The sequence below is a fragment of the Gossypium arboreum genome, chromosome 12, assembly GCF_025698485.1.
Source record: "Gossypium arboreum isolate Shixiya-1 chromosome 12, ASM2569848v2, whole genome shotgun sequence".
In the NCBI taxonomy this organism is placed as follows: domain Eukaryota; kingdom Viridiplantae; phylum Streptophyta; class Magnoliopsida; order Malvales; family Malvaceae; genus Gossypium; species Gossypium arboreum.
In genome coordinates this window covers 13,206,965-13,279,053 of record NC_069081.1, presented here as the reverse complement: position 1 = coordinate 13,279,053, position 72,089 = coordinate 13,206,965, and the positions used below count along the sequence as shown (strand labels likewise).

General features: G+C 32.2%; 4 protein-coding genes and 1 long non-coding RNA gene across 9 annotated transcripts; 3 read left to right on the top strand and 2 right to left on the bottom strand.

The window, feature by feature from the left end:
• The first annotated feature begins 22,607 nt into the window (after positions 1–22,607).
• Positions 22,608–25,661, top strand: LOC108479017 (amino acid transporter AVT6A-like). Of its 2 annotated transcripts, none has more exons than XM_017781452.2 (6): positions 22,608–23,204; positions 23,377–23,833; positions 23,935–24,087; positions 24,438–24,641; positions 24,737–25,202; positions 25,303–25,661. In XM_017781452.2, the coding sequence occupies exons 2-6, from the start codon at positions 23,407–23,409 to the stop codon at positions 25,427–25,429; spliced, it is 1,377 nt and encodes a 458-aa protein (XP_017636941.1). In that variant the 5' UTR covers positions 22,608–23,204; positions 23,377–23,406; the 3' UTR covers positions 25,430–25,661. The 2 variants fall into 2 exon arrangements, with proteins under 2 accessions (XP_017636941.1, XP_052879335.1); XM_053023375.1 differs by having other exon boundaries at positions 23,200–23,257.
• A 1,354-nt stretch (positions 25,662–27,015) lies between these two features.
• On the bottom strand, positions 27,016–28,580 carry LOC128285601 (uncharacterized). Its single transcript, XR_008276093.1, has 3 exons — positions 28,507–28,580; positions 27,945–28,026; positions 27,016–27,220 (listed from the first exon to the last, which is right to left on the bottom strand). It is a non-coding gene; the product is annotated as an uncharacterized LOC128285601 (long non-coding RNA).
• Positions 28,581–32,023: 3,443 nt separating this feature from the next.
• Positions 32,024–33,852, top strand: LOC108476897 (biogenesis of lysosome-related organelles complex 1 subunit 2). 4 transcript variants are annotated; one of them, XM_053022491.1, is made up of 3 exons: positions 32,024–32,273; positions 32,394–33,133; positions 33,365–33,852. In XM_053022491.1, the coding sequence occupies exons 1-2, from the start codon at positions 32,172–32,174 to the stop codon at positions 32,658–32,660; spliced, it is 369 nt and encodes a 122-aa protein (XP_052878451.1). In that variant the 5' UTR covers positions 32,024–32,171; the 3' UTR covers positions 32,661–33,133; positions 33,365–33,852. The 4 variants fall into 4 exon arrangements, with proteins under 4 accessions (XP_052878451.1, XP_052878450.1, XP_052878452.1 ...); XM_053022490.1 differs by having other exon boundaries at positions 33,244–33,852; XM_053022492.1 differs by having other exon boundaries at positions 32,079–32,267.
• Positions 33,853–39,924: 6,072 nt separating this feature from the next.
• Positions 39,925–41,771, top strand: LOC108476762 (cytochrome P450 81D1-like). The gene is made up of 2 exons (XM_017779079.2): positions 39,925–40,845; positions 40,926–41,771. Exons 1-2 carry the CDS (start codon positions 39,964–39,966, stop codon positions 41,541–41,543), a joined length of 1,500 nt encoding a protein of 499 aa, XP_017634568.1. The 5' UTR covers positions 39,925–39,963; the 3' UTR covers positions 41,544–41,771.
• Positions 41,772–42,768: 997 nt separating this feature from the next.
• Positions 42,769–44,136, bottom strand: LOC108476763 (probable transcription factor At5g28040). Its single transcript, XM_017779080.2, has one exon. The coding sequence runs from the start codon at positions 43,976–43,978 to the stop codon at positions 43,163–43,165; it is 816 nt and encodes a 271-aa protein (XP_017634569.1). The 5' UTR covers positions 43,979–44,136; the 3' UTR covers positions 42,769–43,162.
• Positions 44,137–72,089: the final 27,953 nt, after the last annotated feature.

Sequence of the window (72,089 nt, the reverse complement as noted above, 5' to 3'; positions counted from 1 at the left end):
CAAGGCCTTTGTAGATCCCATACCTTCCGGTGGTATTTCATCATCATTAAAGAAAATAAAATTATCAGTGTTGATGTTATTGGCTAGAAGATCGAGTTTGTTGACAGAGATGTCATCCGCAACATATGTTTCATTTAACACTTTCATCAATGTATTGCGGTGTGTCTCTGAGCTTAAGAGCAAGGCTAGTACCGATATGCGAAATGATTGCTTATGCAATCGTTCTACAATGTCAGATTACTGTGCTTGAGAATTTTAAGAATTCCTTAGCCTCTTTTTCAGTCACAGGCTCATTGACAGGTGATTCAGGTCTGGTTGTCTTTTTTTTTTCTTGTTCAACTACCACAAATTTTCCTTTAGCTGGTTCTACCTTTGTGTTAGGGGTATAACGCCTTCCACTGTGTGTATAGAAACCCTTGTCTTGACCTATCTCTGAAGTGCTAGCTGGGTTTTCCCTTCTCGGGGTTGTCACGTTGCAGTCATAGTTCCAAGGCACCCTCTTGCTATCTTTATAAGGGAAAGTAACGGGCTTCTGGATTATGACTTTTGGCGCAATTGGTACTCCGACTTCACTGACTCTTGGTCGGGATATAATTACGATCGGGTGACTGACCCCATGGACTTTGTTGGTTGGCCCTTGCTCTGATGTGCACACATCTTCTCCCTTCGGGCCCTCGGTACATTCAAAAAATTCAATCTCCTTATTTTCCATCAGTCCTTATACCAGCATCCTGAATTTATTGCACTCTTGGATCTCATGACCCTCTTCGTTGTGAAATTCGCAGTAGTACTTTGCTCCTTCGGGCTTCTCCCCTAAATCTTGAGTGACTAAACCTTCTTCTATCATCTTCTTCCAAACCCATCTCAACGGAGTCTTCACCTCTGATACATCCATCTTGGTTCCCCTCCCTCCATTTTCAACTATCGCGTTTACCCCTTTGTCTGAATGACTGGGTAACGGATTTCCCGCCACATTAGGTCATGCGGGATCATCGAACTTCACAATGCCCATCTTTATGAAACTTTCGACTAATTTTTTTGAAAGTAGTGCAGTTCTCAATCGTGTGTCCCGAGATTCCTGCATGGTATTGCATTGCGCGTTTGCGTCATACCACTTAGGAAATGGAGGTTGCATAGGTTTCAGGTAAAATGGAGACACTACATGCGCATCGAACATATTCTGGTAAAGCTCTCTATACGTCATTGGGATTGGCGTGAACTGGACTCTTTCCGTGTTAGGCCTTGGGTTAGAATCTTGTCTTGCGGAGCCCTGATGGCTAGTAGTCACCACCCTCGCCTGGCTTACTGCGACTAGCTTGGAATAACCCTTATTGTATACACTCGCATTGTTCACCTCATTTTCTTTCCTTCTTGGAGCTGATCTCTTGGCACTCTCTCCCGCTTCAATTTTCCCACATTTTATCGCTTTTTCTATTATCTCCCCAGACATTACTATGTCCGAGAAGCTCTTAGTAGCGCTTCCTAACATGTGGTTAATGAATGGGGCCTTCAGGGTATTGATAAAAAGTATGGTCGTTTCCTTCTCCAAGAAGGGCGGTTGGACCTACATTGTATCTCCCTCCATCATTGGGCATATTGTCTGAAGCTCTCACTTGGCTTCTTTTCCATGTTTTGCAGAGTAATTCTATCGGGTGCTATGTCTGTCACGTGACTATATTGTTTCATGAAAGTCTGAGCCAAGTCATTCTATGAACCAATTTGGGTACGGCTGAGCTGGTTATACCACTTGGCCGCAGATCCGATCAGACTGTCTTGGAAACAGTGGATCAACAGCTGATCATTGTTAACATACCCTGTCATCCTTCGACAGAACATTGTTATGTGAGCTTCAGGGCAGCTAGTCCCGTTGTATTTTTCAAACTCCGGGGTTTTAAATTTTGGTGAGAGCACCAGATCTGGGACCAAGTTTAAATCCTTAGCATCGATCTCGAAACGATAATCAGTAGTCTCCTTTGTTTTGAATTTTTCTTCAAGCCATTTACACCGGTCATCGAGTTGTTTTGCCAGGTCTACTTTTCCTTTCTCCATTTCTGCCATATCATCAAGGTTCAGGACAAATAGATTAGCTGGATTATCCCCGAGATTAGAGCTCGAACCTATAGAAACATTCATCGGTGTTGAAGCACCGGTCTGGTATTGCTGGGGTCTAATAGTGATAGATATCGTTCGTCGGTGCACCTCCGGTTGTGGTTAAGTGTTTACCGGAGCAAAGCCTAGAGGACAGATAGGGTCTTCATTATCATTCCCTATAGTGCTCTTCCCTTTTTCGCGTTCTCTAGCCAGCAACTGCGCCAACTGGCCTATCATATTATTTTGGGATTCTTCCATTTTTTCCCTCATATCTTGTTGTATTTTAGCCAGTTGCTCTTGCATCTGTGCTTGTAATTGCTCTTGCATATCCCTTTGCATTTGTTCTATCCTTTCTAATCTCTGATCCATTGCTTTGGTTTTACGATAGGTATTGTAGCTGCATTCGGTTGGTTGATTCTTGTTGGTTTCCAGATTAACTGAAATAATTTTGTTTAATCAGGGTCTTTTCGTGAAATTTAATGCATATGATGAAATGTAATGCAAATGAATGAATGTAAAAAGAGGCGTTGATTCTGATTCAATTTCATTAGAAGAACTTTACTAAAAGAAAAATTTCTTTATATAGAACGGATGATTACATATACGACTTTGCCCTAATGCCCAAAGCCTTAACCTTTCTAAAAAGCCAAGCTAAGCTTCGGCCTCGATCTGATTTCAACTAGTACTTTAAGCTCAATACATCAGCCTGAACTGCCAAGGTTTGCAAGTGATCGGCTACCTCCCGAACTTGAGCCACAGCTTCGCCCATGACATAGTCTCTATTTCTAATCTGGTATTGAGAGTGGTGAAGCTGTTCCCTGCAATAGTCGTTGTTTTCTTTAAGAAGTTCCACTCGAATTTTTCTATCTCGTAGTGTAGTCTCGAGTTCCTCTAATTTCCCTTTCAACTCTTCGATCCTGCTCAAACTAGCCTTCAGCTCAATTACCGAATTACGGCTACGATGTTGATGTAGTGATCTTTCCAATTCAGCCACTCGAGCTCGTAACTTCTCCTTTTCATTTTGGCTTTCTAACAAACTCTTTTTCAGAGTGTCCTCTTATACTCAGGCATCTTGAAACCTTTTCTCCCAATGGTCGGCTCTTGTCTTTTCCTCTTTAATCCCTTGAGCCATTGCTCCGACGTTTTAACTAAACCGACAGTTCTTATCGACATACGTAGCTTCTTGTAATCAGTTTTCAGACTATCCAAATCTTTCTCGGCCTTGTTTTTTCCTTTCCTTAACTTCTCAGCCTCTAGCTTATGGATATCGACGTCTAATCCCAACTTCATTTTCTCTTCTTCTAGCTGCTCTATCTTCTTTCCCAACTCTGAGTTTCTTTTCTCGAAGTCTTGCTTAGTGATCTCTAACTCAGACAGGATGACTCGTAAATGCTCCTTTATCGGGTGGGTATTCCCTTGATTCGGCATAGGGATATTGTCATTGACTCTCTTACCCCACCACCAATCATACTCGGGGGTCGTTATCAGGCCCGTAGTGAATCCTTTTATTCTTCGTGTTTGGTTCCAAGCATCTGATATCTCACGAAGCTTCTTCTTATAATTGTTGTCTTTATAAGGGAACTCATATTGAGCCAACCCTTGTGTCGCCGGTATAAAATGCCTTGATCGATACTGTCTTAACACCAGTAGTGGAGTGTATCCAATGGCTCCCCATATTCCAGCCAGAGGGACCCAGTCAAAATCACCGCACCGATATAAGATCTCATCGGGGATCAACCATGGAGCCCTCCATTCAACATCTTCGACTCGCAAATTCTGGAGAATAGTTATCCATTTCTCCTCTGAGATATCGTCTCGCCTCGATGTAGCCACTAATTCTCTGAATGGGGAATAGTCCTTGGAGAAAACCCGATAGAAGACCTTTTCCACCTTCCAAAATGGCTATGGAACAAAGCTAAAAGAAGCTGTGCACAACCAATAAATCTTTCCTCGCCCGCTCTCCGACATGTATTCAAGGATCTGAAAGTTTCTGCTAGGATTGCTGGGATGGGTGTGGTGCCTTTATCAAGTCGATCGAATAAATCTGAGACAGCTTCATCTATGTGTCCTAGTGCCTTAGGAAAGATGATCAAACCGTAGAGGCTTAAGGTAAAAACATCAACCCTTTTCTTCGAATTCAGGTGTGCAAGGATCAAGTCCCTCAAATTTCTCTAAGGAATACACTTACTATCCCCTTTCTGCTTGATGGGAGCTGTAATCCATTGCTCGCTTATCCCCGTGATATTCATCAATTTCTTCAAAAAGGGAGGGACGTTGACAGGTTTTGAATAGGCCCTGTCGGCTTGAATCTTCTGGCAATTAAGTAAAGCCATGTATTTCTCCACAGTAGGTACTGAATCGACTCCTCCGAAGGTGAAACAACTGTAAGCGGGGTTCTAAAACTGCACGAGGGCTCGAAATAAGTACTTGTCCACCTTTACATCGAGCAAATAGGGTAGGTCGCCGTAGTTACAGTAAAAAAGTTGCTTAACCTCGCTATTCCAATTATTCTATATATCCCTTAATTCTTGTAGGTTGTTTTGAGTCACACTGATGCGAGTGAAATCCCACAACTCTGACTCATATCTCTCGGCCAAACTATCACCTTTCTCTTGCTACGTCCTTTCAGACCACATTCGGACGGCCGCATTATCCTCCACTCTATCAAAAAACCCTTTTTCCATGCTAAACTCTCCTATCTAGTAACCGAACGTGAATCAACACCCTTTGATGATGAGATGCCATGCAATAACATCAAAACACAACAAGTTAGTATTAAAACAAAGAATAGAACTCAATGCAAACTGAAAATAATCAAGCATCTAATTGGGTAACCACTAGGGTTTGGTGTAGTTCCACCTAAGGTAGGCTCTTAGGGCTCATTACATGTGGTTCGGTTTTAAAGTAAAGGTACCTAAACCAGCAGATTCCTCGATCCTCACCCATTATAGGCTCATACAGACCAAGTTCGGTTCAGGGGAATACATTTCCCTACGACTATACGGAGATGAAAATCTCACGAAGACGCAGGTACGGATGTATCCCTAAAGCGATCCACTATCCTATACGGAGGTGAAGACCTCACAAAGGAGTAATTTCTCACTTCTAATTAAGAGGGTAAAATTGACCGATAATGCAGTATGATACGCAAAAATATACTAAGAGAATCAAACCAGAAGCCAATCAAATATAAAGACAAAAAAACACAAAAATGAAGTGTAATGAAATGATCGTAAGTTTAAAGCAGATTTTCAAATTTCGACAAAGGACAAAAATAATCAATTTATGGCTTGACTCTCAACGTCCCTAGTGGAGTCGCCAAGCTGTCAAAACTATTTTTTTAAAAACGGGAATCGACTTTGTTTGAAAGCAAAAATTAAAATGGGAGTCGCCACCAATCTTTATTAGGGGTGTTCGGATCACCTTTGTTTTAATAAAACAATTTTAGTTTACTAAAACGGCATTTTGGTCTACGAATTTCAAGAGAACAACTTTGGGAGTCGGTTACATGCGAGGAAGGATTAGCACCCCCGACACGCCCAAAAATTGGTACCGAATTGATTAGTTAGTGTCTTAATGTCGAAAATTGAAAATCGGGAATGGATTTGAAATACGATCCTTTTTTATTAACATCGATTTTAAAAAAAATGCTTGAATTAGATCAAAAAGATTGCTAAAGATTTCCTCGTCTCGAGATATCGGAGTATCACATCCCGTAAGTTAGGACACGCTACCATAAACTCTCGAGCGCAAGTTTGTCTTTAATTTTGATTAGAAATCCGTGTATTTTAAAACTCGAAAGGGTATTTGGCTATTTAGAATCAATGAGAAAACCGAAACCCCGTAAGTTAGGGCACAATTCCTCGATGTTCCAAAATGCGAAACATTGCCTTATTTTGAAATTTTTGTTTGGAATAGTAGCGAATTTGATATTTAATCGACGTGTTATTTGTTTGGATTAAAAAAATAAGTGATTCAAGTTGGATAAATATGTTGAATCAACGTATGATATGACTTAGGCTAGATAAAACAAAAATATAACATGGAGTGTGGAATAATACAACATGAATACAAGCGAATGACAATAATGAAAATACGAATAGGCTAAATATAATACACACAATGATAATAATCACGTAACATACGTCATTTAAAGTCCAATATTGATAATCAAAGAAAATGAAATAAAATAAAAATATCAAGCAATTTCAAGTAAATAGTATTTTTTTTAAAAATAGTGTATAAGAATAATTCAAAACGAATAAATAATAAAATGCCTTAAGTAAATAATATATATAAACTTAAAGTAAATAATAATACGATTTGAAATAAACCATATATATATAAATTTTAGATAAATAACACATAAAATAGTTTAAACTACTTAATATGTGAATTTAAAATATGATATGTAAAAGTTTAAAATAAAATAACATATACATAAAACATAAAATAAATAACATATAAAATAATTTGAAATAATATATAGTAAAGTAGCTAATTAAGGAAATATATATACTCATAATCTAAAATAATATACAACAAAACAATTTGAAATGAAAACTATAGATCAATTTTAAATGAATGATACATAAAACAGCTTTTAAGAGAACTGTATATATATGAAACAATAAAATAAATAAAATATAAAACAGTTTAAAGAGTAAAATAAAAACAAAAAGAAAATAAAAATAAATAAATAAATAGAAGCAAATTAAAAATAAACATGAAGTTAATGTGTCTAGGGCTGCTTTGCAAGGCAGTAAATAAAAAATGGGGCATAATCGTAAATACCAAAAGCTACCAGGGACTATATTAAAAAAACACACAAAAGACCAAGGCTCGAAAGAGCAAATATCCCAGGCCTTTTGATGCGCAGCGTTTCAATGGCCAGTTTCCTCAAATGGACGGAGGACTAAAATGAGAGAGGAGACAAAATCATGTGGCAGAAGTTTAAAAAAATCAAAAGGGACCCTGATGAGACACGCTTCAAAAGTGGAGGACCCACTGCGCAAATAGACCAATGGTCAAAAAGGCGCGGATCCTCTATGGGTACGGGTCGGGTCGCACGTGGGTGGTCCAAAACGGTGCCGTTTTGGCACCTGGACTCCCACTCCAAAAAGGCGTTGTTTACTTCTTATTACTTAAGGCCGATTTTTTTTTTAAAATTTCATTTTAGCCTTCAACTAAAAAAAAACTTTTAAACTCTCTCTCCCTCTCCTCTTGTCTCCGACCGAAGGAACCCTCAGCAGTCCCCCGTGCTGCCGTCGGGGCCAAAGGCTGGAGTTGCGCGAAAGGGACTCTTTAGTCCCATTCCAGGTGAACCCGAAAGGCCACGTTCTCCAAACTCCGAAAATAAAAAGGAAAAAGTCCCTCTCTTCCCTTTTAGGAAACGACCACGGCGACGGAGATGAGAACTCCGACGACGCGGCCACGGGATAACTCCGGTAAGTTTCTTCTTTTTATTTTCGTTTAGAGTAGATTTACATAAAAAAATAAAAGTATAAAACGAAAAGACACGAAAATGGAAATCGAAATCAACCTTTTTTTTGTATTCTTGCTTTTCGATTGCTAGTGTTCGTAAAAAAACTACAAAGGGATGTTTCAGCTTTTATAACCAAATTACATAGATTCATTTTTTGTTTTTTTTTTTGCTTGTTGTCTGCTATTATTTTTGTTTTTTTCTTCTTTTTTTTCTTGTATTTTGTGTGTTAGTTTCGTCTTGCAGGTGTCAGACGTGTGGAAGGCCGGTGGCTGATGCCCTGAGCGATGGTGGTGGCGTGCGTGATGGCCAAGGCTGAGGAGGAGTGGCGGCTGAAAACTTGGTGGCTAGGGTTTGCTGAAAATTTTAAGCAAGTGGGCTATTAGGGTTAGTTTAGGTAATGGGCTGATGGGGTTTTGATTATGGCTAAAATCTAGGTAGTGGGTTTGGTTTAATTGATATGTAATGGGTCTGGTTTTAATTTTGGGCTACACATGTTGTAAATGGACTTGAAGTTTGGACTTTTGAATTATTTGGGGGTTTATTTTGGTTTTATTGGTTTGGGCTAAAATTGGATATTACAACTTTGTGACTAAATGAGTTTATAATTAATAGACGAAAAGTTGGAACTTAATTATAAATTGTTTGAGCCCTAATCGCATATGTCCAATCGGTCCATCAACTAGCTTGTTGAAACCAGAAATGAATTGCATGTTGAATCAAATGAACATAAATGGATGAAAATGGTAAAGTTAGAGTAATGAGAAACATTTGGAAATGAATGTGGTTTTCTCTAAATGAAAATGACCTGAAAAGTGAATTTATGGTTTTTCGAATTATTATCTAATTAAGTTATTAAATAATTGAAGTTCGAAAATGGAAATAAATTTATTGGTCATGGTGAATCCGTTGAATGTAGAAATATTAAATATATTTTATCATAAATTCTTTTACGGTAAAGTCGTCATATTTTAACGGAATCAAAATTGGGCTGAGAAAATTATTTAATTAAGAAATTAATTTAAGATGTTAGTTTTGGGAAATAGAAAAACAAATATTAAGTTGGATTGAATTATAAAGTTTTAGGTTAAAAGTTTAAGAAGTACTTATAATTGGGCCTGATATTGGAGAGGCCCAAAAGCCCCTAATGATAATGCTAGGGAAGGCAAACCCTAGTATATTTAACTAGGGTTGTGCCCTACCTAATCTTAGTTAGATTAGGAGTTCATCTTTCTATTGAAATAAACTTCTACAATTTAACAAGGATTTCACCTCTTCTCATATAAATAGATGGCACCGGTAAGGCTAAATACATAACTAAAAGACATTGCTATTATACCCGAAAATAGTGAGAATTTATTTTCTAAATATAAATTCTATTTTCTAGAATAACAATTCTATCGCTTTTTATTAAGAGAGAATTTTTTTCCCACTGAAAGTAAAGTAAACAATTTATGGTTTTGTATTTGATTCGAATTTATTTGAGTCCATACTCAAAGCAATCTGTGGTACGAGAATAGCGAAGAAGGCCATTTGATTGAAAGCCGAGAACGACAAGGATCCGTCTAGTAAAAAACACAGGTGTGATTTTGGTAAAGGGTTTATTGCTATAAATATTAAGAACTAACTCTGTTTTCAAAACTTTAATTTTTTGCTATGTAAGAAAACCATTTTCGAACCGAATTTTTTCCAATAATTGGAGGTGTTTGAAACCAAATACAAGCTCTCGAGAATAAAAAATGACCAAAACAATCTTTTAGCCAAAACTGGAGCAAAGTATAAGTACATTCTAGGGGTGTATAGGTACCTCTATGCATTACTGTAGCAATTTAGCTACTAACTTGTAATGTACTAATACCTCTTAGGGATGCACGAGCACCTTGGACCCTTAGAGCTTATTTTGGCCACTAACTTCACTTGTATCGATACCAACATGCAAGGTTCCAAAATCTTGATGTAGGGGATAAAAAATTCAAGTTAAAACCACTTAGAAATCATTCCAAATCACCTTCTAATGAAGTAGACACATACCATATTCAAAAGATCCTTTAACACCATTCAAGTATATACTCAAAACATTCACAATTCCTATAAAAAAAAACTAAACAAGATAAATACAAGATAATTACAAATAATGTAAACAATGATTGTTGGCAGTTTACTCTTCAGTGATTCGGACCAATCCAATTTTCTTGATCTAAGAGATTTGATAAGCATAATCCCATTTGATCCAATCCTCCATATATGTTTCCTCAAGTGATATGACCTTCACTGATGGGCCAGATACGATCCACAATCTTAGTATAATCCAAACATCCAGCTCAACAATTTGTCAACAACTCAAATATGAAAACAATCCAATCTATTACAGTTGGTTAGAGAGTAGACACTCTTTCATACACTTCTTTAGTCTTTCCATATTTTTGACCATTATTCATTCACCTTTCTTAGTCAATTATTAATATTAAATATTATGACTCATATATACAATTCATTTTCATCATGCATCATTTCTTATTGTAAACCACATATACAAGTCAATTTAGGCAACTTAACCTCCAAAACAGGGTTGTCCACTCATATACCAATTACTAAATCATTTATATCTCAATCTATAAAATTTGAAATAAGGATCCATTTGATGTTTTAGAAACTAGGCTCAATGATCTGTTTCCCATAAAAATTTTAGAATATATTACCAAGTATAAAAGTTGCAACAAAATTTTAAAATTAGCTCGAAAGTTGTTGCCTAACAGCTTGAGTCTTCCTCACTAAAGTTCGGTTTTCTCTTAATTCATAATTAGACTTCCAATTTTCCAAATTTAAATTAAATTTTTTTAAAAATATTTCCCTTTTTTATTAAAAATCTTATCAATATACTTAGTTTAACATATATAAGTTTTAAAATTTGTATCATAATATTGTCCATCTAAATTAAAAAATAATTACCTACATTAATTTAAATTAAAAATAGTAAAAAATATAAAAAAAAAATCACTTAGACATATATTAAACTAAGGGAAATTATATGGTACACAACCAGTGGAGTCATGCTTTAGTTTTTGTCATCTAGTATTTAAGGAAAATAATAATAATTTTTTTTAAAAAATACGGAAAAGTTTTTATTTAACATTTTAGGGTGTATTATGGATTGAATCTTAGCTCGATTGACATGGGCCTTATTGCTAATGCAGGAGGACGTGAGTTCATGCACTAAACCACGTTATTCTCTTATTTATGTATTTGGGAAGGCTATGGATAGTTCTATGAAAACTTAAAGACTCCTTAATACTCTGATTTCTCATCTCTTTATACTTCCGTTATTTTTTTTTGGTAAACTTATATTTCTTTCGTGTATCCTTTAATCTCTTCACTTAAACCCCAAATCAGAATTTGGTTTAAAAGTTTGAACTCGTCTCTAAATTTGGAAGCCTAAATTCTTTTCTATGTCCCAAGTAATCAAATTTTTTTATTCATTTCATATCTAATGCTTTGATTTTGGAGGTTAATTTACGTTTTTCTATTGCTGATTTTCTATTATTTACTATTAATTCTTTTTTTAGGTAAAAATCATAATTTGTTTTGGATAATTTTTGTTTGAGTTCATTGTTAGTTTTTTTTCTAGAACTAGTAACTTTATCTTTTTTATTTAATGATCATAACTTCTGGGTAATTTTACTTATTGTATTTCTCTTTTGGGTATTTTTTTCTTTTTTATTAATCAGTTGCATATATTCCAAAGTTCACTTTTCCAATCCTGTAACACCTTAAACTTGGCCTAGACATCCAGACCAAGTCCAGAAGGTTATATTGCTGATATTAGGAAAACAACATTTATAAACACAATCAAAATGAAATCATTCAACACTTTATAACTATCACAGTAATTAACTAATTGTTTAATCTTCCCAAACATCATAGTGTCAGAGAAAACAACAATTACTAATAGAAAGTTTTAGGAAACCATAATCAGATTGACTGAGCTCCCTCAGCGCCAACCCGTGCAAGTCTGGGAACCATCTAAAATCCAATTAACAACGAAGTGAGTTGTGAACCCAATGCATTAAAGACATTCATACAATTGAAGTACATATGTCAGATAACTTCTCGAATCCCAAGATTCAGTTAGATAAGAGAAGAAATTCCAGTTTGAGATTCAAAACAGATCAGATATATATATGTAGTTATTCCTACCCCCATCTACTACAGACTATCTTCATCCATCCCAACATACTATTAAGGGCGTTTAATACCCAACCAACCCTACACACCATAAAGTGTCTATCCGACACGTTTACAGAGATGCAAGCTAGTTGCTAGATCGAAATGCGACAAAGTGCTAAATTCATATATATACATCGTGGCTTAGCCACTGGTTCAGAGCAGATTACTTCTTCCTTCACAATATCCCAACCCATGCAAATGCATATTACAAATATCAACAATAGGTGTTCAATCATTTCGATTCATTTCATAAATAGATATTACAGATCAGTATTGTTAATAGTTATCACTGTACACATACTTTTGTACAATCCATATCTTAGTCTCAGAGCATCAGATAATCCTCATATAATCAAATTCAGATTATCAATACATTGTGGAGGTCAGTACTTGCATCAAACAACACTCACAGTCTTAAAAATAAGGTTTGGATCTTATCTATATGCCACACAACCTGGCACATGCCCTTATGCTTGCCCATGTGGTTCTCACGGCTAGACACACACCCGTGTCGTCTACCTGTGTGGTTTTAAATTGTAAATAGTGAGTCATACGACCTAGACACACACCCATGTCCTTGCCTGTGTGGCTCACATGGCCTGGGCACATGCCCATGTCATCTGCCCTTGTGATTTTAAATCATAAACAGTGAGACACATGCCCATGACATATGCCCATGTCCTTGCCCGTGTGAACCCTGCACTAACATAGCCACACACGGCTTGGACAGACGCCCGTATCTCTTGCCCGTATAGCTCAAATTCAATGAACAGTAAGCTACACAACCTACTACATGACCGTGTGGCATCGATAGCCACATTTTTCGACATCCAAATTTTACAAAAACAAGGGTTTTCGAAACGCACCTGAAGAGATTTTGAAGCGATAACAACATAGAGAGTCTCTGAAGCCTAAAACAACATCCAATTTTTTAATCAACCGAATTTAATGACAATGATGCACAATTATACACAGAAACTTATGTCGAAAACTTTAACATAAAACCTTCAACGGAATCGACACTTACCAAAAGATTAACTACAATTACTCGAATTAACTTGTCGAGATTTGTTACTTCCAACACCTATTCCTAAAATAAAGAACCAACATCATTTAACAACGAGAATTTATCCATTAGCGCAAACTATAAACGATATAACACTGTCGTTTCTTAGAATTTTTAACAAATTAACACAATTAAGATAATAAAAGATGTACTTACCTGACTCGTACAATAGATCTGAATGACAAGTCCAATGATCGAAAATAGCACGCTCAAACGATATAAAAACAACAAGCGAAAGAAGAGGAAAAAGAGAAGGGAATGAAGAAGGAAAAATGTAAAGAGGAAAAGAAAAGAAAAAAAATAGAAACATTTAAAATATTTTGTCATAAAGACCAATGAATTTTTCTATAACAATCAAAATATTTCCTAACGTATACAATGGGGCACGAACATAGGACCAGACAAAATGCAAATGTTTAACTAGTGAACCAACAAACTCATTCTTGATATAGGTTTACACAAAATTACATTTAACTATGTAATGCACAGATAGGGGTTGTTTTAAAATAATAAAACTTCTAACGACACGACTCGAACTCCAAACTTTAAACACAATAGTAGAACACAAAACCACAAATACATAAGTTTAATTTTTATAGGATTCTGCAATTAAACACTCAAAATTTGTGGCATTACAAATACTGTTATTATTTTATATTATTGATTTGATATACTCCTAATTCCTTCTTCTTGTTTTCTTATCTATTTTATATAATTTATTCTCTGTATGATTTTGGAAACTTTAAAATATCAAGAAACTTTTATTTATAATTTTGGAAGAGAAAATTTTAATTTATGTAATTTTTTTCCACATGTGCTAATGTCTTATAGCTTTATAGTTTATTTTAGCTTTCATTTATCAAACCATGACTAAATAATTGTTTTATCTTTTAAGGATTAAAATGGAGAATACAATAGTATTTGATCAGATGAGTTTGATCGAAGTTGAATAAAATCAAGGTGTTGAACATGAAGATATGCTTGAGCATGGTATCCAACAATCAATTGTTGAGAACCAGAACCATATAATGGCATAGAATTTGAGTCACTGGATGAAGCACAAAAATATTATAACAGTTATGAAAGAGTTAAAGCTTTTGGCACTCTATTTTTAGATTCAGAACTAATAAAGTAATAATTTGTCGAGAATTTGTTTGTTCAAAAGGTGTGGAGGAAATAAACATTTTAAGAGATAAGATAGAATTCATGTAGCATTGGATGAAACTAGAGAAGGTTCTAAAGCAATGCTTTTAATATCTAAGAAAGAACACGGAAAATGGGTTATCAGTCTATTTTATTTAGATGTGCTTTTTATTATGGATGAAGTCAAAGAAAAAATTTATTTAGTTATTGAGAACTTGGCTTGAAGCTATGTATAGATGTCCTCCAAAAACAATCACCACAGATCAAGATTCTGCAAATACAAATGCAATTGCAACAGTTTTGCTGCTTACTATACACCATTTTTGCATTCGGAATATTGAGAAGAAATTTCCTGAAAACTTTGAGTGATGTTTTACATTTAGAATATTGGTTTTAAGGAGTTTAATAATTGCATTCATAATACACTTACTCCTGATGAGTTTGAAAATGGATGAGACTTATTCAAACATATAATTTACAAGGTATTTTATGGTTAGACCAAATTTACTTTATTTTTCAAAAGTGGGTACCGACATTTTTATGTAACTCTTTTTGTGCTGGAATGTCAACAATTCAATGAAGTGAAAGTCTGAATAAAATTTTCAAGAATTATGTCAAAGCCAGTACTTCAGTAAGTAAGTTTGTTAAGAAATTTGAAGAAACTATCAATGATCGATATACTAGAGAATGAGAGAAAATTTTCAAGACCATGAACTCAAAACCCGTTTTTAAAACATTATATCCTATGGAAGCTGAGACCTCTCATATATACACTCAAAAATTATTTAGAACATTTCAAAATGAGTTGGTTTATTCTCAAGAGTATGTTGCCAACAAAGTTGGTGTTAATGATGGTTCAAAAGTATACAAGGTACATGAGATTAACAAGGAAAAGCTAATTTATATGATAACTTTTGACGTATCATAAAATTGTGGTGTTTGTAATTGCCACAAATTTGAATTCATGGGCATTTTGTGTTGACATGTTTTGGCAGTTTTCATAAAGAATGAAGTATTTTCCTTACTTTCTCAATACATCTTATGTAGGTGGAGAAAAGATGCCAAGAAAAATGGTAGTTTGGATATCCTAATGAGTGCAATTATTGATAAGGAAAATGAGTTATCTACTTTGTGGTTCAATAGTGTAATGTTACAATCTCTAAGAATTTATGAAAAAGCAATAAGATCAAGTAAACATTATGAATCAAAAACTTGTATGATGAACTAGATAGTTTAGCCATTGACAGAGTTGATAAAGCCATAAAGTTAACTTTAATTGATGAATCCATAGTTGGTGAAGATGATAATACTTTTTTATGATGGTGTGGCTTTAAGAGATCATATACATGCTGTCACCAAATGATGTTCTCCTTTGGTGATATGAGCTCATATTTATTAGATGATCACAAGATCACTTTTGTTGCTTGACCATTTCTAACAAGTATGAAAACAAGTTAAAACGAAAAAAATTAAAATAACACTATAAGGAAAGATGAGACTTCGACATAATAACGAACCTAAAAAAGAACCAACAATATAGTAGATCATGACCCATTTTTTATAAATTTGTTATGGAATCGAAAAGTATAAAAATAGAAAACTAAGACCCGCTAACTATAAAGAGTTAGGAATAGTCGATATAATTGATCACCGCACTCCGAATATAGATGAGAAGGGGAATGATAAGATCGAAAGGGTTGAACGCCACAAAACAAAGTCTTGATAAGTTCGAGGGCATTCTTCAAAACTTAAAAGAATAAACTCTCAAAATATATTTTTTTATTAAAATCGAGATTCTAACCTTTCAAAGTTACAAAATGCAAACTATTTGTAGACTATCCTAGGAAGACAAATGGACATGAATGTAAATTTTTAGGTTCCATATATGACCAAATGGTCATGTCCATCTTCTCTTGCAATGTATTCCCTCTTGACATCTTCTTGGTGTTTATGAATGAATGAAAGGTCAAACATCTCCCTTGGATGTGTATGCACTTAGGAAATATATGAATCCACGAATGGTTTCCTTAATTCCCCCTACCATATATGAACTTGTAGATTCAATGTTTGCTTCAAAACTCACATTATTCCCTCTTGAAAAAATGTCCATTCAAGAGTTTTGGTACATGAATTCAGCCATTCATGAATTTGGCAAGAACAATGCACTTGGGAGCAAAATTGAAACGGTCACTTGTTGTTTGAATGAATGCATGAAATCTAGTTGGCTAAGTAAACATGTGTGCATAAATTTGCATGGGAACATGAATGGTTATAAGAACACTTTTGTGACCGGCCATATACCTACAAATACTATAAATAAAGACCGTTAGCTTATTTGTAAAATCACAAACAATACATCTCAAAGATACTATAGTTAAAAATCGAACACAATATAAATAGAAATATACATGCTATGAAATTAAAACATAATAAACATGACACATGACACACTAAAGACAACAAACATGTAACACGGCATAAACATAATATAAACACACAAAAGCTGTGGAAACTAAATATTATGCAAAGCATAAATTGAAGACACATTTGACACCTAAAAACACAAAACATTACTACAGGAAGATAATAAATTAAACCAACGAAACCTTGAAACCAAAAACTAAATGGCTAAGTGATAGGGCCTAAATAGTTAATCCAAAGTAATGTTTCATCTTAGTATTGGGCTTCACATAATGGGCCCAACCATTCTTCCATAATAGTCCAAAATGGATCATGTTTGCAAATAGAAATGGATCATTGGCCACTTATGAGCCCTTCTATTTGAATCTTCACATGATGTGACCGAGCTCAAATCATCCGTTGAGAAAAAAAAACGTGTTGAGGAAATTAGTAAAGAATGTAAGACATGTTCATCCTATAGTTGAAAATGTCACACAATATGTTTACTATTTAGCTCTATCTCATTCAACGACCTTTTCCTATTTATCATTTATAGTTAGTATTTTTTTACGAGGAAAAGGAAAAATGTCTAAATATAGAGCCCAAAATCCAAATCAAAGAAGAAACCAAAAAAGACTAAGCAGTAAAACAAAGAGTACAAAAATAAAGTCACTAGCTCAACACAATTGCAGGCTACTTGCTTATCTTGAGTGATTTCGACAATTTTTCGAAGTCTTTCAATGTTACTAAAGCACTAAACCAATGGATTAGTTGCACTTCAGATAAGGTAACAACAATGTGCATGAAGATGTAAGTATACCTCTCCTGCAAGAAGAAAAGAATATGGCACCATTTCCCCTTATTATCTCCTATAAATGTTGGGGAATGTGCCCATATTATAGTAAACATGTAATTGTTTTCTATTTATCTGAACGGTGAATAAATAAATAAAGTTAATTTCATATTTCATTATTATGTATTATGTATTTCTGTCTTTCATATTTTGCATGCATAGAGAAATTGTTACAAGCAAATATTAGCTCATAGATTGTCTAATTCAAACAAATGATAAGTGCCATTGTAAGAACGTTTACATTGCGAGAAAAACAATTTACTTTAGTAGATAATCTAAGAGAGTTCATAATCCTATAAAAGAATCAAAGTGAGCATTTGATTCAAATACTTAGAAAGATTATTATGTTGTCTACAATTCTAATTGAAAAGATGACTAATCTTGGCTATCGGAGCAGTTGACTCCATAGGTAGAGACATAGATGTATTTATTGGTAGAATGATACATTAGACTGGACCAAAATAAATTAATTCTGAATCAATTTCTAAATTAATTCACTTGTGCCATTCATGGTGTGATTTACCTAAATCCTAAGTTAGTCACTGATCATGCATATGTAACTCATGTGCTTAAGTATAAGTGAAGACTTATGCTCTAAAAATGATTGAGTCGATAGCCAGAATATTGGGTACATGACTTGTGTATGACATGACTTTACTAACAATAGTGAAATTCATAGCTCAATTAAAGAGTTAACGATATCCTCTCATTGAAATTGTGTGGATTGATAAATATGGAACGTGGCCAAGGGTTACTTGTTCTCGAACGAGTAATTTATCACTGTCATTTGTTGCCAGTGATCATATTAATCATTAAGAAGACACAATGATGACAATGAGATAAAATAAGATTGTATTGAGTGAACGGATTTAACTTAAATGAATCAAAGATATCATGTGAGGGTAATCCACAGATGATGAAGTCATTGGACAAAGTAGTTGGATGAATTACTTTCGCAAAGAGTATACAATAAAGAGTTTTCAATTGTGGTACTTCTTGTGGATTGACTCCATGATTAAGTAATTACGAATTCTTAGAACAATATTTTTGGACATAATTGCAATTACTAGTGCCTAATTGTATATACCCGATTAGTCCCACTGCTAACTCAACAAAAGCTCAATCGGACTGCTTATGAATAAGAAGGAAATTCTATAATTTTGGAAATAATTTCATAGAGTCGATTTATTCAATGTGGAATTAAATTAGACAGTCTTAAGAATTGTTCAACTAAAAAATTTGATTAAAGAATTTTCTTAAAAAATTAATTTTGAAAATCTAAGTGATTTTTGGAAAAATTAATTTTGATCTAATAAAATTAAATTAACTAAATTAATTAAAATTAATATAATATTTTAGAAATTAACTTTCAAGTCAGAAAATTGGCCCAATGGGTATTTAAACTTGAAATTGGACCTGAAATAGTAAATTGGGCTTGAGAGCCCAAAACTGAGACCAAAAGCCAAAAACTGGTCAAAGCGGGCCCGGTATGTAAAATCAGGCCGTCGATCCAATCGGTGACTGGACCAGACCGAACTGGTAGAAACCAAACTAGCTTGGGGTGCCGGCGGTTGCGACGGCGGCATTCCGATGGTCAAAAAATGGTCGATGGCGATGAATCTTCGGTGGATGAGCAGTAAAAAAATTACACTCCTAATGGAACTTTACCAGAGAATTTGATTTTAGATTAACTATTTTAAAAATAATATTATTTTAATAGATTTAATATTACATTTTCTCTTTACAACTTTTCTTAAATTCAAGTGTGTATAAAATAATAACACAAGATTCCCTTTATATAGGAAGAGTTTAGAGAGTTCAATTATGATTAAACTTAATCACTTCAATATTAAATTAATATAATACTTATCAAGATAAATATTTTATTAATTTAACAAGATTTAGTTTTAAGATAATCATTTTAATATTAAAATAAGTATTAAATTAAATTTTTGAAGAAATTAATTTACAAACTTTCTAGAGATATTTTTCTTATTTATAACTTGACCCAAAAGTTTAGAGCAATTGCGAAATTATCTAATTGGTAATTTTTGTGAAAATTTTTTTGATTCAAAACGAGCTCACACTTGGTAGACCCAAAAGCTGATTAATGTTAATGCAGTAAAGATTTGTATTATTATTATTTTTTTGCTTGGGGATAATTATATTAAAACCCAAACGAGTAAAAAAGGCCAAAAATAATACAACATTGACATCCACAAGTGCTTTAACACGAACCCCGAGTACCCCAAAAAAAAAAAAAACACAACTAAAATGAACTTAGGACACACACCTAAACATGATAGTAAAATACAAAATACACCAACAAAAAATAAATTAAGCACTCAAACTTTGCTTCAATAAAATCAAGAAACACGAAAAAAAATTTGGTGCAAGAAACTCAAATGCGTACTCAACAAATCATTGAAAAATCAGCCACAAGAGAAGCTGGTAAAAAGTCAAGACTTGACAATAAGCAAATAGCTCTCTAGCGAATGATGTTCATAGCTCACTTGAATCGCACTAGCCAAATTAATCGGAAATTAAAGAAAACAATCACAAGATACCCGACTAGAAGAGACTTCCAATGGCTGTCAACAATAAACACTCCTTGTCGAAAATTTGGCTCCAATACCATAAATCAAGTAGAGATTTCCCATGGTTGTCAACAAAAGTAAACTCGCCAAGATTCTAATCCATGCAACAACAAGATAGCCCCCACATAAACAAGCAAGCAAAATTCATTTCAAAAAACACACACCTAGAGTAAAAAAACAACATATCAAGTAGCAAATCCCCATGAAAATTTGTATTATTTGTTCTAGGATTTGAGTTTAAATGAGTTTGAAATTGTTATCGTGATTAATTAAATAGTTATTATTGACGACATGAATAAGATATAAATTAAAATGGATTTAAAAAATTATTGATGATTCCAAAATGTTGCAAGAAAATGATGTTATGGACGCTACTTGCTAATAATTATTGTAATTGAAGAGAAAAGTCTTGTACTTTCAATTGAAAATTCATCTAGTATCAATTTATATTTCTCTTATTGCTAATGAGGACAAAGATAATAAATTATATAAAAATAGATAAGAAAACAAAGAAGAAGAAATTAGGAGTATATCAAATAAAAAATACAAAAGATAATAGGATTGTGAAAAGTGAACTTTGGATTATATGCAACTTATTAGAAAGAGAAAATTACCCAAAAGAAAATTACAAGTAAAATTTCCCACAAGTTATGATCCTTAAAATAAAACAGATAAAGTTAGTAGTTCTCAGAAAAATTGACAATCAACTCAAACAAAAATTACCCAAAACAAATTATTATTTTAAAAAAATTACTCGTTCAAATTTGATTTGAACAATAGATATTAAGATTAAAAATGAGCTTGAAAAAAAAAATAAGGTCACTAAAAATGAGTTAAGCTTGAGCTTAAATATTTAAAGTTTGAGCTCGACTTCGACTTAACTTTGACTGACCGATCTATTTCTATTTTTGTAATATATTATACTATGTTATTTTTATATATTATGTGATTTATAACGCATAAATTTAAATTTATAGTGATACATCATACTACAATATAAATATTTACAAAAATTTAAAGTTGCATATGAATAAAATTTAATAAATAAAAATATTAATTTTAAATTAAAATAATATAATATTTTTAAAAATATATATATGAACCTAAAATAAACTTGGGTTAGTCATTAACAAATATGAGTGAGTTTGAGTAAAATTTTAGGCTCATGAATTGGATCAAGCTGAACTTAGACAAGTATAAAATATGTTAATATTATGCTTAAGTACAACCTCAACCCGACCGACCTATAAATACCTTTAGGTTGGAGTATATAGATATAAAATATCTATAATTTATAATATATAATCAATAAATAATATAAAAACATTAGTTTAGTAAAAATTTTGAATCAATAAGAATACCTTTCATTGTTCATTATATTCTTGAATTGACATTAAAAATAAGTTTTATTTTTTAATAATAGAATTTTATTCATTCCAACTATACACTTGAGTATATTAATTAATTATTATTAGATATTTTTAAAATTAATTACTATTTAATTAATGATATAGTTATATATCAATTAAAATTAAGATATATCATTAATAATATCACATCAATAATATTTTTATATTTATTTGGTTAATAAAATTTTATTCACTTGAACTACACAATGGAGTATTTTAATTAATTATTATTAGATATTCTTTTGAATTAATTAATGTTATAATTATACATAAATTATAATTACGATTTACCATTATAAATAAAATTGATCATTTAAGCATTTGCAAACAATAACATCTAAAAAATCTGCATTATTCGTGCAACTCCACAAATATGAATGATAATACTTGTTTGTACTTTTGATTTTATACTTTGCATCGTGAATTAGACACACATTGTAATTTTAGTCAAATCAAATTATTAGTAACTAATTTCATACCCAAATTAGTAGTGATAAGTTACAAGTATTTTATAGAGTACTAAAATAATGATTAAAAAGTTATTTTTAATTTTAGGAACCTGGATTTCTTAAATTTATTTAAATATATTTTTATTTTAATTATTTTAAGGAGTTGGAGGGTTTTTTTTATATTTTCTTTAATTTATTTCATATTATTTTTTATTACAATTAGATGGTTTAATATCAATTGTCACTTACAAAAATAAATTATTATAAAATTGGAATATATATTATTATGATCTCATTCTAATTAGATATTATCAACATGATTTATAAAGTTGAATTTGATTATATTCAATACAATTTGAATTTTCTTTTAATTACTAACAACTTTTGGTCTTAAATAGAAAAAATTAAAATATAAATTATTAAAAATATTTTTAATGTTAAAACTAAAAAAAAATTGAAACTAATGTTTAAACATTAAATTTAAAATTAATAGTTAATTTGATAATTTTATACCTTAAAATCATAATTTATTTTATCTATTATTATTGTAAACTTGCAAATTAAATCACACTCTAATCATTCTCTAAATAATTTTTATTTATTAGAATTAAAATTTTAAAATATTTACATAAAATTTCAAAATAGTGTTGTTCTTTTATCTTTATTTAAATGTATTCAATTATAAGAAATAAAAATATTTTATTAAATAATAAAAATATAAACACATGTATTCAGGTATAGCTTACGTGTTACCAAAAGCTAATATATATAAAAGCACATTGTGTGGATTATATTACTTTAACTTTAAATAATAATTTAAATAATGAACATCTTTATATATGAACCCATAAAATTTTATAAATAGTATAGTTATATAGCAATATAACATAATTATATTAATTACTAATTATCAATTGACTATTAAAAAATAAAAATGAAGAGGTTGAAGTTATAATAACGTATTGGCCAAAGGGTCACACTTCCCAAAAATAAAATGAAAATTTTCATGCAAACTTGGATGGAAGTAGATGAATCATGAACCGATCTTCCTCATGCCTTACTCGATTACCATCCGTAATTAAGATATTAAAATTTAGCTAAGTAAACTCGCCAGTCGAATTTGTTTATGTTTTCTCCCTTCAAATTTGCATGGAAAGGTCAAGCGGCTGAAGGGTTTCCCAATGGCAGAAACAGGATCCTTGCATAAGTAGCAAGAAAGTCAAAGAACGGGAGAAAGAGCTCAGCCATTACAATTGCTAATGCACAACGGCGGAAACTTGATAACATGCACCATCCTTCTATCGTGCTTCCTTGAATTAAAATATCCCAAATCATTCTATTATTAGTACTAGATTCTAATTTTAGATTCTGTGTCTGGTGAAATTTTGATCTTCCTTTTTTGGGGTTATCTTCGATTTAATTCAAGGAAATATAAATTGGGTTTTTAAGCTTTTGTTGGCTGGAATTTTGTATTAATATATTTGGAAAAGGTATATCTTTAGGTGCAGAAGAGAAATCTTCTCTTTTTTTCAACCTCAAAAGGGTGCAAAGTTTAGATTTTTTAGAGGCTAGGACTATTAATGAAATTTTAAAAAAAAAAAAAATTATCCAGGGAATTAATGTTTTGGCACCTAAAGCTTTTGTCTTTTTTGTGCGAATCAGATTCTTGGAGCGTTTTTGGTGATTTTGAAGATGACAGTTGGGGATATAACACCAAATAAAGAGAAGGGTTCAGGGAGGAGCAAACATGTTGCTGATGAGAAAGCTCCCTTGATACCCAAAGAACAAGATGAAGATGCTGGTCATGATGAATTTAATGGAGCCTCTTTTATTGGGGCAGTGTTTAACTTGTCAACAACAATTGTTGGTGCAGGGATCATGGCCTTGCCCGCTACAATGAAAGTCCTGGGACTGATTCTTGGTGTTGCTCTTATCATCTTTATGGCCTTCTTAACTGATGCCTCTATTGAGTTCTTGATAAGGTTTAGTAAGGCTGGAAAAACAACTTCTTATGGAGGTCTTATGGGGGATGCATTTGGAAAGTATGGAAAAATCATGTTGCAAATCTGTGTTTTAGTCAACAACATTGGAGTTCTCATTGTGTACATGATTATTATTGGTATGGTTTCATTTCATTCAACTTAAAATTGCATATCTGGTTGTTCTTTTACATTCAATTGAGCTATAAAATTATTATAATTCATAAATTGTTTCTTGAAGGTGATGTGCTTTCTGGAACATCATCAAGTGGAGTTCACCATGCTGGTGTCCTTGAAGGTTGGTTCGGGCAACATTGGTGGAACGGGCGTACCTTTGTTCTTCTCATCTCAACAATCGGCATATTCTCTCCTTTGCCATGTTTTAAACGCATTGGTTAGTGGTCTTGTTGTGCTAATGTTTGCTGAATTTTATCTGTCTTGCTTGTTCTTAAGAGATATTAGCACTTAGAATATCGACACAATTAAAGTAGAAAGCACCCAAGTTAATCGGTAAACATATTAGATGTATAACTATTTTGGTATTTTAGAGCAGCTCTACGAAGAACATTCGTTCATTTATCATAGATGGAATTTACAAATCCTATAAGTGTTTTTATTTCGATTATCTCGGAGAATCAGCAGTGCTCTTTTACTTATTAAATCCAAACTCAAACATCCTGTCTTTGAATTCTATAGCTTTTATTGCATGTCACTAACTTGCTGTTGTGCATTCTCATATTTCAGACTCCTTAAGATTTTCGTCGGCATTGTCAGTTGCTCTTGCTGTTGCGTTTCTTGTCATTATTCTGGCCATCGCAATTTTCAAGTTGATTAGCGGAACTGTAGTGATGCCGAGATTGCTACCGGATGTCACTGATTTGACCTCATTCTGGAAACTCTTCACTGTATTCCCTGTTCTAGTCACCGCATTTATCTGCCACTACAATGGTATGCGGCTTGATTAAAGTAACTTGTTTTTCATCTGGACTTCAGTGCAGGTTAATCAGAATACTTAAGATTCATATGTTTTGAACAATTTTCAGTTCACAATATAGCCAATGAACTCAAAGACAAAAACCAGATAGGAGCAGTTGTTCGAACTTCTCTCGCTTCATGCTCAATTGTTTACATATTGACAAGTTTCTTCGGATTCCTTCTATTCGGTGATGCAACATTGGGTGATGTGCTTGCCAACTTCGATACTGACCTAGGCATTCCCTATAGCTACCTACTTAATGATGCTGTCCGTGTGAGCTATGCTGCTCACCTCATGCTTGTATTTCCCATCGTCTTTTATCCACTTAGAATCAACATAGATGGCCTCTTCTTCCCTTCCGCGAGCCCTTTACCCCAGTCTACCACGAGGTTTGCTTTTATTACTTCCGGACTCTTGATACTTATCTTCTTGGGTGCAAATTTCATACCCAGCATCTGGGTTGCTTTCCAATTCACTGGAGCAACCGCTGCAGTTTGCCTTGGATTCATTTTTCCCGCCGCTGTAACGCTTAGGTGAGGTTTTCAATTCCATTCAGTTCATCATCTTTGGTTTTAAAGTCGATGTTACCATTATTGTTTGGTTTCCATCAAATCATACTCCATCCGGTTTCAGGGATCGCCATGTTATATCGAGAAAGGAGGACAGGATGTTAGCTATTGTCATGATTGTCCTTTCTGTGTTTTCAAATATGGTGCTCGTGTATGGCAATGCCATATCTTTGTTGAAGAAGAATCAATGAGCATGAGCCCCTAAAGAGAACCCGAGTTATAGAATCATCCAACCCAGGCTTCGGTTTCTCAAGCCATTTAATTAGATCAACTTCTCCTCTTTTCAACTGTATAAAAATGTTAGATTTTTAGGGAAGTGAATGTAATTTTATATTTCATTGCACTGTATGCAATAATCATCTTGTGGAGGCTTGCAATCAAAGTTGCAAAATTATAAATATGGTAAATCTTAGACTTGTAAAATGTGAGCATCATCATACATCACTCCGAGAAGTTTGGTGCTTTACATTTGATTACAAAGACAATATTTTTTTTTTATCAATCTTATTATATGTTCTAATCATATTTAATTTTTCGACATATAGCCTCTTCCTAACCCATAAATAGGAGGATATTGTAGTTCAACATATTTGAACCCACGTCCTCCTGTATTGACAACAATACCTATGCTAATCAAATTAAAACTTAATCGACAAGAGAATAATTATTAAATATAAAGTTTAAATTAAATGTATTAAAGCAACTTGTAAAATTTTAAATATATGTGAGTTATTTTAGACCCAACAGTTTACTAAAATCTTTAAAGATGGACTTGAATAACTTATATTTGTGCATACCAAAATATTTATCAATATTCATGAAGTTATATCAAAATATATAAAGTTTTACCAAAATTTTTAATGATGTATAAATCTCCAAAAGTGTTACTAAAATTTTTAAGGTTATATCAAAATTTTAAAAAATTTTTAAAAATTTTCCTAGTATCTTAGACTCCATCAACTCAATATTTTGTGTTTAAGGTTATACAAAAATATCTAAGATTTACCAAAATTGCTGAAGTCTAGCCAAAATTTGTAAGGTTATACCAAAATTTCTAATGATTTCGTTAATGCCCAAACTTAATCAACTAAAACATTTTGGCATACCAATATTTTTAAGAATTTACCAAAATTTCTAAGGTTATATCAAAATTGTAATGCCCCCTTTACCCGAGACCATCGCCGGAGTCGAGCACGAGGCATTACTAAACCTATTTGAGTACTTAAACAAATTCAAACAATTTATATCACACTTTCCAAACAAGCTGTCCAACTGCATTACAGACGCAAAAAAAATCATATCTCGAGTTAAAAAACTCGAAATCCAAATCCGTAAATTTTCCCAAAATCTAGGCTCATATATCTACTTACTAATTTTTTTCTAGAATTTTTGGTTGGGCAAATTAGTACAGTTTATTAGTTGAAGTCTCCCCTGTTTCAGGGTTCGGCTGCTCTGACCCCTGTGCACTACGAACCAAATTTCTCCATGTACAGAATTTAAATAACCAAGCCGTTTATTTCTCTTAAAAATAGACTCAATAAGGAATCCATACATATATAGTATGACTCCTAATTAATTTTTTAAAATTTTTAATGATTTTTACAAATCAGAACAGGGGAGTTCAAAATCACTCTGACCTTGTCTCACAAAAATTCAAATATCTCCTGATATGAAAACCTTTTGCTTACACCGTTTCTTCTATGTGAAACTAGATTCAATAAGATTTAATTTCATATTTTATTCAACCTCTAATTAGATTTTCATGATTTATGGTAAATTTTCAAACTCAAACTACTGCTACTAACTAAAAATTGTTTTAGTACAAAATGTTGTTAACTAGTTTATAACATCTTTACTTCATTTCATTTAAACTCTATACATGCCATATAAATCTTCAAACATAAAACAAAAGCTACCGGAATTGATCTGGATAGTGTGCTTTGTTGTGTTGATCCGATCTACCAACTTCACTTCAATTCAATCTACATAAAAATATCAAACACACACAAGTAAGCTTATTGAAGCTTAGTAAGTTCATAGGTTTAAAAGTAATGCTTACCAAACATAATATTTCCAAACAATACCAAAACATTTACTAAAGTTTCCTGCGATTCACAACCATTGTAATAATAATTCACATAGTTGAGCTCAACAGTAACAACTACTTAATCTCTTTCATTTGGATCACTTCTCTTTTATTTCTTATAATCAAATTAGGAAACGGCTTACGAAATTGAGTACGTCGTTGCTCAATGCCATGATTCACAACTCAGTATGGTTTTCCTCATTAAAATACCATACCTACATTTTTCAACTCGATATGGGAAATGCCATACCTACATTTCTTAACTCAGTATGGATTTGATAATACCATACCTACATTTCACAGCTTAGTATGGATAATACCATACCTACATTTCACAACTCAGTATGAATAATACCATACCTACATTTCACAACTCAGTATGGATGATACCATACCTACATTTCACACTTTGCCATGGAACAACCATGGTCTTATCCATCAATTCATCACACGTCACGATACGAACCGTACTCAATCCTGCGTTTTCCTAATTTGCATTTCCACATTTATTCTTTCATTAACAAAATCTACACAATCCCACAACAAATTCGTATATAATAACACATTATATACTTCAATCATTCACAAATAAACATCTAAATTCAACCATATGAACTTACCCGGCTAATTTGTAGAAGATATTGAAATTTAGGGACTATTCCGTAACTTTTTCTTTTCCTCGTTCTTCTTTGGATTCTTGATCTATAGTATAAAATATTTCTACTCATTAGCATTTATTTGATTTCTATTTCACTTCACAATTTATGCTGTTCAATTTTCAAAATTTCACTTTTACCCCAAAATTTACAGTTTTCACAATTTAGTCCCTGCTCAATTCACCCATCAATTGAACTAATTTTTCTCAATTAACACTTTATTTTATCATTATAAACTATTTCAAAACCTTTTATATTCTGAATTTCAACAGCAACCTTCAATTCACAACTTTTTCATAATTAGGTCCTAAATATCATTTCCTATCAAAATCACTTAATAAAACCACCTTAATATAAAATTAGGACTTAAATTTCATAATAATTCATCATAAAATTCCCTTATCCATCCAGGGTAACTTCCAATTTCACCCATAAAATAAAAAACTAATGAATTCTATAAGTGGACCTAATTGTAAAAGTCATAAAAACATAAAAATTATCGAGAAAAAGCAAGAATTAAACTCACATGATATAAAAATATGAAAAACCAGCTTTCTTCAGACCTTATATGGCGTTTTGGCTGAGAAAATATGAAGAAATGTCTAGATTTTTCAATTACATCATTATTTAACTATTAACTTTTATGCTATTTCCAATTTTGCCCCTTGTTCACATTGTTTTCTTGCTTATTTCATACCCAAACCGTCCAGCCATTAACCTTTGGGTCTAATTGCTCTTTAAATCCATCTTTTTAAATACTTAAGCTATTTACTCACAATTTAACAAATTTTGCACTATTTTCAATTTAGTCCTTTTTAATTAATTAGCTATCCAAACGTTAAAATTTTCTAACAAAAATTTAATACTAACTCAATGACACTCCATAAATATTTATAAAAATATTTATAGCTCGATTTTCAATTTTGAGGTCTCGATACCTCGTTTTTGACCCGTTTGACCTAATAAATTCTTTTAATTCACTAATTTCACCATTTCAAAAATTCTTCTAAATCCTTACTTGACTCATAAATATTAAATTACTATCTTGTTCAATCTTATTTGTCGGATTTAGTGATCTCAAATCACCATTTCCGACACCACTGAAAATTAGGTCGTTACAAAAATATCTTTAGATTTTTAAAATGTAACACCCTAAACCCGGCCTAGACGTTATGGTCGAATCCAAGAGTGTCACGAAGAAGGGTTTTGAAATTAATGATCCTTCGATAAAACATCCAAGTTTAATAAAACGTATTCATTTATAAATTTATTACTGACTATTACATGTTATCCTTTAATGTAACCAAATCATTTCGCAGCGGAAGTTGAAAAACCGTTTAAAACAAAACCACGCTCGTGTTTTCAAAAATAATCTTTGCTCACATAAAATCGATATTTTGTCAAGTCGTCGCAGTTTAGAAATCATAACGCAACCAGACCAAAAATTTAAACCAAAAAGTCCAAAAAGTTCGAAGAGTCCAAAAATTACAAAACTCTCACGAAAGCTGGAAATTTCAGTAAAACCATTAAATAATAAAAATGGAAATAGTTTCTCATCAAGTGGTCACCGCTAAGCCTCCGTTGCACCAACCCGCTTATGTCTTTGGATTACCTAAACAGAATAGACAAACAACTGTGAGTTTTCGTAAACTCAGTGTGTAACCCAACATAAATAGTCATGTAACATACACAGAATTTCACATACAGTCAGATACAGATTAGGAAATAAGTTCATGACAGATACAGATAACAGAATCAGATAAGCAGAGCAGATATACAGAATCCTACCCCTATTTGCTACACATCATCTTTGACCATCCAATCACACCACGTGGGGTTAAAAACACCCACCTATCCCAACACACCATATAGTGTCGATGCAGCACATGATAGAATAATATGCAGTCAAGCTGCCAAAATATAGATGAAAGGTTGCCGTACAGATTACTTCCTCTACATATGTAAAACCCACCCCAAACACAGATATAGAATACAGAATTAACATGCTTAACATGTTCGTATATAGATAACATATATATACTCAAACAGAACAGTCAGTCACACCCACATGCCTGTGTTGGCCCACACGCGCAAGTTGGCCTTGCCTGTGTGGCCCACACAGCCTGGCCCAAAACAAACACGCCCCATCTGGCCTAGCCCGTGTGGCCCAAACGGCCACACTCACATCATCACACAATCGTGTCATTCACAAGGCAGTGTCTAGCACACGATCAACCACATAGTCGGCCACACGCCCGTGTGGCATTAACAAACTCCAATTTTGGCTTTCACCGAAGCTCAATTTTTCGTGTTAAAAGTACATACCTGGTTCGTTTTCAAAGCAATCACACCCCCGAAATGAATAAAACCTAAAATTATCACAAAACGTCCACAATCAAAATGAGTTCACAATTCCAAACGAGACCCCCTTTAAGCACAACGCAACCAAACCCAAAATCACAACAGAAATTCATACTTAAACAATTCAAAAACTTACCATTGACAATAGCAGCCTCAAAAATTCACTACACAACTGAAGGGTCTCGAATTCTCTGAGAAACACCTATCAAAACGGTATAACAAATCAGCCCAAAACACCCATAGAAACTAAAGTATTACACAACAACTCCCTCAACCCACAGCGTAATCTTACCTACAAAGCACGCGAAGGGACTGAAAATCAAAGGAAAGAAATAAGACCGAAATCAGAAAAGAAAAGAAAAGAAGTTGATAGAGGAACAGAGAAGAAAACGCCAGAGAGAGGGGAAAAAATTGAGAAATTAAAATAAAAATTTAAATTAATGCCTACAATATCTCAACCCCCACATTATTCCACTAGTAACCGACCACTAACTCTCAACTGCCTCAATGCTCATACAAGGATCAGCAAGCTCATTCTAATATGAGTTTACAAACGATACTACATAAGTCCACCCAAAAGGAATAAGGCTTGGATCAAAAATAACAAAATTTTTCAAATGTGATACTTGAACCCAAGACCTTATACACACACCCAAAACACTTAACCACTAAAGCAAATACACATTTATATTAAATTTTAGAAAAACAACAATAAACTAATTGGGGCATTACATAAAATATTAACATTTCGGATAAATTATCAAAATAGTCGCTTTTGTTTACCTCAAAGTTACATTTTAGTCACATTGTTTGAAATGTTATGTTTTAGTCACTGACGTTAACATGTTGTAACATTTTAGTCATTAAGTCGTTAATTTTCGTTAACGGTGTAACGGTAAGCTGACATGGCAAGTTAAATCATCATTTCAAAAAAAAAAAAGGTTAAATTATACAATTGGTCTCATATTTTTTTGTTTTGAACAATTTAATTTAATTTTCTTTTATCTTTCCTTTATTTTTCATTCTCTTCTGCTTATTCCTCTGTTTTCCTCCCTTCTCCATCTCTTTTAATGTAGTTTTTCTATATTTTCCATTTGTTAAAACTAGATGGGAAGAAGAAAAGGAAAATAAAGAAATAAAAGAAAAAAATTAAATTATTAAAAAATAAAAAAAATATAGGGACTAGTTTTAACAAATAGAAAACATAGAAAAACTAAGTTAAAAGTGATGAAGAAAGGAGGAAAAGCGAAGGAGAAACAAAGAGAATGGAAAATAAAGAAAAACAAAGAAAGTTCAAAAGAATATAAAAAAAAATTACTCAAAACGAAAAAATATGATGACCATATATATAATTTAACCTAAAAATTTTGTTTTAAATGATGATTTAACGTGTTATGTAAGCTTACCGTTACACCATTAATGACAATTAATGGCTCAGTGACTAAAATATTACAACACGTTAATGTAAATAATTAAAACATAACATTTTAAACGTAAATAATTAAAATGTAATTTAAAATAAATAAAATGACTATTTTAATAATTTAGCCTTTCATAAATGATAGCAATTAGTTAGGATGGAAAATTAGGTTATTGGATTTGTATGAAATAAAGAAAGAAGAATTGTTATATTGACAATAAATAATAAACCCATTTCGACATTTTTACTTGGTTTTCAATGGTTGAGATGAGTTGCTGTCTCATCGGAAGGCCCATATTGTTTTGAGGTTTTCCTTAGAAGGCCATTCATTGTACATGCTTGCTTAATATTAAATCTCATCGTTGGAGAAACCTAACGCAAAAACTACTTGGTTCCAGTCCAAGCCTGCCATGGCTGACAAAGAGCCAGAAGTCCAAGACGACCTTGCCGAGTCGCTCAACGATCTCTTCACCAGCCTCTCTTCAATGGTCAAATCAGAACTCCAGGTTTCCGTAAATCCCCATTTCAAATCTCTCTAAAACTCTAAATACTTCATTATAATTCAGATACCTCGCTCCAGTTTTCAATCCTTTGAAGGCTATCCAGGTTTTGTTTAACCTTTGTTTGTGCAGGGGACTAACAATGTTTTGGAGCTATTGGAGAAGATGAATCTGAGAGTGGCTCAAGAGTACAAAGGATTTGGGGATGTGGCCTCTGGGTTAAGTGTATTTGTTGAACAGTTGAAGAACAAGAGTGGGAACTTTGATGAATATGTTCAACAGATTGATGCAATAGAACAGCAAGTGACTGAGTTCGAAGCTGTGATTTCAGTTCTTGATAGATATGTTTCTCTGTTGGAATCTAAAGTTCAATCTGTTTACCAACATCCACCTCCATAAATAGAATTTTTTTCCTTTTCCTTTTTAAGATTAAAACCAACTGTTAGTTGAATGTAAAATGCCTGCTTTTCTTGTCTTCTGGTTTTTTTTTCTTTGTTCTATGAACTTCTAAGCATTTAAAGTGTAGGCCAAAATCTGTATGCCTTTTTATCATTATATAAGTAGTCCGGTTTCAAGTTGTTCAAGGTCCATATTATGCTTTGAAATTGTGAGGTATTAATCAGGAATTCTGATTCTTGATTGATTGGCAAACCAATTTGGCAGTGGCTGTCAGCTGTATTTTCAGTTGAGTTTGGCAAATTTGGAATGACGATGAACCCAGAGATACTGGTTATTCTTCTATTATAACAGCATTTGCAGGTCTGCAGTTCAGATGCTCTACAAAGATTGTTACAATATGTGGTGTTCGTCCTCTGTATGCTAAATTTAGTGGGGCTACTAGAAGCAGACCGTAATTGCTTTGATGATCAAAGGTTAGTACTGTTCATATCCACAATTGTTTTATATATCTTCTAAATATCTCTAGGTAGTGTTGAACTATTTTAATCATAACGCTTGAAAACCAATATCCAAATCCTTACAGGTATAGGATCACTTAATTTTCAACTCTACTTGAAATAGGAATTCCCATCATCATAAGAATTCATCTGATATTTAAGCAAAGAAGATGGGTTTAAACGAAAATGATGTTGTCTTCTCCTTAGAGTGCTTAGTAGATGTGGCAGTGGCTTTGGCTTCCATGGAAGAGAGGTTGAAGAAGGAAACAATGAGACTCAAAGAAGGATTGAAGAACATTGACAATGCTATCAAATTGTCTGATTTCTCCATGAAACCCTTAGTAATCAATGACAATATTACAACTGTCGGGGCTATTTTCTTGCCCCCTTGAATGTCAGAATCCTAGTAAAAGTTGAGTTAAGGGCTATGGCGATTGCTTGGCGTAATAAGGAGAATTCTTGTCCATGGAGACTTTGGAAATCATTTGAAGAGCTTGGACAAATCCGTGAAACTGCTAGAGGTTGTTTATTGGTTGGAGATTTTTAGAGAGGCTAATGGCTTAGTTGATAGCTTGGCAAAAGCGGTTATTGGTTGAAATCAGATTATATATTTCCTGCTTGTAATTTGAAGGATTAGCTTCATCTTAGCATTTATGGTTCGTTTATTTTTGCTTATTGTTTTTTTTAACCCAAAATTTTCGGTACTGTTTTGAGATCGTACACTGATTTTTTTAGGAAAATTAGAAAATGAGTCAGATTGGGAGAAATTGGAAGGAATTAATTTGATTCTGAAAATGGAAATCAAGGTAGACAATTTGAATGTGAAAATGTGAAAAAAAATGACTAAATCGGAAAATTTAAAAGGTACGAGGATTAAACTCTAATTTAAAAAAACTAGAGAAAATATGAGCTATAAATGATTATTTGGCAGGGGAATGACTTGGAACATGAATTAGTACGATAGAAATAATTTTGGGATCAAATTGGAAAAGATTGAAATGCACAAGGATCAAATTGTAGTTATTTTTCATTTTTACCATGTAATTTTTATCATATGGGAGTACAACTATGATTTATGGAGTTTGGATATGTAAAATGCTACATTTGATGAGAACGAATAGTTGGTAGAGAAAAGGCGCAAAAGTGGGAATTTCTCATATAATGACATTTTGGTATGTGAAATTTATGATAGAAATATTATATGTTTGGATGTATTTATAATATGGTGATTAAATGTGAATCACGTAAGTTAATTTTGGGCCAATTTAAGAATATTTCTTAAAAGTATGTTGGGACAAAAATATTCTTAAATAAGCTATTTTTTGAGGGAAAAAAATACTTTTTCTAAACTAAATATTGATCCAAAAGTAATTTTTCATAAATTGAAAATTTCATCTTCTCCATTAAATATGTGTTTTTTTTTCTTTGCCAGAAACGCTTTTGAGAAGCATTCCTAAAATAAGCCTGTTAACTTAAATCATTGACCAACTTTGACTTTGAATGGGAGAGTTCTCTCTTTTTCATTTTCTTGCATTTTCCCTCAAAATCAACCTTATAACTTTCAACTTTGATTCATTACTAAAATTAGTTAGAAATAGGGGCGACGACACAAAATTTTTTATGGGAATCGAGATAAAATTATAAAATTTTGGGGCCAAAGTTAAAATTATTGTGTTAAAAAATACTTAAATTAAATTATTTATTTTTAGAGGGTCAAAATTCAAAATTTTCTATTTGACTAAACGCTTAAAATGCTTAGATTTAATGTTTATTTTTTGGAAGGCTTAAAAGCAAATTATACCGTTTGGTTGAGGGGGACAAGACCTATCACTAGCTATGCCCCAGCTCAGAAAATCACCTCCTAAGCATGTTTACATCCTCAATCTCTCCGTTAAAGTTTAGGGTTCCTATAGTATAGTGAGAAAAAGTTTGGGTTAAAGAGAGAAAGCTTTAATTAAGGTAAAAAATTAAGTATCCTTTAAGCATGTTTACATCCTTAATCTCTCCATTGAAGCTTATGGTTTCTATAGTATAATGAGATAAAATATGGGTTAAAGAGAGAAAGCTTTAATTAAGGTAATAAATTAAGTATCCTTCTTCCTCATCTTTGTCATTTGAGATTTTTGTTGTGAGAAATTTATGAAAGTTTGAGTAACAATATTTTTATTATATGTTTAGTGTTGAGAAAAAGGGAAATCGTAGAGGATGAGCTCCCAAGGTAGTTAAAATGTTTTTTTTTTTTATTACAATGATTTGAACTCAAGATATTTTTGGGCATATGAATACTTGATCAATAGGCCATAACTTAGGGTTCAAAAGGATTCATAGTGTTTTTTTTTTATAATAATAATTCGAACTCGAGATATTTTTGAGATAAATGAACACTTGATCAATAAGCCATAACTTCGGGTTAGAAAGATTCAAGGTGTTAATAAGCTTAGTTTTAAACTTAAGTACAACCAAGAGGTAAGTACTCTTGGATTTGCTAACTTTCTTTCAATATTATTATATTATTATTAGATTTAATAATTAGTATAATAAATGGTTAAATTTAAGTTGGTATTGGAATGGGAAGTTGGCATGTTATGATAATTAGAAAGAAAATGGTAATATTAGTGATATTGGCTTAAATGTTGAAAATGAGTTAAGGCCATACAGGTTGGTTGGAGACAGCAGTCATGGTTTGTGTTTAAAATTTTTTCACAATTTTCTTCTTATGCCTGAAAATATTATCAAGTGTACATTCATATAAATTTTCAAGCTTTTATGGTACGAAGATAATTGAATCTAATTTCAGAAATAATAAAAAAATTATAATTTCGAATTTTGCAAGTTAAGATATAAATAATTTAATGACTGATGTACGACTAGACAACCCTGTTTTGAAGAGCTGTAATATTAAACTACTTTGTAAATATGAGTTGGTAATAAAAATGTTTATTATGAATGAACTAAACATATAGAACATGACACTAATTGTTGAGAAAAATATTTTTCTTGATGAATATGTTATAAAAGTGTAAATGTGACTGGATTCTTTAATATTTGAAAACATATGAGGTAATTGACAATAAAGTATGTGAAACGTTGATACTGTCGCCTAGTAAATAAGTGAATGTGTGAAATTGTAATAAAGAAAAGAAAGATTTCTCAAGGAGCATCCATATGTGATTTGTGATACGTGGTGATCAAATGTATGAAGCATGATTTATGCTATATGTGAACCATGTAAATATTTGAATGATTAATACGAGAATTGCCCTTTTGAGCTTAGTAGATCAATTAAGATATAATTGGCATGACATAAAAATTAATGTGCGCGTGATTTTAATAAAGATATGTTATGAATGGAGATATGATGCCTTATGGCAAAACACCTCGATGCAACTTTAGCCCTTATATGTTTGGTGTGTTAGGTTGGATAAACAGTTAGTACAATATATGCATGTGGTGTAATCGATTGAAATATCGAATATCCAAATCTCATCTTATTTAAGTTACAAAAGGTTATGAAGTTGATATGATAATATGTTAATTTGATATGTATAATTTAAAAAAAAAAAAAAGTTAGAATTATAAGCTCTTAAGCTCATAAGTATAGATCGGAAATGAAATTTAAGGCAATATAGTATAAGTCAAACACTCACTGATTGAGCAATAAGTGGTAACTATGCAAGTCATTTCAATAAGTGGCACGAAAATGTGTAATGAATTATACTTGAGAGTTGAGTCCTATTATGAATTCAGTATGAAGTCGGCATTATTGAAACTCAATCATATGTTTGTACGAAAATCAACACTATTGTGAATAAGGTAAGATATGAAATTTGAATGTATTTACTAAGCTTTTTAAGCTTGACGCCTTAGTTTGTTTATTATCTAATTTAAGTGATTTTAAATAGACCAAGAAAAATAAAATAAAATATATAAAACTTTAAAATTTTAAAAGTGTAAAATAAATAGCCCTTAAAACTAGGATGATGGATGGAAATGTAAATGTCACTCTACTTTTTCAATCCATTGAAAGAATTCATTTTAGATTTTTTTAATATTTTTATAACTTTATTGTAACTTCGTTATTTTTTTTAAATTGTATAATTTTTAAAATTTTATATAGTTCCTATATTTTTATAATTTTGATAATATATTATTTACATTTTTATTTTTTAAAAATAGTTTTACATTGAATTTTCTATTTTAAAATTATTTTTGAATTTTATACATTATAAAGGTAAAATTGATAGAAAGTATAAAAACTAAAAATCAAAATTATTCCTATACCAACTAAAAAATGCCACCATTAGCCATTTAACGATCAACGATCGAATAACAAAAAAATAATTTTAAAAATATTAGTGACTAAAATATAATTTTTAAAATTAGATGATAACAAAAATTTCCTAGAATTGAAAAGCTAATTTATTTTATTTTAATTCATCACTTATATTCAACTCAAACTTAAACAAGATGTTATATATATATAACTTAAACAAGAATTAGGGATGGTAACAAGGTGGGGCAAATTTTTGCTCACCTCGACTCAAGATTTGACCGATCCATTCTGACCTCGACTCAACCTCAACTCTTAAGAAAAAACTCAAACTCAAAATTTAATAAAAGATTGGACTTCATCTCGACCAAACCCGACCCGAATTTAATTTAATTATTTTGAAGCAAATATGATTATTATTTTTTAGTTTGAACTTAAAATTTAGTATATTTATTTTTATTTATATATTTATTTATTGAAAGAAAAATGTTAATATATATATTAATGTACATATTAGGGGTATTTTTATAAATATCTTGAGCTAGGACAGATTTACCTCAAACTCAATCCCAACTCAAATATTTTTTTTAATTTCATCTAACTCAACTCGTCCCGAATCCAATTTTTTAAAAAAATCCGACTCTAATAAATCGGGTTGAGTCAAAACCCGTTGAATTTGAATTTTCTTTCTATCCCTAACAAGAATGTAATATTTTGGTAAGTGGATGAGTTTAATTTGAATGATGAATTTAAAGATTTCAACCATGAAAAAGAAGAAGCGCAAATGGAGACGGAGTCGAGCGGAGGAACTCAATTATTTCAAGGAAGTGCAATGAATGACGTACGGCATGTAGGAGGTTAAGGGAGAGGCATGTTTGACCACATTTCTTCTATTAATTTTAACTTAATCACCTTCCTACCCAACTCTCCATTCCATGCTTTACTTTTCTATCTATTCTACTGCCACAAAACTCTTTAATTATATTTTAAATTACATTTTAGTTTTATTGAAAAAAAATATACATGTCGATTGTTTTTGTGTGTCTCTTTCAAGAAAACTAATTTCCCTATTTATATGACATGGTTCTTGGTTGTGACGTCCTAGATAGGTCTACATGCATGCCAACACATACTCTATTCTAACATTAATAGGTGTTCTCTAAGTTTGGGTTTACTTGCATAATGATACGAACCCACCATGTGCGAGCTCATGTAAGCGAACTATGCAGGCTATCATTATTAGAGTAAAGGGGATCGGGTCGGTCATAATCGAATAACCAAGTAGCGGGTTGGTAATGACGAATACCATAACAAAACAAATTGGTCCTTATATGTTAATTTGGTTATCCTCAATTCCTATATTTTTAGAATTTTAAAATTTTAATCTTAAGTAAATGGTAGTTATAAAATTCATTAAGTTATGTTATTTTCAAAAATTAATGTGGCCAACATATTATCGCATGTGTAATGTAATATTAGCTTATTATTTCATAAGTTACACTCAAAAAGTAGTTAATAGATTTAACGACTAACGCTTCCATTAATACTAAAATTTCAAATTTTAAAGACTATAGATATTAAGAATGATCGAGTTAGAGAACATGGACTAAGGGTGTGTTTAGCATTATTTTTCAAAAGTGCTATTAAGGTCAAATATAATTTATATGTTCAAATTAAATTTTACAAATTATTAATATTAATTACTTAAAAATATTCAAAATTTGTATTTCAGATATAAAATATTAATAATGAGTTACAATAAATTATTTTTATATTTTATTGAAATATTTTAATATATCAATTTAAATATTATTTAAATGCTTTTTTTAGTTTACTATATTATGATTAAATTGAACATTTTAGTTCTTAAAAGTTATTTTTTTTGTCAGCAATACTAAATACTTTTAAATCAAACTTTTCAAAAACACTTTTCAAAATCAATGCTAAACTAGCTCTAAATATACAATTTTACGAATAATACAATACTAATAGTAGAATTTAACCAAATAAATTTAATCATTACAGTTTGGTCAAGACTAAAATTTCAAAAACAAAAAGGTATAGGTCTAAAATTGACCAGTTTAAAAGTAAAAAGACTAAAATTCATCAAATTAAAGTACATGCATTATATTCATAATCGAAGCATAACCAAAAGGGGCAGGCAGAAGCCTTGACCCCTCTCTAAAATTACAAAATTCAATTTATTCTTTTTTAATTTTTGATTAAATGAAAAAAAGGCATAATTTTACTCCTTTTAAAAAATTAATAAATTTTATAAACTCATCTTGATTTCCCAACAAAATTTCTAATTTCCCCCTCTAGATAACTAATGTTTTACTAATGCAAAACATGGTATGACCCCAAAAAATCAAACCTTTTAGGGCATTTGAAAAATCTGACTTTTGACCCGTTGAAAAGTAGGTCAAATTTGGAAACTAGAGTTAATTTCTTGGACGACACTTATATGTAAGCCCCTGTATATAAACATTTTAGGTTTCAATAAAAAGAAAAACCATCGAAAGTTAAGCCAAAAAGAATGGAAGAATCAATAACTCTCTACTCCTTTCTTTCTTTTATATTTTTCATTTGTTTGCACTTGTTTCTTCAATCAAGAAGACACCGTAAAAACCTCCCCCCGAGCCCACCTTCACTCCCCATTGTTGGCCACCTTCACCTCCTAAAACCACCCATCCATCGTTTGCACCACACTTTCTCCCAAAAATATGGTCCGATCTTCTCTCTCAAACTCGGTTCCCGGCTCATGGTCGTGGTGTCGTCCTCCACCGCAGCCGAGGAATGTTTGATCAAGAATGATATCATCTTCGCAAACCGACCCAAGTTAATCATCGCCAAGCACTTAGGCTACAATTACACCACACTTGTCTCCTCGTCTTACGGTGATCATTGGCGCAACTTACGTCGAATTGGTGCCACCGAAATCTTCTCCTCGGGTCGCCTAAACGCCTCCGTAAACGTTCGGAAAGACGAAACCAGGCGGTTGATGCTAAGACTGTCGACTGATTCGCGTCAGGACTTTGTCAAAGTGGAGCTGAAATCCATGCTTTCCGACTTAACGTTTAACAACATAATGAGGATGTTGGCGGGAAAACGGTACTACGGGGATGAAGTGACGAATGAAGAAGAAGCCAGGGAGTTTAGGGAGCTTATGGTGGAGGTAGCTAAGAACAGTGGAACGGGAAATCCAGCAGATTACTTGCCTGTGTTGAACTGGTTTGGTTTAGGGTTTGAAGGAAAGCTGAAAAAGCTTGGAAAAAGATTGGATGGATTCTTGCAAAAGTTGGTTGACGACCATCGAAGCAATAAACTGAAGAATAATAGTATGATTGATCATCTCCTTTCCATGCAAGAATCTGATCCTCTTTACTACACTGATGAAATTATCAAGGGGTTCATAATGGTTAGTTTCAGTCTTTCTACTCTGATCAATACTTTTTTGTAAGTATGATGAAATTAAGAATATTGCTGTGTGGTGTGCAGGTGATCCTATTCGCAGGAACTGATACATCATCAGTAACAATGGAGTGGGCAATGGCCAATTTGCTAAATCACCCGCAAGTGCTGAAGAAAGCTAGAGATGAAATAGACAGTTTAATTGGTGAAGAAAAGCTGATTGAAGAATCAGATGTTCTCAAACTGCATTACCTTCAAAGTATAATATATGAGACACTTAGGTTATACCCTGCAGCGCCTCTTTTAGTCCCACACATGCCATCCACTGATTGCAGCATCGGAGGATATGACGTGCCAAGTGGCACAATCGTGTTGGTGAACGCATGGGCCATCCATCGAGACCCGAACGTATGGGATGATCCAACAAGCTTTAAGCCTGAGAGATTTGATGGTAATAGTGAGAAAATAGAGCATTCTCAGAAGCTCTTGCCGTTTGGGTTGGGGAGGAGGGCGTGTCCAGGGGCCAATCTAGCTCAACGAATGGTGGGGCTGACTTTGGGATCATTGATTCAGTGCTTTGAATGGGAAAGAATTGAGGGAAAGGAAATTGATATGAGTGAAGGTAAAGGGACCATCACGCCTAAGCTTCACCCTTTGGAAGCTTTGTGTAAAGCTCGCCCCATCGTCGATAAGCTTTTCTATTAACATTTTTTTCTTTTTATATTTAAATACTTTGTACTTTGCTAAGTGATTTTTTGGAAGGTGATTGTAGAGGAAGTTATTTTACAACATTTGTCATGCATTAAAAGGTATTGATTAAAATATCATAAAAGTTACTTTATCATGTTTAATTCATTGATTACTTTACTAATAATGTAATGATAATTTACAAATTTACATTTATTAAATAAAAGATAATATTCATGTCCTTAATCTCATTTTCTCAGTGGACAGGGCAAAATGGTTGATGCTTTCATTCATGCATCATCCAAGATGCAATATGATGTGTGCCTGCATGTTCTTCAAGCACCATATCTCATTGCTCAAATCAGTCACTACATTACATGCCATACCAGTATTTTGGCCTAAAGCTCAAATTTGGCATGATCAGATTGAGGCTTTTAAAACATAACATGCATCATGATCAGAGCAATTGAAACGGTTGTTTGAAAAAATAGGAACAGCACTAAGAATCCTCATCCTACAGTATTTATAACTACTGTGATTCTTAAATTTCACTTCAGTGCCAGAAAACACTTCAAATAATTGAGAGTTCAGTGTATGTACCATCACTCACACACAAAAAGAAAAAAAGCAAGCATCTTCAACTTCAACATGCAATTCCAATTGAAATTGATGTTATCATTTCAGAAGTTAAGAAAACTGAGGAACAGAAAAGTAACAATGTGGAGATATATAATTAAGTCAAACAAAATAACAATGTGGAAAAGGTGAGACGCAAATATAAAGACTGATCAGTTTCTGCAAGATGCAAGATGACTTCTCTAAACAGTTTGAAATTCATTTTTCAAAGCCGAGAATACTGTGTTGCCGGATGAAGCAAACAAAACTCAATTTTGTTCCTAAAACACAACGTGTTGCTCAAAATGTTATCTAACCAACGAAGAATAATGCACAGGACAAATGAACCTAAAATGATTAAGATCTTATCTAATTGCTCTAACTACTAAGACTGACAAAGTACTCTGCAATTACCCATCCAATGTTACTCTCTAAGAACCTTGGGTTATTAAACATAAAATGCTCCATAACTCCAATAGAATCTACTCAAAGCATTCTAGCAAATCTCCACAATAAAACATTACATTTTCAATTATCCAAGTTAAACTTTTAGTTGTTGCTATCAAACAATCTATTCATCCCTTTTAATATTTAATAAGTCATTCTCAGATTCCTCATAACAATAGCATTTGAACTCAAAGAAACTTCATTAACATTAGAAGCTCACAATATTAATATATCAGATTTTTTATCAACAAACACTCCAATATGAAAGAACATTGAAACCTGAACCAACCTGAAAATTTATCTGCTATAATGAGCAACAGCAAGAAAAGTTTATCATCCCAACTGATGAGCAATAACCACCAGTTTTATCAACAATAACTACTGAAGACGAGGGGATTCCATGAACATTTGAAGCTCACAAGTATACCATGTAAAAGAAAAAATCAGACTTCTATTAAAAAAAAAAAAACACTCCAATATGGAAGAACATCGAAACATGAACCAACCTGAAAATTTATCTACAAAGGGCTGGATTTTTATCATCTCAATTATTCGACCAGTTTTAGAAGAAAAACTCATCGCCTAGTCAAAGAATTCTCGATAACCAGCCTCAGCCGCCTACCCAACACGTCAAACTCAGAAACCCTTTGCTCCTTCCACTTCCTCTCCGTTGTATCCATGCACACCACACCCGGCTTCATGAACATCATCCGAACCTCCTTGAGACACTCATCGAACGCATTCAACACGCCTTTCGCCAACACCCCATCAATTGTCTCGCGACTAGTGACCTCATCCCTTCCCGCGGCAAAATCATAATGCAAACTAACCCCGTTAATCTTCACTTCCCCGTCATCATCAATTGTGTCACAATCATCAAAACCATTCCCAGCAACGCCATTAAACCCGGAACTGTTCTTACCAAAAGGGGATGATGAAGCAAACTCGGGGCTCCAAAGCCTTTTAGAAAGATCAAACAGAGCTCGATCATGAAGAGAGAGAGAAGAAGGGTTCAAGCCTCGAGCCAGCCTAGAGGAAACGACCCCGAATTTTTTCCTAAGTCTCCTAAGCTTTTCGGAGAGTTGGGACTTGGTATAAGGTTGAGACATGGAGTGGGAAAAGGAGGAGTAGAAAAGTGGGAGGTCTTTGGGGAAAGAGAGAGGATGGGATCGGAGAAGGGCTTGGAGGAAACGGATCTCGTCGGGCTCTGACCAGATCCGTTGGAATTTGAAAGGGGGGGTTTGGGGTTGGGGTTTGGGTTTGGGGGGAGGAAGAATGATGGGTTGGTATTCAAGTTTTGGGGTGAAGAACTGGGGGTGGTGAGGGGCTTTACGCTTGATGGGGAGTTTGGAGGCAGAGGGCTTAGAGGGGTGGGGTTGGCTGGAATCCATGGCTAGTCTTTTTTTTCTTTTCTCTTCGGGGGGTTAGGTTTTTTAGGACTTGGGATGGAAGGTGTGTTGGGGTTGAAGGTGAACAGCAGAGCGAGGGTGAGGCTCAGCTCCCATCAACAAACCCATTAACCATTCAAGTGGTTAGAAAACTATCACCTGACACAATTTTTCTTTTTAATATTTTTATTAAAATATTAAGATTTTTTTATAAATTTTAAATAAATAATTATAAAAATCAGTCAAATTTCATTTTAATTTAATATTTAATGATTTTATTTGTTTATTTATTAAAATTTTACATGTTATTATATATATAGTTTTTGTGTGATATAAATCGCATCATATATAAATAATGTAATACATTATACATTATAAATTTTGAATAGATAATGAACTTGGAGGAAAATTTTGAATTTAGAATTTGGCTATGGACTAGAATGGAATTGGAGTAAAACATGAGGGAGTGACTGTGAAATTAGACCATAAGTTAAAATGATTAATGGAGAGTTAAGTTATGGCAATGACTACTAATGCCCTTGAATGAGCTAGAAGAATGGATTAATTGAGGAGGTTAGCATTGTGGATTATGAAAAAACAGGAAATTATGAGGTTAATTGATAACCATTGCTTTGCAGTTGGAACTGGTCAAGTTGAATGCAAATGTGGCAATATTGTGTGATCTATTGAAACAAGAGTAATTTGGTGAAGGAAGGTGATTTTTTTTTTTTACCATTCATGTCTTTTTTAAAATTTATATTCGGATTTGTGGTTACCTCTTACAAATATATCGTTTTCAATATTTGAAGTTGTATGAGAGCGCAATGTGTCTTATTATTGTCATACCAAAACATAAGAAGTTATAAAAGAATTAAACTACATAATTACATTTAAGTTTTCTTTTGTCACCTAATTTAAAAAACTTTCAAAATGATCACCCAATTAATCATATTTTTCTTTTTGGTCAATTTCCTTAAGTGTTGTTAAATGTTTAATTGAAGGGTGAGTGACAGTTAAAAATTGAAATAATAATAAATTTAGCTTTGAACTTTTATATATTGTGGCAATTTAGTCATTATTTTTAAAAATTAACCTTCAATGTTTACATATTATTTGAATTTGGTCCTAATTCTAAAATTTTCAAAAATATATAAAATTTTCAAAAAAACAATCTTAAAAAATATATAAAAATAGAATCAAGATCTAGCTATTTTATAAATATATATATTGAAATTTAATATATATTGAAAATATTTATATATTTTTTTAATTTTTAGAATTAAGACCAAATTGAGACAATATATAAATGATGTGTCACGTCTCAAAAATAGGGTTAGTTGAATCAGGGTTTGTGAAACCTAGAGTGGTCAACCCTCATTTATAAGGTTATCATTGTATGTGTGTTAAATAAGAAAGTTACTAGCTTAATGGTTAAGTGTTAGTGAATTTGTCTTTGAAACTCAAGTTTAAATTCCTCCTTTTGCATTAGTTTTATTTTGTGCAATTTTGCTCCAAGCCCAAGCAAGTGTCACGCCTCGTTTTAAGAATAAATGTTGTAAGAATCTAAATAAAATTGAGTATTTGGCCTAGCAGTTAAGTAATGTAAATATCTCTAGAGATCCTAGGTTTGAGCTCCCTTTCTCTCATTTTATTATTTTCAGCAAACTAGGGTAAAGTCACACCCCAAAATAAATATATACGGTTAAGAAATAAAATTAAACGTGAAATGAGATTGAGGCTTAATGGTAAAGATTTAGAGCATCTATCCTAGGGTCTCAAGTTCAAAACCCTTTGTCCTTTTATAATTTTGTAAATTTTCGACAAAAACACGCAAAAACATATATATGATTAACTGTCTAAAATAAGTAAGAAATGAGCCACAAGTTCAATGGTTAAACATTAGTAACCTCCTTAAAGGTTCAAGGTTTGAGTCTTTTCTTCATCATTATTTCTAATTTTTTTGGCAAACCCCTAATTTTAACCATAACAGTCACCCCCTTATTCCTAATTTGGGTAAATTACATGTGCCACCCCTAGGGTTTACAAACCAAATTTAACCAATTCTTTCCTAATTATAATTCATATATTTCCTTTCCTCAAAATTCCAATAGAATTAGTATTCCACCATCTTTTTTTGTTCTTTTCTTAATTATATTTTCATATTGCCCCCTTTCAAATCACAATAGAATTTGCTCTTCATATTTCTTTTTCTTCTTTTTTCTTTTCTTTACACCATAATTTCATCCTATTATTGTTAATTATTTTTCTTTCCCCAACCAAATTGTTCCCCCATTTGTTGTTTTCTACTATTATATTTAGATTGTTATCAAATAGTTTTCTTATCTTTTCCAAAGATCGGTAAGTGCATTCGTTTCAATGATTAGATTTCAAATTACCGTAATATCATTATCTCATATTAATATTTCAATTAAATTAATCAATTTCTTTGGATCTTACCAAATCCTTGATGATCTTGCCAAATCTTGACACTAATCGTTAATTGTGTGTATTAAACGTTGAAGGACCGAATCTAGAAGAATCGAATCAAAATCTATCGTGATGAATGTCAGTCGAAAACATGTGGAAAGGTGTGTCTTCTTTACCAAGTGAATTGAGGCAAATCGTGTGTAGGTTTAGGCCACATGGTGTAGCACCCCTTACCAAGCCCAGTCGCTAGACTTGAGTAAAAAGATGCTACGATAAAATTCAATAATTGATAAATACTTTACTAAACAAAAACTCAATTGTTTATAACTTAAATCAAATATACATAAACATATTTAAATTTGAACTCTATGACGGTCTAATTGTGAAATCCAAACATATAATAGGATGGAATTACAGAATTTTTAGGTTTTGAAGTCAACATAGAAAATCCATAATTGGTATTGATACTAAATCGACATCTTACTGAAAAATCGATACCAAAATTCAATTCTTGTAAAATAAGGGTATCGATAATTATTATATGGGATCGTTATTTTATGAAAAAGTATCAATACTCAAATAAAAATCAATACCATTTTGGAATTCTGTTTGTTTTAAACTATTCATATGATCAATTATCGATACTAGAAGCCAAAATATCGATACCTAACTCAAAAATGGTAAAATCTCATCCTTAAAAGTTCATTTCAAGCCAAATTCGTCTATCAAATAAGAGTCAATAATATCACCTATTCAAGCATTTAAATGACTAACCAAGGTGCCCTCATTGACACCACAATTTTTAAGCAAAAATAATATGTAATTCACTTACATTTTCATCTTCTCATACATGTTATACCATTAACAACAATGTCTCCAATATATCAACTACCAAAATTACATACCAAAGGCAAAACAGACCTATCCATTATCAAATGTTACCTACCAAATTAGCCATTCATATTTCAAACATATCAAAAGATACCAAACCAAAATAATGTTTAATAACAAGTGTACCAAACATTACCATGCCAAAATAATATCAACATGAAACATAGTTTATCAATTCACAACCATACAAGCTTAATTATAAGTCAACTAGCATGCTAACTTTAACAACATCAAACTCTATATGCATGCCACAAACCAAAATTACTCAAAAACATAATCTACCGAAAAGAGTCTGGATAGTGTGAGCGTTGAAGTTGATCCGTCCGACCCGTTCCTCAAAACGTTAACTATAGAAAACAAAACAAAATAAGTAAGCTAATGAAACTAAGTAAGTCCATAATTAAAATTCAATTTAACTTACCACAACTTATATCACTAATTAAACTTAAATCATTAAATTCCTGACAACCAATTCCAAAATCATATATCATTAGTACCAAAATATTCAATCATATAATTCAATATACACAATGGCTCAAACCAAAGCAATCCATGCTTCCATACATAAACATATATACACAAACATATCATTATACATAAATTCACCTCAAAAAGTAATTTAACATTTAAATGTAAAATTTCATGGCCGTTGAACTATAACAAATTGACTTGGATACTTGGGTTTCCCCCAAAATACACTAGAGAGCATTGAAATGCTAACAAATGCACTATAGTGCAAATACAGAGGCATCAAAGTGCAAACAGAGACACCAAAGTGCAATCCGTACAAGCGCGTGTATTAATCCTATTGGCATGCCAATTGTATCTTAATCGTTTACTACGTTCAACCAAGCATTATACCTAAATTCATAATATCAATAAATCAACCATTCAGAGGCACTTCTTAGTTCTGTACACATACTATAAATCTGTTATATTCATTTCAATATTGTGCAACCACAAGATTTATCACTACCAAATATTCATTTTTCATTTGTACTTAATTACAATATTTAATAATTTACAAGTAAACAATGAAATTTCACATTTATTATGATTAACTAGCAATTAATATATATATAGTCATAAAGAAATACACATATACATATTATTACACTATAAACTTACCTAAATTATGATTTCGCTTGACTCATAAAGACTAATCCGTAACTTTCTCTTTTCCCCAATTAATCTCTGTACGATTCAATTCTTGATCATGCAAAAGAAAAAATTGACCGAAGCTTAAATGTTCTTCCATGGAGCATTTGATTTCCAAAGAAGATGAATAAAGATGATGATGATTTGTTATATTTTTTTAATATTATTATTATTATATGTTCTATTATAATCATTTAAATTTAATGTATAAAATGCATAAAATTTATCCACTAACCGTCCCACTATATAAAAATGGTAAATTTACCATCTAAATCCTTCCTCTTATATTAATTAAACCTTTTAATCATTATAATTCGATAGCAATTAAGTTTTACGACTTTAAAGATTTAGTCCTTTTAATTAATTTACTAATCAAACAATAAAATTTCTAAACCAAACCTTCACATACCTAAATAATAACTCCGTAAATATTTGAGTTCGGTTTATAGAAATAAGGTCTCGATACCTCATTTTTCGAAACCACTTGACTTTTAGGACAACCACTTATACTTAACCATTAATTCATTTAGTTAAAATTCATCAAATTAAAATTTAAATTCAATTTATAATTCACTTGCATAATTTAAATACTAAGTATTACGGACTTGCTTGTTGGATTTGTGGTCCCGAAACCATTGAAAAACAAGCTGTTACACATGATCACCCACATGGGCGTTTGGACCATATGAGTGGACTACACGGCCATCACACAATCATGTGCTACATATTGTAGTAAATATGTAGTTGTTTTCTATTTATTTGAACAAATAAATAAAGCTAATTTCACATTTCACTATTATGTCTTTTGTATTTCTGTCTTTTATATTTTGCATACATAGCGAAATTGTGACAAACAAATATTAGCTCATTAATTGTCTAAGTTCAAACTGAATATAAGTGGCATTATAAGAACATTTGCATTGCGAGAAAGACAACTTACTTTAGTAGATAATCTAAATGAGTCTTTAATCTCGTAAAAGAATCAAAGTGACCAATTGATTCAAATACTAAGAAGGATTATTATGTCGTCTACAATTCCAATTGGGGTGATGGCTAGTCTTGGCTATCGGAGCAGTTGACTCCACAGGTAAAGACATAGATGTATTCATTGGTAGAGTGATACATTAGATTGGATCCAAGATGAATTAATTTTGAATTCGTTTGTAAATTAACTCACTTGTGACCTTTATAGTGTGATTTACCTAAATCTTGAGTTAGCCACTGACCATGCGTATGCAACTCATGTGCTTTGATATAAGTAGAGGCTTATGCTTTAAGGATGTCCGAGCCCATAGTCGGTATGTTGGGTACATGACTTGTGTATGACATGACTTTACTAGCAACAGTAGAATTCATAGCTCAAATAAAGAGTTAAGAATATCCTCTCATTGGCAGTATGTGAATTGATAAATATGAAACGTAGCCACAGGTTGCTTGTTCTCGAACGAGCAATTTATCACAGTCATTTGTTGACAGTGATCATATTATTCATTAAGAATACATAATTGTGACAATGAGATAAAATAGGATTATATTGAATGAAAGAATTTAACTCAAAGGAATCAAGAATATCATATGAAGGTAACACACATATAACGAGGTCATTGGATAAAACAGTTGGATAAATTATTTTCGTAAAGAGTATACAATAAGGAGTTTTTAATCATGGTATTTAATGTGGATTGACTCCATGATTAAGTAATTGCGAATTATTGGAACAATACTTCTAGACATAATTACAATTACTAGAGTCTAATTGTATATGTCCAATTGGTCCCTCCGCTAGCTTAACAAAAGCTCGATTAGACTATATTTGAATCAAAAGAAAATTTTACGATTTTGGAATAAGTTAATTAAGTCTATTTATTCAATGTGGAATTAAATTAGGTGGTAGTGAGAATTGTTCAACTAGATAATTTGATTAAAGAATTTTATTGAAAAATTAATTTGGAAAATCTAAGTGATTTTTGAAAAAAAATTAATTTTGACCAAGTAAAATTAAATTAATAAAATTACTTAAAATTATAATGATATTTTTGGAAATTAATTTTCAAGTCAGAAAAATTGACTCAATGGGTAATTAAACTTGAAAATTGGACCTAAGATCGTAAATTGATCCTGAGAGCCCAAAATCAAGACCAAGACTCAAAAACTGGTCGAACCAAGCCCAGTATGTGAAACCAAACCAATGGTCCAACCAGTGGCTAGACCGAACCGATCGGGTTGTCATTGACTCGGACCAAACCGATAGCAGTCGAACCGGCTCGGGGTGCCGTAAGGGTGTTGCACCTGCATCACCAGACACGGCGATGCCGATGGCTGTGATAACGGTGTCCTGGTGGTCGATGGCTGTTGGTCTTCGGTGGTTGAGTAGTGGAAGAGTTACACTCCTGCTGGGACTCTACTAGAGAATTTGATTTTAGATTAATCGTTCCAAAAATAATATTATTTTAATAGTTTAATATTAAATTAAATTTAATAATAATCTTCATAGTATTTTATTAATTTAATATGAAAGTGATTATCTTAATATTACATTTTAATTTCATGTTTATTTTGTAGATAAATATTTTATTATTTTAATAAGATTTAATATTAAATTAAATTTAATATTTATCAAGTGATTAAGTTTAATCATAGTTGAACTATCTAAACGACCAAGAACCTTCCACACAACCTGCTACACGGTCATCCCTCTACTATAGGGTTACTTTAGCATTTTTCCACATGGTTACGGTCTGTTACACAACTTGACCACACGACCATGTAACTCTTCCACACGGCCTTTAGCATCTTACATGGTTGCGTGACCTCTGTTTTACAGTTTTGTCTAGAAATTTATGATTTGTTCTGTTTAGTCCCTGTATAGCCCCTGAACTATTTTTAAAGTTTTATTACTCTCAATGGAATCCTTGATAATATGTGTAATTGAAATCTATGATTTGAGTGATTGAATTATTACTATTATATACATTATATGTGAATACTACATGCCTAATGCCTTTGTATTACTGATTGCATGTTCAACATGGCTTTTGATACCGTTAAACCAAATACATGATAAGTATGTTTTGTGCAATCGCATTGATCTGTTGTAAGCATGACTATTGCTACCATATTGATATGTTATAAGCATGTCATATTGTATTGTATGGGGTAGAATGATTAAATGGAAGAAGTGCGAGCAGTTTATCTACAACAATGAGTGTTTATCCACAACGTATCGGTAGCTTGTTTGCAAAACTTTTTATCAAAAAACTCTAGTGGTTGATCCACAATTTTTATTATGAGTAGTTTATCTACAACAATGAGTGTGTTTATCCACAATGATGAGTGGTTTCATCCACAATGTGGTGTAAGGGGGAGGATTTCTAGAGAACTCCTACTATGGTGTGTACCAGAGTTGGGTAGGATCTATTATGATAAAATGAAACTGCACCGCCATTCATAAGTATGTACATACATAAACTGTGAGTTCTGAAATATTATTGTATAGATGTGTTGATCTAAAGAATTGATACTTTGAATCGCTATATTAGTGTGATTGTTCTGAGAATTGTTATTTTGTATGCGTCATCTATTGTTTGCACTGATTTTCTTGTGATAGAACTCACACTGAGCTTCTTAAGCTCGCTCCACTTTAACTTCCATCTTTTCAGATAACCCGCAAGGTTAGGGCGCGAACTAGCATCCGGAAGGTCTCAACACGGTTAATTATTTTATAAAATTATTTTATGACTCATTATTATAATTTCTATTATTTAGAGACTGAATTGTTTTTTTGAATTGTGGCATGAGACTTAGGTTTTAGGTTTATATAGCATGCATAACATTAAATTTGATTTCAAGATATTAAACTATGGAGTTCAATTATTTATGCATGAAATTTGGCTTTCATTAAAACTATGTTAGATATCATTTTTCTGCTGCTTGGCTATGTATATGAGGATTGAAATATATATATAAATAGAATTCTAACTTTTGCAAAACAATCACTAAGATCTGTAAAAAAAACACACAGATTTTTACGTGGAAACCCTTTTGGGAAAAAACCACGGGCAGATGAGAAGAAAATTCACTATGTCGAATTCGAATACTTTACAAGAGGAATAGACTATGTCTATTTATAGGCTTGTAAAGCCATATTCTAGTAAGACTGAAACACCTTATTCTAATCAATATCAAATAGATAGAATTTAATAAGGTTTAAAAAACCTTATTCTAAAATAAAATAAAAGAAGTGTAATTCTATATGGATTCTTCTTTTATGTTATTTTACCACTGTATTTTACTTAAATAAGGATTCAAGTCACTTAATTCTAACAATATCCACCTTGACACGAATTCTCAATGAACAAGTTCTTCATTGCAAACTCTCAACGAACAAGTTTTCCACCTCTTCCACAAAACCCCTTAAGGGTTTAACTTTAACAATGAACACAAACCAAGTCTAAGCAATGCTCAAACTTGGTTATAGGAAGTGACTTAGTCATCATATCTGCAGGATTTTCATGAGTACTAATTTTGCTCACAACAATATCACCACGAGTAATAATATCAAGAACAAAATGATACCGAGCATTAATGTGTTTTGTTCTCTCATGAAACATTTGATCTTTTGTAAGAAAGATAGCACTCTGATTGTCACAGAATACTGTGCTGATTTGAAGGTCTTCATTGAGTTCACTAAAGAGTCCCTTCAACCAAATAGCTTCTTTACAAGCCTCAGTAATCGCCATGTACTTAGCTTCAGTGGTAGACAAAGCGACTGTAGTTTGCAAAGTGGCTTTCCAACTAATTGCACAACCTCTGATTGTAAAGACATAACCTGTGAGAGATCTTCTTTTATCAAGGTCTCCAGCAAAATCAGCATCAACGTACCCAATGACTCCATCTCTAGTTCTTCCAAACTGTAAGCAAACATCAGTAGAACCTCGTAAATATCTTAGAATTCACTAAACTACTTTCCAGTGTTCTTTACCAGGATTCGCCATGTATCTGCTAACTGCACTGACTACATATAATAAATCTGGACGTGAACAAACTATAGCATACATGAGAGATCCCACTGCACTAGAGTATGGAACATGTGACATGTACTCAATCTCATCATCTGATTGTGGAGACAAAACCGATGAAAGTCTGAAATTGGCTGCTAAAGGAGTACTAGCAGGCTTAGCACTCTGCATATTGAACCTGCAAAGAACTTTCCCAGTGTACCTCTTCTGATTTAGGTACAATTTACTTATTTTTTTATTTCTGATAATCTCCATTCCAAGTGTCTTCTTTGCTGGTCCTAAATCTTTCATCTCAAATTCTTTACTTAGTTGGGTTTTGACCTTTCTTATCTCTCTTTTATCTTTTGTTGCTATCAACATGTCATCAACATAAAAAAGTAGATACACAAAAGAACCATCACTATTTTTCTTAAAGTAAACACAACTGTCAAAACTACTTCTTTTGAAATCATGAGAAGTCATAAAGGAATCAAACCTCTTGTACCACTGTCTTGGTGACTGTTTCAAATCATAAAGGGACTTTTTCAGCAAGCAAACATAGTCCTCTTTTTCTGAGACTATAAAACCCTCTGGTTGTTGCATGTAAATATCCTTCTCAAGTTCTCCATGCAGAAATGAAATTTTTACATCTAACTGCTCAAGCTCCAAATCATGCATGGCCACAATACCAAGCAAAGCTCGAATCGAACTATGCTTAACAACTGGGGAGAACACATCTGTGAAGTCCACTCCTGGAATTTGACTGTAACCCTTTGTAACAAGCCTTGCTTTGGATCTGGGTTCTTCAACTCTTGGAGTCCCTTCTTTCTTTTTAAACACCCATTTACAACAAATAACCTTTTTACCTTTAGGAAGTTTCACAAGTTCCCATGTTCTGTTTTTGTGGAGTGATTCCATCTCTTCTTGCATAGCAAACATCCACTTTTCTAAGTCTTTATAGCTAACCGCCTCAGAATAATTAGATGGCTCTTGATTCCCATCTATATCTTCAGCCACATTTAAAGCATAAGCAACTAGATCAGCCTCGACATACTTTTTTGGAGGTTTATTTTCTCTTCTGGTTCTGTTTTTGGCGATAGAGTATTGTGGTGAAGAAGCAACTCTATTCTCAATTTTTGTTCTGGCTTGAGGAGTTGACTTTGTATTAATCTTATGCTCCACCTGCTTTTGATTTTCTTTATTGGAAGAGTCTTTAAGAGATAAGTTAGGTAGCATAGCAGTTTCATCAAAAACAACATCTCTGCTAATCACAACTTTTCTATTTTCAGGACACCATAACTTATACCCTTTTACACCAACTTTATAACCAAGAAAAACGCATTTAATGGATCTCGGTTCTAATTTTCCATTACCAACATGAGCATACGCAGGACACCCAAAAATCTTTAAATCAGAATAATTAGCAGAATTACCAGACCATATGTAACGTCCCCCTACCCGAGACCGTCGCCGGAGTCGAGCAGGAGACATTACAAAACTTATCTTAGCACTTAAACAGTTTTCGTAGTAAACTATCCATCTGCGTCACGGTCGCTAAAAAAAATCATATCTCGAGTTACGAAACTCTAAATCTAATTCCGTAAATTTTGCCTGAAACTAGACTCATATATCTACTTACTAATTTTTTTCTAGAATTTTTGGTCAGGCCAATTAGTACAGTTTATTAAAAAAAGTCTCCCCTGTTTCAGGGTTAAGCTACTCTGACCCTTGTGCACTACGAATCAAATTTCTTCCTGTACAGAAATCCAATGACTATTCCATTTGTTTCAATTAAAAATAGACTCAATAAGGAATCCATAAAAATAAAGTTTGAGTCTTAATTCTTAATACATAATTTATGGTGAATTTCTAAAGTCAGAACAGGGAATCCAGAAATTGTTCTAACCCTATTTCACCAAAACGTAAATATCTCATAAAATACAACTCTTTTACCTATTTTATTTCTTCCATATAAAAATAGATTCATTAAGCTTCAATTAAAAATTTTATTCATTATCTAATTCACTTTATACTATTTTTGGTATATTTTCAAAGTTGGACTACTGCTACTATCCAAATCTGTTTTAGTATAAAATGTTGATAACTAAGTTTATAACATCTTCATTTCTTCTCTCTACAATATTTACCAACACTTCCTCTTATTACTCTTCACTAACATATCAAAACATACCATACTTAAGGTTTTGGTCACATTTACAAAACATACCAAAATATCACTTAACAACTTAGATACTTTCAAAATGACCAAAAGACATCCTAGGTACAATGCCATTTTCCAAAAGATAGAAACTTCACCAATTTGAGTTTGGGGATCGGCTTGTATCTTTGAGTCTTTATACTTTCAGACCTAGCTGCAAGACGGAAACAAACCGTCTGCTGAGAATACTCTCAGTGGTATTTCTATAAACAATAGCTTAATCAACTTTAAAACATGGTAATTCAAACACATTATTGCTATTATTCAATATCAATCAAGACTTTAATAACCTTTACTTTATTTACCCTTATTAACATAACTTCGGACATCGACGGATACACGGATCCAGCCCACACTCTGGATAAGCACATAGTGTTTCATCGGAATAAATCCAGAACTTTAACATTATAGTACACAAAGTACTTCATCGGAACAAATCCGAAACTTTAACGATGAGTCGACACATAGTGTCTCATCGACTCAATGTCGGAATATCCCAATACTTCCAATTCCTATGACATGTCAACTATATCGACTAGCACGACAATCATTAATAGGGTATTCAAAATCACATTCATTTCAATATGGTAAAAATACTTACCTCATTCACATTTTCATATAATATAAATATCAAATATAGCAATAACGATTAAGCTCGGTTTATAGAAATACGCACCACTATTTATCGAATTTAATCGATATCTTCGCTTCGCTTTCTCTTTTCCTTCTTTGATGACGTATCCAGTATACGTTTGCTACTAACAATCACACAATTAAAATCATCAATATATTAATTCATAAAACACATTTTCACTTTCTACCAAACTTTTACAAAAATTCCAATTTCGTCCTTTTTCCATTACTAATCTTTTTTCTTTAACTTAAGCTTCATATTCTCTTTAATCAACTCATTAACAATTTCTAACTCATAAAATTCATTATAAAACATAAATTTTGCGCTCTACTCAACTTAGTCCCTATTTAAACCTAACTTAGAAATTCCTTTAACTAATCACTTCTAACTTCAATTTCTATCAATTTAACCCATAAAACCTCAATTTATTCAACTAAATCAATATCTAAAATTCTCTATTTTTCTTCATTTTAACCTCATACATGTAGAACTTTGAATTAGGCATCCATAAACATAAAAATCATAAGAAAATGAGCTAAAACAACTTACCAATCAAACTTTAGGGCCTTAATCCTAAATTTCCCTTTTTTATTTCTTTCTTTCTTTCCTTCTTTCTTTCTCACGTTTGCTCTCTGTTAGTCTTTCTATCTTTCTTTCTTTCTCACGTTTGCTCTCTGTAACTTTTCTATTCTTTACTTATTATTCTTTATTCATTATACTATATTATATTATTATTAACCTATAATAAATATAAAATTAACATGTGTAATAGCTATAACATAAAATATCTTATAGCTATTACACATATATACCAACTATTACACATGTTATATCATACATTCACACACATGGCACTTAGGGTCTAATTGCTAAATTAGTCCCTTTTACTTCTTTAATCTATAATTAAACTTTTATTCCTTATGCAATTTAGTCCTTTAAACTAAATTCAAGCTACTTCACTTAATTAAACACTAAATAACCATTCAACTATAATTCATAAATATTTCTAATAAATATTCATGAATAAATTTCACGGAAATAGTACTCAAGACTCAATTTTCGATACCGTAACTTTCGGTTCATTACACCATACCTCTTGTGGAGTCTTTTTCTCAATGGCAACGGATGGAGATCGGTTGATAAAAAAACATGCAGTAGAGGCTGCTTCTGCCCAAAATGACTTTGGTAAGTTGGCATTTGACAACATACATCGAACCTTCTCCATGATCGTTCTGTTCATTTGTTCTGCAACGCCATTTTGCTATGGAGTATGGCGAACTGTCAAGTGTTTCACGATCCCTTTTGACTTGCACAATCTATTAAACTCATCAGAACAGAACTCTAAGCTGTTGTCTGTGCGGAGGTATTTTATTTATTTTTTCGTCTGTTTTTCAATCATAATTTTTCAAAACTTAAATGCGGAAAACATATCGCTTTTCTACTTCAGAAATAACGCCCAAACTTTTCTGGAAAAATCATCAATAAAGGTTAGCATATAATTAGCTCCACCTCTCGAAGACACTCTAGATGGCCTTTACAGATCAGAATGAATATACTCCAATGTTCCCTTCGTGTTATGGATTCCTCTAGTGAATCGAACTCTGTTTTGCTTCCCAAAACACAAAGGCTCACACGAAATTCAGGTTTGCAAATTCCTTGCCTATCAAGAAGTCCTCTTTTGCTCAATTCTGCCATGCCATTCTCACTCATATGCCTTAGGCGCATATGCCAAAGTTTAGTAATATCATCATCTGACAAGGAAGAGGAAGCGACAGCTGCATCACCAGTAATAGTAGAACCCTGCAAAAACATATAACTTGACAATCTTTCTCGCCTTTTCATCACAACAAGGACCCTTTGGAAATCTTTAAAACCCCACTTTTAGTCTGTGTATCTGCATTTTTGAATCAAGAGTACTCAATGAAATTAAATTTCTTTTCAATTCTGGAACATGTCGTACGTCACTATGTGTTCTAACTACTCCATCAAACATCTTAACTTTAATTGTTCCAACATCTGTGATTTTACACGAAGCATTATTTTCCATCAAAATAACACCTTCAGACACTGTTTTGTAAGTTGTAAACCAATCCCAATTGGGACTCATGTGGAAGGTGCAGCCTGAATCAAATATCCACTCCTCGCTTACTTTAGAATCATTGATAGAAGTGACTAAAAGTTTACCATTGCTATAGTCTTCTCCAACATTAGCTTCACCGGAATTTTCTAGTTGTTTTCCCTTTTGATTCGCAGCCTCCCTTTTAATCTTATTTTGTAGCTTATAGCACTCAGATTTAATGTGCCCTTTCTTCTTGCAAAAGTTACAAGTTTTACCTCTGTTTGAAGACTTTGATCTACCCTTAGATTTACCGCGAGGATTCCGTTCCTGTGTCCTTCCACGATCATCATCAATATTCTGATCTTGTCTCCCACGAACAATGAGACCCTCTCACTGAGAGTAGGGTTTAACCACAAAATGCTTCATCTTATCATATGAGGTCAAAGAATCATAAACCTCATCAACTGTGAGAGACTCGCGGCTATATAAAATCGTGTCTCTAACGGTTGAATAAGACGGGGGCAATGAACAAAGTAGAATCAACCGTAGATCTTCCTTATCATACTGAACCTCTATGGCCTCCAAGTTTGAGAGAATTTCTTTAAATACTGTTAAGTGTTCATGTACAGACGCACCTTCCTCCAAACGATGAGCATAAAGACTTTGCTTCATATACAACTTTTTTGTTAGAGTTTTCGACATACATAATTGTTCTAGCCTCTTCCATAATGCAACGGCGGTCTTCTCTTTCATCACATCCTGCAAAATTTTGTTGGACAAATGTAGATGTAATTGTATTAACGCCTTTCGATCCTTACGCTTCTTCTATTCATCTATTAATGTCGAATGTATTTTATCTATCCCTAGCAGGGCATCCTCCAGATCCATCTGTGCAAGAACTGCTTGCATCTTAATTTGTCACAACACAAATCTGGTGTTGCGACCCAACAGCGAAACTTCATACTTCAAAGACGCCATTACCGTGATCGAGATGAAAACATGGATGCTCTGATACCAATTTATAAATAAAATAAAATAAAATATAATAAAAATAAAAAACACACAGATTCTTACGTGGAAACCCTTTCGGGAAAAAATCACAGGAAGAGGAGAAGAAAATTCACTATGTCAGATTCGAATACTTTACAAGAGGAATAGACTATGTCTATTTATAGGCTTGTAAAGCCATATTCTAGTAAGACTAAAACACCTTATTCTAATCAATATCAAATAGATAGAATTTAATAAGGTTTAAAAAACCTTATTCTAAAATAAAATAAAAGAAGTGTAATTCTATATGGATTCTTCTTTTATTTTATTTTACCACTGTATTTTACTTAAATAAGGATTCGAGTCACTTAATTCTAACAAGATCAATTGATTTTTGAAACTAAATTATAATTTTTTCTAAACACCCTAAGTTTTCTTTAAAAGTTAAAAGCAAGCGTTTTAAACAATTGTCTTTAAACTTCGATAGTTCTACTAAGGCCATTTCGGTGGCGATGTAACCTTCTGAATTCAGGCTTAACATCTAGGTCGAGTTGGGAAGTGTTAAATGTTGAGGGTTAATTTATTTCAAAATTATGACTAAATCAACACAATATGTAACATTTGAGAGCTAAATTTATTTTTATACCAACTTTCAAACAGTCATCTAACCATTTTATGAAACACTTAACGGAAATAGAAAAAAAATTTGAGTGGCCATTTTGAAAGTTTTAAAAGTTAGGTAACTAAAAAAGTTAAAATATGTCATAAGTCTCTGTACTTTTATTTCTAAGAATTTAGCCTCTCTACTTATCATAATTCAAAAACTAGGTCTAGTTGTTAACAATGTTAAAATTTTTGTTAAATTTATTTTTTGACATCTTGAAATAATAATAAAAATTTATTTGATAACAATGTAACTAAGAAATTTGACATTGTAATGAATCTAAATTTAACAAAATAATTTTAACAATTAAATCTGAATTTTGAAATTTAAAATTAAAAAATTAAATTTTAAAAATAAAAATATATGAACTAAATTCTAAATTTAAGAAGAATATAAAAATTAAAAATTTTTTTAAGAAGAAAAGGTTAATTAAGAAAATATAAATGCTAAAGAGAAGAGTCAAAGTCAATCCAAGAAGACATTATTAAATAGTTTTAAAATATAACAAGGATTTATTGACTATTCAAAGTCAATAATGTTATCAAGATTGATTGGATAATGGTTTTAAAATAACAAAAGAACGTGCGACAAAGGAGTTCATTGAAAAGGAAAACATGTGAGTTAGATGACATCTTACACCACAAATTCATATGGGAATCTCTTTTGGTTGGGAATCAAAATGGACCTCTCATTGTTTATTCCATAATCTCTTCTAACAAATTCATTTTTAAGGTAAATTATTAAAATATTCATTTTTATTTTTTTCAAGTTATATTTTAGTTATTTATGTTTGAAATATTATGTTTTAGTCACTTACGTTAATATATTATGATAATTTAGTCACTGAATCATTAATTGTCGTAAACAGCGATTAATAAATGAAGTTAACGTGACACGTTAAATCATCATTTCAAACAAAAAATTTATATTAAATTATACTATTAATCTCCATATAGTTTCGTTTTAAACACTTTTTTTTTCTTTTATTTTCTTTTAACTTTTCTTTTTTTTTTTTTTTTTTTCATTCCTTTTTGCTTTTCCCTCTATTTTTTCTCCCATCTCCACCCCTTTTAATGTAAAAGAAAAAAAATAAATTGTTCAAAACGAAAAAAATACAAGCATCAATTGTACAATTTAACCTAAAATTTTTGTTTGAAATGATGATTTAACGTGTCACGTCATCTTATCGTTACATTGTTAATGGAAATTAACACCCAGTGACTAAAATGTTACAAGACAATAACATAAGTGACTAAAACATAACATTTCAAATATAAGTGATTAAAATATAATATAAGGAAAACAAAAGTGACTATTTTAACAATTTACCTAATTTATTTGTTTATTTCTGAATTATATTTGATGGTTGTATGGTTGAATTTAAATCTTATTTTATTGCTCCACTTTATATTTTCCGTTGTCAGTTAGGTTTTATGTTTGATATTTTTTCCTCTATGCTCAATTTTGTTTTCAATTGTGTACTTTTTATTATTTTAGTATTTTAATTTTTATATTTAAATTATAATTTCGTTATTCAGTTCAATTCTTTTTGGTAACGATGTTAAAAAAATCGATCCTCATATGACATTAATCAAAATGTAACACTTGACAATTAAGTTTGTTTAAAAATAAAATTATTATATTTAAATTTAAATTTAAAAAATACATTTGACTTTGACTTACAGTTAATCGGATGATGACCAATATTAAACACCTTTGACCAGCTTTGACCATCCATTTGGCTTTATTAAAACACGCCACGTGTCTTTCTTTTTTAAAAAAATATTATATATTATTTTGTTTAAAAATATATAAAAGTTATTTATAATATATAAAAAGTTTAAAAATAATTCCTTTTATAAAATTCTAAAGTATGTAAATATAATTTTAAAAGTCATAATAATTTATAAAATGGGAAAAATTTAAAATTTTTTTAAAAATTTGCAAAAAGAAAACTTTTATAATAGTTTATTTTCGTAAAGTGAAAAAAACTATTGAGATTAAATAATTTAATTCTATGAAATAAATTAAGGATAAATTAGAAAAGGAACTTCCTCAAAATATATTTAGAAAAATTAAAAATTATACTAAAATAATAAGAATTTATTATAGTAAATTGATGGATTTTATGTAATTATCTTTTTCATTTTCTGACTCGGTCATGCTTTCCTGTGTCTGTTGGATTTGTTCTTCTCTTTATTGGTACGAATAAGCATTTAGCCCTCAAATTTAGGCAAATATGAGAAAAAAAAAAAACAACATATCGATTAGATCAAAGGAACAGATTGTTGTGATATATTACATATCAAATCAAAAAATTAATAAAAGTTAAAATTTTAGCAAAATACACAAATGAAAAAGCTACTCGAAAAAAGTGAATAAGGGTGAGTTTAAAATAAATCTAATATAATACGTGTAATAAACTAAATAAATAAATGTGTAATGAACAAATACCATAATATTAACTCATCATCAACTAAAATAATATTTCAGGCATGATTTTCATTTGAATATGACTTAATATTTACTCTTCAATAAACCATTACTTTAATACTATATTATTTTTGAGATATTTCTAACTTATCAATATTATATGTTTAAAAGTGGATAAGTATTGAATGTTATATTATAATGGTAAATTTTAATTTTAATTGATATACAATTGTAATACTAATTAAAACATAATTAATTTAAAATAATACATTATTAGTAATTAATTAACATACCCAATTGTGTAGTTCAAACGAATAAAAATTCTATTATATAAAAATTGTAATACCACATACCCGGCCTAGAAGCTAAGTCCAAGTCTAGAGGCTACATCAATTCATATCAGAATAAACCATCTTTTTTCTACTTGAATTTCAATACTCGAAAATCCCGTAATTAGTTAATCAAACATAGAAATTCAAACATTCAAGGCGTAATCCAAATAACACACAATAGCATAAGTTTATAAAAACAGTAAAATAACTATAAAGAATTGACCAAGCTCCTGTTACACCAACCCACTTAAGTCTGTGGGTTACTTGAAATCCAAACAAACAAACTAAATGAGTTTACACTCAGTGTGTAACGTATATCCTCAATTAAACAATAATATAATAAATGTGATTTCAGTTTATCTTTAGTAAGTCAAATTCTCATAATCGGATACAGAAACAAACACAGAGTATCTCAGATACATATGCAGAACATATCAGATATAGTTACAGGTTCCTACCCCCATCTGTTACATACCATCTCTGTCCATCCCAACACACCATATAGGGCATCCAGTACCCATCCATCCTTACACACTGCGTAGTGACTGTATGTCACGTTTTCAGAATAATTGCAGCCTAGCTGCCAGATTAGAATGCATTAAATCGCCAGAATAAAAAATATATGTGGCTTAGCCATCAGATTTGGCAGATTATTAAACTACTCACACTTCTTTTTTTGTACAATCTCAATCCCGATGCAAATGCAAAGTTAACAGATATCAGATACAAGTATACAATAATACAATTCTAGATCATGCTCATCTAGTGCTATCACACTTATCAAATCTCATAACAAATGCATATATCATAATAACATATTATTCAATAACAAATTGTCAGATAACAGTTCCAATTTCTAATTCAGATCATACAAACCCTACCATAGGCCTAAGTTCAGTTTGAACAATGATTATGGCCCTAGGGAAAAAACTTGATTTTTGGCCTACATGCCCGTGTGGATTTACATAGCCTGGTTGGCTAGCCCGTGTGGCTCAAAATAGTGAGTTACATAGTTTTGCACACAGCCAAGCACATGCCCGTGTGACTCACAACCTAAAATTTCCCTTACACAGCCTAGACACATGCCTATGTTGTAATAACCTGATTTAGGGCCTAGTCGGAATAGTGGTTTCGGGACCACGAATTCGACGTAGTAAAACTTTTTTCATTAAATTTTTATGGTCTACAATTTTATGTAATGATTCTGTGAAAATTTCTGTAACACCCCTTACCAGTATCCAAGGCCGGAATAGAGTACGAGGCATTACCAGACTTAACAATACACATAGACGAAAACCGGGCCATAAAATTTCATTTAATTCAAAACTTTTCGAACACATGCATAACAAACAAAGCTAACTATATCATCACATCAAAACATAGGACATGGCACGATTAATTAAACTTATAAACCATAATGGATAAGGACCACATCTCATGATTTTGTACGATAACTCAATGCAGACTGATACGTATGATCAAAATCATAATAAAAATACATATCAAAAACCAACTTCCTATACATGCCACTCACTTGAGATTTCTAATATTTGAATTAATTTTCCCAAAAATGATAGTTTGATAGTGTGATTTTGCCTCCGACGATCTCCAACCCCGAGCCGACCTGCCAATACTAAAGAAATGGAGAGGATGGGTAAGCTTTACGCTTATTAAGTTCATATGAAAATAATATACAAATTCTACCATGCTTTTCAAGATAAAACACTATAATTTTACAATTACACATATTCAGGATAGGCTGTTTTCTGGAGTCCCGGTGTTAAAAAAAATCATATCTCGAGTTAAAAAACTCGAAATCCAATTCCGTAAATTTTCTATGAAACTAGACTCATATGTCTACTTACTAATTTTTTTCTAGAATTTTTAGTCGGGCCATTTAGTACAGTTTATTAGTTAAAGTCTCCCCTATTTCAGAGTATGACTACTCTGACCCCTGTGTACTTCAAACCGAATTTCTCCCTGTAAAGAATTCCAACGACAATGCCATTTCTTTCCTTTAAAATTAGATTCAATAAGGAATCCATGCATGTAATGTATGACTCTCAATAATTTTTTTACAATTTATGGTGAATTTATAAAGTCAAAACAGGGGATCTCGAATTCATTCAGACCTTGTTTCACAAGAATTCAAATATCACACAATATAGAATTCTTTTGCTTCCTATGTTTCTTTCATGTGAAAATAGACTCATTAAGCTTTATTTCTATAGTTTTTTTTAAATTTAATTCAACTTACACAATTTTTGGTGAATTTTCAAAGTCAGGCACTGCTGCTGTCTAAGACTGTTTTACTACTAAAGTTCACTTTTACACAATTTCACTTAATCCATTCCATTTTACTGAGGTTCGCTCAAATATTGAGCATATTGCTCATAAATTCAAATAAACATATACTTGCACTTGTTCATCACATAATCACTTTCACATGTATTTTCATTTAATCGATTTCCGTTGAACTCATCGAATAATAATGATACACAATTGCTCGCACATTTTCCCATTTCCACACTTGTAGCCGGCTATCTGCACGCATAGTAGCTCGCACTTAGTACTACACATGTGACCAACAGTCTGGTACACGTAGTAGCCTGCACTTAGTACTACACACGTGACCTCACCATCTAATACACGTAGTAGCTCGCACTTAGTACTACACACGTGATCACAGCTTTTGGCACGCATAGTAGCCTCGCACTTAGTACTACACATGCGACCTCACAATAGATCATTCAGATCGTTTTTATTCAAGGTTCAATCGGAAATTCCTCACTTTTGAACATTTTACTAAATTATCCATAATCAATTTAAATTCATAATTTACATCAAATAACCATTTGATAGGCGACCACATTTCATATGATATCAAAATATAATATCATAAAAGAATCGATAGATTATTTATGTACGAATTTACTCGAAGTGTCGATCTCACTATCCATAGTATAATAAGACACAACTCAATTATCAAATCAGCTTTTAAGAATTTACATAACATATATCACATATTTCATATATCACTTGTCATGTATCTTTATTTTCTTGCATTTCATGTAACATTCTTTCATGTCATATTTCCATATCATAAACACCATTCCATCAACTTTTCCAATATATTAAATCATAAAATATATGCAATAATAGTAAGAAATATAATTCAAACATAACATTGCATTATTATTATCATACTAACTTACCTCAATCCGAAAACAAAGAATTTACCATTTTAGTCCAGTAACCTTGTATTTTTCGATTTAAGCCCGAATCTCTATTTCCTTCATCTATAATATCACATTTAGCCTAATAATTAGTCACACTATTCATACGAGTCCAAAAATCATATTTTTAAAAATTTTCATTTTGACCCCTAAACTTTTGCATATTTGCACTTTTGCCCCAAGGTTCGGAAATTAAACTTCATCCTATTTTCTTATGTTTTATGACATGCAGATCATTTTTCCCTTCTATGGCAACATCAAATTCTCACTCTAACATGTACTTATGACTATTAGGTATTTTTACCGATTAAGCCCTTTTGCTCGTTTTCACTTAAAACCGAGTAGCACAAGTTGTCTAACATAATTTAAAACATCATATTCTATCATAAAACACCAAAATACACAAATTTCACCTATGGATATTTTTCCAAATATGAACCTTAGGTTGAATTATTGCTAGCATAAGCTAAATCAAGTTATCGGGACTCTAAAAACGTAAAAATTATTAAAAACGAGGCTAGAACGGACTTACAATCGAGCTTGGAAGCTTGGAAACCCTAGCCATGGAGCCCCCCTTGGTATACACGTCCATGGTGAAGAAGATGAGCAAAATTGGCTTTTAATTTTGTATTTTAATTCATTTTACCCCTAAATGACCAAAATGCCCTTACTACTAAACTTTCCAAAAATTCCATTCATGTCCAATATTTGTCCATAAACTTTGAAATTGTTCAAATTGCTATTTAAGACCTCCTAATTAATATTTCAAAGCAATTTCATACTAGAAACTTCTAGAATGCAAGTGTTGCAACTTATTCAATTTAGTCCCTAACTTCAAATTAAGCACTTTATGCATAGAATTTCTTCACGAAATTTTCACACAATCATGCAATCATATCATAGACCTCAAAATAATCTTAAAATAATTATTTCTATCTCGGATTTGTGGTCACAAAACCACTATTCCGATTAGGCCCTAATTCGAGATATTACAATTTCATTCGAAAATTTTGACATTTGGGCACTCAATTTAGCAAAAAGGACTAAATTGTAAAAAGTGAAAAAGTTGAGTTCTACATGCTAGAGGTGTCTAATTGTTATGAAATTTTAAATTGAAGGTCCTTATATGGTAATTAGACCATTTTACCTTAATTTGGACAAAAATAGATTTGAGGTAAGAGAATTTTAGTGTTTTGAGAAAATGGCGTTACCGAACATAATTTATCAAATTAAGAACTTCAAATCATTTGTTTCTACATTCACAGCTTTCTAGCTACCCGCGTCATAGTTACAAGAAAAATCATATCTCGAGTTACGAAACTCAAAATAAAAATCCGTAAAATTTCCCTAAATCTAGATTCATATATCTATTTACTAATTTGTTTCTAGAATTTTTAGTTTGGCCAATTAGTACAGTTTATTAGTTAAAGTCTCCCCTGTTTCAGGGTTCGACTGCTCTGACCTCTGTGTATTATGAATCAGATATCACTCTATAAAGAATTTCAATGACTATGAGGCTTGTTTCTATTAAAACTAGACTCAATAAGGAATCTGTACATATAAAAGAAAAACTTCTAATTATTTTTGTAAAATTTATTATGAATTTTTAAAGTCAGAACAGAGGATCCATAAATCACTCTGGCCCTGTTTCACAAGGTTTCAAATATCTCATAAAATATAATTTATATGCCTTTTTTTATCCATATGAAAATAGACTCATTATGCTTCAATTTCATAACTTGTTCATCATTTAATTCCATTTATACTATTTTTAGTGATTTTTCAAATTCATGTCATTCTTTGCAGACAATATTCTATTTTAAGGCAAATTTCATCTTTTCATGAGTTGTTATGAACTAGATAACCTATTAAACTTCCATGATATCAAACATGATCTAAATTTAACCATCACCATGACTTATCAATATCAAACATTTTCTCAACCAATCATGGCCATATCATAAAATTATTTACACAAAATAAGTATATTGCTATACATGCCATACTTAAGTTTTACAAGCCATTTACCCAGATGAAAGTCCTTTGGATAGTGTGATCGAACCTTCGACCCGTCCCGATTCCCGAGCTGGCTTGTTCAAAACTACAGTAAATAAAGAGGAGGGAGTAAGCATAAATGCTTAGTAAGTTCATATGTAAATAACAAGTAACATAACAATACAAATATACCAAACAACTTTAGCATGGTATCACCAAAACATATATCACATTTCTAAACATCATTCATCATCTTACCACCTTATCATTGTTGTATCTATTTTCAACCCGAGAGTTAAGAACATACCTGTCCAAAGTGTCCATTTCACAACACTTACCAAAACGTTGCTTGCACCTTAAGTGTTCTTCCATTTCACTAGAAATTTCACCCGTTGAACACATAGGAATACAACTCGGATACACGGATAATTTGCACATAAGTGCCTCATATGTAATCAAGAAATCATGTAACTTGCCCCTAAGTGAACTTGGACTCAACTCAACGAGCTCGGGCGTTCGCATCCATAAGTGAACTTGGACTCAACTCAACGAGTTCGGATGCCTAGTTACATCTCACGAACTCGGACTCAACTCAACGAGTTCGGATGCTCAACCATCCTAGTGACATGTCACTTGTATCCTAATCTATTCCTAAGGTTCAAACGGGCTTTTTCCCTCGATCTCACATTTGTCGTCTCCCATGGAATATCGGAACCGATACTCGGTAGCAATTCATATTTATCAAGTAGTAAACATAATTTGCATATTACTCAACATTAACCACAAAGCATAATATTTCACGATTAAAAATCAGCGTGTCATATAATTAACATCAATAACTTAAAAATAACAATTATGCTACATTATTTACACATGAACTTACCTTGGTACCAAAATATAAAGATTTTGCAATTTAGTCCACAATCTTTTCTTTTCCTCGATCGCGACTTGAATCTCGTTTCTCTTGATCTATAATGCCAAATTAATCTTATTTAATACATACATTCATCAAAACAGCATTTAATACGAACTTTGGAAAAATTACACTTTTGCCCCTAAACTTTTGCATAATTACACTTTTGCCCCTAGGCTCAGGAATTAAACTTTATTCCTTATTTTTATGTTTTATAACATGCTGATCATTTTTCCCTTCTATGGCAACATCAAATTCTTACTCTAACATATACTTGTGACTATTAGGTATTTTTGTCGATTAAGCCCTTTTACTCGTTTTCACTCAAAACCGAGTAGCACAAGTTGTCTAACATAATTTAAAACCCCATATTCTATCATAAAACATCAAAATATACAAATTTCACCTATGGGTATTTTTCCAAATATAAACCCTAGGTTGAATTATTGCTAACATAAGCTTAATTGAGCTACCGGGATTCCAAAAACGTAATGAACATTAAAAACGGGGCTTGGAATCACTTACTATGGAGCTTGGAAGCTTGAAACAAACCCTAACTATGGAGAACCCTTGAAATTTTGGCCTAATGAAGAAGATGGACAAAAATTGGCTTTTAATTTTGTTTTTAATTCATTTTAATAACTAAATGACCAAAATGCCCTTACTACTAAACTTTCCAAAAATTCCTTCCATGTCCTAATTTTGTCCATGAACTTAAAATTGGTCAAATTGCTATTTAAGATCACCTGTTTTGTGAAAAATTATAAAAATTAAATCGACCACACGGCCTAGCACACGAGCGTGTGACTTGACCATGTGTCTTTAATTTTTTCCTGGGTGACAAATAGAGAGTTATATGGGTTAAAGACATGGGCGTGTGTGACTACATGGCCTGTCCACATGTGCGTGCTTCAAGTCACACGGGCGTGTGGCTTTTAAAACATGAAATTTTTTTTAAGTGTTGTGAAATTTTCTAAAGTTCTCGGTTTAGTCTTGAATCACTTCCAATGTATGTTTTGTACCTCATTGGTTTGTTTTAAGGACGTTATGAATGTTTTGAAAAGTTTTAAATTTGGATAGAAATTTAAGTCTCAATTTTGGGTGATTGCTTGTGTATAAGCCCGATAATGCCTCGTAACCTGTTCCGGCATCAAATACGGATAAGGGGTGTTACACTTAGTTGTATCAGAGCTACAGTTTAGTCAATTCTCGGACTAATATAGCGTGTGTAAGAGTCTAACTATACATGCCATAAATGAACTGTGATAGTGTGATGACTCCTGACAAGTTTGAATTATGTTTTTATATAGTAATGAATCCCAATCGAGCTGAGGCTGATGATGTTGAAAGTAATGCGCTGGCTTTCGCTCAAGGGGCAGCGCCGTCTGATAGTAGACCCCTAACGATTAGCTAGGGAGAAGGGGGTAGGGAAGCCTTTCTCCATATGATGAATGAGTGCATACGAAATTTGTTTGAACAAACCTGAATGCCCAACCTTTTCCACCCCACCTATTCCTCGATCGGTTCCCGTAGCTCCACAAGGTATGAAATTTGTAAGAATGAATAAGCCCCCGGTTGATAAGATCCAAAAGCATCGGGCTGAATATTTTAGGGATAATGTGGAGTATGATCTCGAGAGAGCCGAGTTTTTGCTCGAGAACTCTATCAGAGTATTTGATGAGTTGTCTTGCATACCGAATGAGTGTTTAAAGTGTGCCACCTCACTTTCTGAGAGATTTTGCATACCACTAGTGGAATACACTGGTATCGATGGTACTGAGAGAGAGGGTTACCTGGGAATTCTTTCAAAAGGAGTTCCGAAAGAAATATATTAGTCAGCGGTTCATCGATCAGAAACGTAAGGAATTTCTTGAGTTGAAACGGGGTCGTAAGTCAGTGACCGAATATGAGCGAGAATTTTTCAGGCTTAGAAAATACGCTCGAGAGTGTGTTTCCACCGAGGCTATTATGTGTAAGAGGTTTGAGGATGGATTGAATGAGGATATTTGTATGTTAGTTGGGATCTTGGAACTGAAAGAACTTGTGGTATTAGTCGAGCGAGCTTGTAAGGCTGAAGAGTTGAATAAAGAGAATAAGAAAGTTGATTGTGAAACTAGAGATTTGAGGAAAAGACCTATAAGTAAGTCATTTCCATCTCAGTCAAAGAAATCTAAACAAATGTATTCCTATTCGAATGTATCAACTGGGTATTCCCACAGAGACGTTAGGAAACAGTACTCAAGTTTTAAATCTCAAGACACTTCAATGGCAAGTGTGGGTAATGTGAGGCTTAACAAACCTGAATGTCAGTATTGAGGAAGAAGACATCTCGACAAGTGTAGAATGAATGACCGGGCTTGTTTCAAGTGTGGCTCCTAAGAGCATTTTATCCGAGATTGCCCTGAAATGGCTGAGAAAAAAAAAATTCAGAATGCAAGGCCGAGTAATACTATTAATAGGGGTAGGCCACCGAAGAATACTGGAAATGGAGCTAGTAGTAAAGGTGTGACAAAAGATACCGCTGTGAGATCCGAACCTTGAGTACCTGTTAGAGCCTATGCCACATGTGCTCGTGAAGAAGCAACATCTCCTGATGTTATCACCAGTACTTTTTCTCTCTATAATACTAATTTAGTTGCATTGATTGATCCTGGATCGACCTATTCTTATGTTTGCGTGAAATTGGTAGCTAGTGAGAGCTTACCTGTTGAGTTTACTGAATTCGTAATTAGAGTGTCAAACCCTTTAATCAAACATGTATTAGTTGATAGAGTTTACAAAAATTTTCCCTTGATGATTTGATGTCATTGTTTTTCGGCTGAGTTAATGTTGTTTTCATTTGATGAATTTGATGTTATTTTGGCTATGGACTCGTTGACGCTGTATAATGCCGTAGTGAACTGTAAAAGAAAGATTATTGAAATGAAATGTGAAAATGGTGAAATTCTTCAGATTGATTCAGATGATTCAGATGAGTTACCTGTTATGATTTTTTCGATGTCTGCCTAAAGATACGTAAGAAAAGGGTGTGAAGCTTTTCTTGCTTATGTGTTGAATGCAAAAGAGTCTGAATTGAAAATTGAGTCAGTGCTGATAGTTTGTGAATATCCGAATGTATTACTAGAAGTGTTGCTTGGATTACCACCAGTTAGAGAAGTCGAGTTTGA

Excerpts from the sequence above, each read along its gene's own strand:
- LOC108476763 (XM_017779080.2), bottom strand. The coding sequence starts at position 43,978 with ATGGATTCCAGCCAACCCCACCCCTCTAAGCCCTCTGCCTCCAAACTC.
- LOC108479017 (XM_017781452.2), top strand. The coding sequence starts at position 23,407 with ATGACAGTTGGGGATATAACACCAAATAAAGAGAAGGGTTCAGGGAGG. Across the intron at positions 23,834-23,934 it reads TGTGTACATGATTATTATTG|GTGATGTGCTTTCTGGAACA; the intron begins GTATGGTTTCAT and ends TGTTTCTTGAAG. Across the intron at positions 25,203-25,302 it reads CCCGCCGCTGTAACGCTTAG|GGATCGCCATGTTATATCGA; the intron begins GTGAGGTTTTCA and ends ATCCGGTTTCAG.
- LOC108476762 (XM_017779079.2), top strand. The coding sequence starts at position 39,964 with ATGGAAGAATCAATAACTCTCTACTCCTTTCTTTCTTTTATATTTTTC. Across the intron at positions 40,846-40,925 it reads TTATCAAGGGGTTCATAATG|GTGATCCTATTCGCAGGAAC; the intron begins GTTAGTTTCAGT and ends TGTGGTGTGCAG.
- LOC108476897 (XM_053022491.1), top strand. The coding sequence starts at position 32,172 with ATGGCTGACAAAGAGCCAGAAGTCCAAGACGACCTTGCCGAGTCGCTC. Across the intron at positions 32,274-32,393 it reads AATCAGAACTCCAGGTTTCC|GGGACTAACAATGTTTTGGA; the intron begins GTAAATCCCCAT and ends TTGTTTGTGCAG.